The sequence below is a fragment of the Hyla sarda genome, chromosome 9 (assembly GCF_029499605.1).
Source record: "Hyla sarda isolate aHylSar1 chromosome 9, aHylSar1.hap1, whole genome shotgun sequence".
Lineage (NCBI taxonomy): Eukaryota > Metazoa > Chordata > Amphibia > Anura > Hylidae > Hyla > Hyla sarda.
The window spans coordinates 23054722-23126810 of record NC_079197.1 but is presented as its reverse complement, the minus strand read 5'-3'; the positions used below and the strand labels follow the sequence as shown (position 1 = coordinate 23126810).

General features: G+C 45.0%; 1 pseudogene; it reads left to right on the top strand.

The window, feature by feature from the left end:
- Nucleotides 1-48556: 48556 nt before the first annotated feature.
- Nucleotides 48557-48634, top strand: LOC130292140 (U2 spliceosomal RNA; annotated as a pseudogene).
- Nucleotides 48635-72089: the final 23455 nt, after the last annotated feature.

Genomic DNA, 72089 nt, shown 5'->3' with positions numbered 1-72089 from the left:
ATTAATGGCCCTTGCCACCCTGGTAATGCCAGACTGCTGCTTGGTTTTGTGGTGTCTGTCAGGTTAAAGTTGGTCATAAATGATCAATAGAGATAAATTATCAATGACATGGGAGAAGAACAATTGATCATCTGGGAATGTCCTAGGAGTATTTTGAGAACACTCTTTTCTGAAAGATTGCTTGTGGACGAAAGCTTTTTTTAGAAATGTTTTTTGTCTATCTACTCTTAGAAAATGTTAAAGTGGCCGTCTTTTTCTCCAGGTGATAGCAGTCCACTTAGTCGGCTAAAACCAGTTAATGTTATGAATGAAATTCTCTTTTTTCATAAAATTTAATTTAATGTGAATGAGTGCCTTAAAGGGGTACTCCGCCCCTAGACATCTTATCCCCTATCAAAAGGGGACCCCCGCGATCTCAGTAGACATCCGGTGCATAGAGCGAACTTTGCTCCGTGCCGGATGACTGGCGGTGCGGGGCAGAGGCTCGTGATGTCACGGTCACACTCCGCTCTTGACGTCACGGCCATGCCCCTCAATGCAAGTCTATGGGAGAGGGCATGACAGCTCCAGTGCTCCGGCGCTGCACCCTATGCTCTAAACGAATACCGGGTGCAGCAGGGAGATAGGATAGGGGATAAGATGTCCGGGCACGGAGTACCCCTTTAAAGTGTACCTGTCATTTCAAAAGTTTTTTTTTTTTTAAACCTCAAATTCTGCACCTTATTTTCAAGCAATACATTGATATAAACATCAGTCCATACCTTGCTGAGTTCAGGCCCCAGGTCAGCCATACAGAACATAAAATTGTCCCTGTATTATAGTTAACATGAGAATATAAGAAGACTGCTGTATATGCAGTTCCCTCTGATGGTAGATTAGTTCACCAACAGTGTGATAGGAAGGCTCCATTTTCTCCCCGAAATGATCGTACAAGTGTATTCCACCCTACAGATCATTACCGTATATGTTTAATCTAGTAGGCCTTAAGAGAGTCATACGACTAACCACCAATGTGTCTTTGTGTACGAATATGAGAATAAAGAAAATTGCCCAATTAACCACCGACTGCATAGTCACAAGCTCACACTGAGGACATGCCTGTGCACACTGTGCTGAAATGGGAGCAAATAATCATTCCAGGGAACAGTTTCCTTAAAGACTTCAATTTCTCAAAAAGTAATATAATTGTCCATATGAAAAGTGTCTACAAGGTTTGGACATAGTTATGAAGTTCTTTGTTGGTGACCCAGACATCCTGCTATGCATACTTTCCTGCATTTCCCCCATAATGCTACACTATGCAGATATTCCCCGTCAGTCTGACATTCCAAACTATATATGTTGGTCGTAGAGGCCTCATATCTGCAAGTTATCCTACCTCGTACTGGAAGGAGGATGATCACCTCATCTCTAGTCCAGTTCGGTTGTTGGCAGATAAAAGTAGGGGAGAAAGATAAGAGTAACCCTTTCTATTTGGGTCTATGAGCGTACTAGTTTCGCTGTTTCTGTAGTGTGCATGTGTGTGTGTTGAGCCAGAAGCAAAAACAATCTTTCATTCAGGAGCCCACAAATGGCACCCTCTTTGGGATTTGTGGTGTTCCATATAGGTTGTCACCTATTTATCCAATTCTGATTATTCCTACATTGCGGATCGTCTTAGGTACACATTGATAAATCTCCACTTTCTTTACTGCATTACTACTTAGATTTTCAATTTAGGGCTTTAGAAATGCAAAACCGTATCTTCGTCCCCACTGATTTTTCAGATTCTTCTGACAATCTATCTCATGTAGGGTAGAGCTCCCCCTCTGCCCACTGGAATCATCAGTCAAGGGAAACAGGAATCATATTGGGTACAGAGACAAAAAAAGACATGGTCGCATATCCACAACATGCACAAATGATCTAACGCTTCTCAGCAAAATTATTGAACAAACAGGTCGTTTGTGTACTTTATGATCATAAAGTGCATGAAGCCTGCCAGCCTCGTCACGGCCACCTGGATGTGGCGGGTCCCTAACGTCCCTAGCATAAAATGGTGCGGTGCCATGCGGCGACCACCACCGCCGCAACACCAGTGCCCACGGGAGGGGAACGACCCACTGGCCGAGCAGCCCCAAATGCCACTCGAACCAGCCCACGGGACGCCCCCCCCACGCAGACACGGCGCCACGGCAGAAGCAACCGCCACGCAGCACCACACCAGTGTGAACAGGATGTAAAAGTTCACCTACCATGAGCCTCCAGCCATGAGACTGGAAGCCTAGCCAGGAAGGGAGGGGCCCTAGAGCACTTCCTGCTCACTTATATGTGCAAGGGCTATGGGGGAGGGGTGAAGTGCAGACCAAGCAAACACAAAAAAACGGAAAGGAGAATACAAAAATGTGGATACAGAGACAAAAAAAGACATGGTCGCACATCCACAACATGCACAACGCTAGGAATCATATTGGGTTTTTACCGTTTCAATCTTGGGTTTTCCTAAAAATATGGACCATAAGGGTCGCCCAACTGGGACTTGTAATGAGCTTTATTGCTTAAAGGGGCTTTCAAGGATAAAAAAAAATAAATATATGGCTTTTTTTTTTCTTCAGAGCAATACCACACCTGTCCATAGGTTGTGTTGGGTATTGCGGTTTAGCTTTATTAGGCTAAGTTTACATGTGCGTCAAGCTCCATTCACTGACTCAGACTGAAACAGTGGGATATGAGCAGAGAATAAAAAATGTAAGATGTAATTCATAGATCCCATTAAAGTCAGTGGGATCCATTGGGACCCCTTGGTGTCCATTGCGCAATGGACGTTCAGCTCCATTTTTTCACTTTTGAATCGACGGACTCTAGATGTGAACAGGCCCTTAAAATAAATGGTCCTGATCTGCAATGCCACACACAACCTGTGGGCAGGTGCGGCAGTGTTTTTGGAAGAAATCACCTATGATTCTAATCCTGGACACCTTTTTTACTCTCATAGCTTTCTGCTTCCCAAAGAGTAGTCATGGAGGCCCCTCACACTGCCTTGTGCATTATTCTTTCTGTCTTTATTCATTGCGCTTGGAGCTATTTATTATAGTTTAAAGCTAAGTTTTTATTGCATTTTACAGGTCACAGGTCAAAGGAAAAAAAATGCACTGGAAAAACACACCAAAACAACACTTTTTATCCCCCCAAAAAAACTTATTTGTAAAAATGGCATAGTCAATAATCACAATGCAAAACCACAGTCATTTACGCTAAGAACACAAGCAATTTTGCTATGTGTTTTTTCACCGATTTTTTTAAAACGCAAAAAAAAAAAAAAACCGCACTGTGTGATCTAAGCCTGATGACTACTACTGATTCATTTTATGTAAATTCAAAGCTAAGAAATAAAATAGAAATTATTTTAACTATTGTGTGCTTTTTTTTTTTTTTAATCAGATAAGTCCTAAATCTGGACAAAAAAAATATTTTTTTTATATTTCTTCCTTATTAAAGGGGTACTCCACTTTTTTTTTTTAAATCAACTGGTGCCAGAAAGTTAAACAGAGTTGTAAATTGCTTCTATTAAAAAATCTTAATCCTTCCAGTACTTATCAGCTGCTGTTATAATCAACAGGAAGTTCTTTTCCTTTTTAATTTCCTTTCAGTCTGACCACAGTGCTCTCTGCTGACACCTCTGTCCATTTTAGGAGCTGTCCAGAGCAGGATAGGTTTTCTATGGGGATTTGCTCCTGCTCTGAACAGTTCCTATAATGGACAGAGGTGTCAGCAGAGAGTACTGTGGTCAGGCAGAAAGGAAATTCAAAAAGAAAAGAACTTCCTGTGGATCATACAGCAGCTGATAAGTACTGGAAGGATTAAGAATTTTTAATAGAAGTAATTTACAAATCTGTTTAACTTTCTGGCACCAGTTGATTAAAAAAAAAAGTTTTCCAGTGGAGTACCCCTTTAAAAGGAACTTAACTCAAAGTCACATATATTACATATATTACCTAGTACAACATGTGTGAGACTAGCAACTACCAGAAATAATACCTATAGTCTCGTAAAATAGTCTCTAAATCTCAGTACTTATTGATAGCTCTTAAAAAGTAAAAAACTGGAAAAAAAAACTGAATTAGTCATATCTGCTTGCAAATACATGTGTGTGTCCCCTGATGAACCCACTAAAGCGGGAAACACGTTGGGGGAAACGCATTGGCAGAAACACGTTGAGATAGGACTGAGAAGCCCACGGATATAAGGGTCACGGTTCAAGGAGCATATACTGTGACATTCAAGATGCATAAACGGGGGGGCATTTTTTCTTATGAAGTGCCCATTGGCAGGAATTTTACTGTGTCGTGGCATTTAGTACTGTTTGGATTTTTTTGTAGTTACGTATACAATGATAGTGTAAAGATCTGAAATGTTTTTGCCCTAGCGTGGTGTCTTTGTGTGACTATTTCAGTTTTTTCCTCACATTTTTTTCTGTTTTACCGCAGCATTTCCCATCCAGCGTGCCTCCAGCTGTTGCAAAACTACAACTCCCAGCATGCCCGGACAGCCGTTGGCTGTCCGGGCATGCTGGGAGTTGTAATTTTGCAACAGCTGCTGGCATACTCGTTGGGAAAAACTGTTTTAGCAACTAAACTTATTAAAGACAATTCTAGATTTTTTGTAAGTGTCCTTGTTTGTGTTGTGTATTGGACTGTGATACATTTATATGGTTGATGACTCTTTTCAGTTCCCCCCTCTGCTCGGCTGGGGGACCTGTACGCACCGAACACCTCCCCCTCAATAGATGGATATGGCAGTTTTACAATGAGCTCGAACCTTACCCTTGTTTCAACACGTTCTGCTATTTGACTAAGTGAGCCTGACCCTACCCCTGTTGTGTTGCGATGAATAGGGGCACCAGCTCAGGTTCCTACAGGCCTAAGCGACGTACAAAGGAAGCGAGAGAAAAGCTTTTAATATAATAAGACAAGAGTAAAGAGCATGCCCAAGTACGGGACTGACATGCTGCGACTCTGTGTCCCTCGATACAATAATCCTTAAAAAATATCGACTTAACTTTTACCCTAAAGTTCTTAAAAATATCAAAGTTAACGCGTCCCTGTAATTTCAATAGATTTGTAAAAACCTGCATTAGTGCTTTCCCTTATACGGTTAAGATCCCGTGAGCCCCCTCTCTATGGCGCACAGTTATTCTCATTCCCTCTTTTCTCTGGCCACTCACAACACATAACTTACTCCTCTCTGCTATGCCATGGCATCGTGCTGGTGAAGGTCCACTGTACTGAAGAGGGTGGCACGGTGCTAGCAGAGGATTCACGCAGGACAGTACTATATATGGCATGTAAAGAGAGAAGTGGTTACTGATGCACTGGTTTTGCTAGGTGCAAAGTGAGAAGAAAAGAAAAAGCAGCAGCGCAGCAAGGAATGGGTTACAATAAGCACTGAACTGCTGTCTGAAGAGAAGGAAGCCTAGATATACCTTTCATGGACAGTGCAGATATTCTTGAGGAGGGAGATAGTCTCAGCTTGCACCCACTTGGCCCAGGGGTGCCCTCTTTCTCTTTCTGCTGCATATAGTGGTAGCTTTAGAAGGTAAGCCCCACCCCCACTCACTCATTCTGACATCCACTGCTCAGGAAGAGGCATGTCTGAGACAAGCACTGAGCCCGCCCTGACTCACCATGCATTTATTTCCTCCCTGAGTCTGCTGTGCTGTACTTGGTCTATTCATCCTATCACTGCAGGCTGCTTTTTAACCCACTCCTTTCCGTTTTTATGCTGCAGTCTGATAGGAGAGGAGTGAGCACAGAGGAGTGCTAGTCCCACCTTTACTTTTTGGACTTTGTCCCAGCCTGTGCTTCAGCTGGCACAAAGCTGATTATGCCGCCGGACAGGATTATGTTCTGGATGATATGGGTGCACCTACTTTTTCCAGAAACAGCACCACTTACCTTATGTTGTATCCAGTATGACATTTTTACCTCGTTCACCTTTAAGGGGATGAATTGCAACACCACAAGCAGCCCATGACAAGGGTGAGACACTTTCTCTACTGTTCTTTACTCTCTGTTACTATAGAGTAAAGAACATTATACTATATACTGTATATATATATATATATATATATATATATATATATATATATAATTTTATTTATTTTTTAATTAGGAATATGAGTTCTGCATTATAAATGGGACACATTAGTTGCTTAAAGTTTCTGCTATTGGAATTAATTATATAGTCTTGCACATGGTAACATTACTTTTACATTTTACAACAATACCTTTTTTCCTTTTGTAGGTAGACCTATATATTATGCACCTCTAAGGACTATGCATATATTAGACTATATAAGACCATGCAGACTATACAGCTGTAATTGACTAATACATTTTGCTATGACTATAGCATATTTTATGAGTACTATCACATTTGACTATGACTGACATTTTACTGATTATCATACTTTTAATGACATTAGGAATATTAGACGGTTATATATGGTATGCATTGTGACTGAAATGCTTATACATACTTTTGACATTAGATCACTCTTGACATTAGATCACTGTTGACATTAGATCTTATATTATACCACTGGTTATTTCTGCTGTTTGCGGGTTGCGGAATGGGTTGCCTGAGGCTTTCTGCTCAATGCCTTGGCTGCGAGGGTCTATCGGTACTACACACTTACCCCTAGAACACTTTATTCTAGATAACATTTACACATTCTGTTACCTTACTTTATGCGTGCATTTGATTAGCTACAGGAATACCTTCTGGCCAGTAAAGTAGCCTGGACACGCAAAGACAAGAAGAAATACATTAGTTGCATGACATTTAGTGCATAACAGTGGTGTGGACTGGCATAAAACAGGTTACAGTCCCTGAAGTACATTTAATTAAATGTTAGTGTGACATGTACATGAATTTAATCTATGTGTACTGGATTTACGTAGGTACACTAATAAAGTTTTATGTGTACTGAATTTATATGTACACTAATGGAGTCAGTCTTGGTATCGGATTTGTTAGGCGTTAATGGAAAGGTAATTTTCTTGTTTCTCCCAGTGGAGCTGGGACAGCACCTAAGTAGAATCACTACAACACCTCTAAACAACTTTGTACTTGTGTACAGTAAACATAACTTTTATTGCGTGGAGACACAAGGGTTAAGCACCAGCAGCAAAATAACTGAGATGGTCAGGTTAGGTTCACCTGATATTCCTGAGTGCAGAATAGTGCACAAGATATATATCACTTTTATCACATATACAATAAAGTTCATGTAAGGCTCAGTAGTCCAACTGCATTATGGAGCCTCCTGTTAGAATCACGGCTGTAGCCGGGCACAAGACTTATTAGAATCTCCTAAGGCAAGGAGTCTCTCGGCCGAAGCCGGGCACAAACTTAAGGAAATGGTTACAACCGGTGGAACTTCCTGTCAAAGTCTCGTCAGGCACTTGACTTGAACCGTTGCTGATGACAATAACCTGAAACAATAAAGAAGGTACTTATGTACCACACAGTTAGTAGCATACAAAATTTCAGATGCTTGCTCTTCTTGCTTCCCAACCTCGCCTGCCGGTGTGCTTCCTGCTTTGAGACATATATCTAGGAGCACGACGGTGGGTTTCCCTCATGGGGTTGACATAGGTGTCCCAGGCTACATTGGTCAGCCAGGACTGTGCTATGGTCGGATTAACATTGATCATCACATTGACTTCAGCAGCTGATGCCACTGGTACAACTGTAGGTGCCGGCTGGTTCGGCCACACCTCCTTAGGCGGTGTAGGCCGCGGCACATCGGTCAGTGCTGATTAGGCCACACCTCCGGGACTGGAGTAGGCCTAAGCACATAAGTTGGTGCCAGGTGATTAGGCCTCACCTCCATTGGGGGAGTAGGCCTGGGCACATTTTCTGTAAGCGAAGATGCAGAGCTGGACCTCTTCATGAATTTAGGGGCCGTGATGGGCGCCTCGGACACGTACATTACTTCTTCCAAGGCAGTATCTGGAGACCTCGTCGGCCGAATTCCATGGGGATCTGCGTCCCAGTCGTCCGGCAGGAAATATGTGAAGGGCATTTGAGTGGGATTCTTGAGCCTGGTTATGGCTGCTGCCCATTCTCCCTGCAGACTTTTCACCGGGGTGTATTCCACTAGCTCCCCAGCTTCTAAGGAGTGGAGTGCTGGATGCAGGTAGTCCGCTGAACGGCTCTCCTGTTTACAAGTATGGTACCTCCATGTCTGCAGTCTTTGAGGGTGCCAAAGCCCCGTACTCTACCAAACTTTATAATGGTAGCGCGTCGGCGCTCCAAGGGTGGCTCACCATCTCATGGATAGTCCAGCTTACGTATATATATTGCTCCAGCTGTACTTCATAGGGCAACTGCTTAGGCCCATACCTTTCCCTGTGCTGGGCTTTACATTTTTCTATGATGCCGGCTATTTGGGCCTCTCTGAGGGCTCTCTCAGCCTGTGCTTTGGGGACCAGTAGATGGGACTTCCCTGGTAGGGGAAGGACATGATCCCACATATATTGGATGATCGCTGACTCATCGCCGAACACACATTGAGGAAGAGGGGTGACTGCGGGCGTGCGCTAACTGGAATAGACTTTGGCAATTGGGACTCCCTATCTGGGCTGGAGGAGTAAGAAGGCGTAGAAAATGCGGCCTCGACGGGCATGCTTACATCCGACTCCTCAGTTGCGATCTCCGCCCAGGATCCCCAGAATCTGTGGTGAGGGGACAATCTCACTGGCGATGCTGCTGCTGAAGACTGTGGTGATTCCCCTTTGGGGTAGCTGGCCATTCATCTTCCTCTGGAAGCGGGGGCAGGTTGGACGCCTCAGCTAAATCGTGGAACAGCTGCGGCCGTGGCAACTTTCTGCTGCTCCAGCACCATCTTGCTGCTCTCTTCAAGTGCTCCGATGGGACATATCTGCACACCTCTCTGCCATTTCCGGACTGCTGGGGACTGGCCGCGTGGTCTCTTTTATAAGAGACTTCAACAAAATGGCGGCCGGCCAGAAGGACATCATCGGTGTAGCGATGACTTCCTTTCCCCCGGCAAACACAAGCAGATAACAACAGTTCCACTTTGGCATGGAGACGGCTACATGATGTCCACGCCCAGGGGCAGGACACAGACCAGCGCGGGACATTTTGGCACACTTCTCGGGTTCTTCCTTAACCCTTTCAGGTACTTTCTGTAATGAAGCACGTAGCATGGCTTTGCCCCGAATTTTACACATGGCCACAATACAGTATTCTTTACCTCCCCCCCTTACTTTTTCTTGCGCCCCCGCAAAGCACAATTTCACTGACCATGTCCTGTACACTTTTGAGCGCAATTTCGGTCGCAGCTTGAAACAATCCTGGACAGTTCTCTATACACATTCCTGCATAGAGGGAGGACTAGTGGCACATGCAATAATGGTATACATCCGTTTTTTGTTGTGGGTGGCCTGGATGGCTAAATTATTAAAGGCATACACCCGTATCCTGTTAGTGGGACGCCAAAAGAGATGTGTTCACCACAGGGTGTTGCAATGGATGTAACAGGGTCTGGTGGTATTAACCCCGGGGGCAAGATGTTGTTAACCCCTTAGTGTTCGTGACGCCAGGATGTGTTTTTTTCGGTATAAGGACCGCCGACAACAAGCCCAAAAACGGCATGCAATGAAGGAATGTCCACAGCAAGGATTTGAAGTAGCTGGAACTTTTACTTGCAATATGCAGGAAACAGTCTTTACAGTAATGCAGTTTCCTCAGAGGCAACCGGGACATAGGGAACCTCGCAGGCTTGCTTGGACTTGTAGTTATGGTGAAAATGCAGCAGGCCACTGTGCTACTAATATATATATATCTTTAGCTGAGTAGTAGTCACTTGATTTGCAGAGATATTTGTAACTCATGGTTTAGAAGTGGCTGCTGGACTTTAGGCTTTGGCCTAGATGAGATGAATTTGCAGTATACAGGACTTTGTGCTTTCTTTAGGTCCAGGTCTCAAGAAAATGAATTTGGATACTACAGACCCTTATACTAGGGGGCTGGACTAAAGCCCATTGGTAGCTGGTTGCCTGGGGTACCTGTGCCCTTGGAACTCTGGATATGTCATGTGACTGCAGGTCAACTTTGTTGTACAACTTTATACAAATGAACAATCACATTAAATGAACATAATAAATACACATGGCATTTATACAATACACGCAATATAACATAACCTGGGGGAAGCCCTGCAGGAGAGCCCTGTGGACCTAAGGGACTATTCCTGAGGGGACTTAAGGATGGTACAGAACTAGGTTCGGTACCGGGACACCACACATGCTTCTCATACTTACCACAGACTAGTGCCATACCCAAGACATTTTCCTGACAGCTTAGCCAGTGATAATTATACTGTATGTATCTGTATCAGAGATTTGATGTGAATTCTGACTCAATCTTTTACAAGGGGGAGATATAAGATACCATGAAAAAAATACAATCTTGCAATGTAAAATCTGTGCCTGGTAAAACTTTTTGACTTTTGAACATGTGGTGAGGGTGTGATGGAGGGCAGGTGTTATTTCCCTAGGGGCAGATGGCATTATCCCCTTGTGTTCGTGATGCCAGGGTGTGGTTTTACCTCTGCACCACCCAAAGGTATGGCTGCTGGATCCTGTGCTAGGCACGGGGCAAATAATGACTCCGACGCCAAGTTACGGAACAATGGCAACTTTACTGAGGTAGACAGATGTAATAGTCTTTACAGCTCAGTTAGGCCCAAGGAGGTAACCAGTGACTTTAGAGACTTGCGGGCTCGCTGGGACTTGTAGTGGACTTGGATTAATTGCTGCAGACCCACGCTGAATTTAGACAGACTGATCTTGACTGACTTGACTAGGACTGACTAGACTTCACCCCTTGTGTAGTTTACCAGGTTTTGACGTTCACCTATGGGGCACTTGGTTAGTGGAAGCGTGGTTGTGTGGTCGGCCTTGGGTCTCCTCAGGACACCAGACACTCTCAGGTCTTCACTGTTCCTCAGCTCTAAACTCTGACTAACTAGCTCCTCCCAGGGTTTATATGGGGGAGACTTTGGAGGGGTCCTATAGGTCACCCACAAGTCACCTGGTCACTGACACCTTCCCTGGTTACATGACTTAGCAACAGCATTTAAAGGTGCATAACATTATACATACATTACAATAGATAATACAAGGTACTTGTTAACCGTTTATACAACTCAGCTTAAGGGGGGACTCAGGGGGACACTGCAATAGAGTCTGCCAGACAGGACAGCAAGGGTACAGGGGTGCAACTCCGGTACTGGGCCACCACAAACAGAACACATCGAATTTCAGTTTTAATTTGCACTTTAAAAATCAAAGCAAGCATCTGATTGGTTGTCACCTGCAAGTTGATTCTGGCTTAGGGTTGCCACCTGGCCAGTATTTTACCTGCACGACCGGTATTTTGGCCACCTTGTCGGTATTTATCCAACCAATCCTTCAACTCCAGGAATGTTGCACCATATACTATACCAGTGTTTCCCGACGAGAGAGCCTCCAGCTGTTGCAAAACTTCAACTCCCAGCATACCCGGACAGCCAACGGCACCCCTGGTTGGGAAACACTGACCTATACTATATACTACTATATAATCCAACATGCTGGGAGTTGTAGTTTTAATTTGGGGCAGCTGCTGAGCCACAGGCTGTACCAGGGCATGCTGGGAGTTGTAGTTAGTAACTAACTGCAACTCCCGAATGTAATAAAAATAAAAAAAATAAAAAAAGTCGCATCAAAACAAAAGTGATACTGATAAAAAAAAAACTACAGATCGGGGCACAAAAAATGAGCCCTCATACAGGCCCGTATAAGGAGAAATAGTGGCAGTGCCTGGTATTACAACTTACTGCAACTCTAGTGAATAGGACTTAAAGGGGTACTCCCTTGGAATTTTTTTTTTTTTTTAAATCAACTGGTGCTAGAAAGTTCTTTTCTTCTTGAATTTCCATTTCTGTCTGACCACAGTGCTCTCTCCTGACACCTCTGTCCATTTTAGGAACTGTCCGGAGCAGGATAGGTTTGCTATGGGGATTTGCTCCTTCTATGGGCAGTTCTTAAAATGGACAGAGGTGTCGGCAGAGAGCACTGTGGTCAGACAGAAATGGAAATTCAAAAAGAAAAGAACTTCCTGTGGAGCATACAGCAGCTGATCAGTACTGGAAGGATTAGTATTTTTAAATAGAAGTAATTTACAAATCTGTTTAACTTTCTGGCACCAGTTAAAGGGGTATTCCAGGCCCAAAACTTTTTTTTTTTATATATCAACTGGCTCCGGAAAGTTAAACAGATTTGTAAATTAATTCTATTAAAAAAATCTTAATCCTTCCAATAGTTATTAGCTTCTGAAGTTGAGTTGTTGTTTTCTGTCTAACTGTTCTCTGATGACTCACGTCCCGGGAGCTGTGCAGCTCCTATGGGGATATTCTCCCATCATGCACAGCTCCCGGGACGTGACATCATCATTGAGCAGTTAGACAGAAAACTTCAGAAGCTAATAACTATTGGAAGGATTAAGATTTTTTAATAGAAATAATTTACAAATCTGCTTAACTTTCCGGAGCCAGTTGATATATATATATATATATATATATATATATATATATATATATATAAAAAGGTTTTGCCTGGAATACCCCTTTAATGTTTTCCAGTGGAGTACCCCTTTAAAGCAGTGGTCTCAAAGTGTGGCCCTCCAGATGTTGCAAAACTTCAACTCCCAGCATGCCCGGACAGCCAACGGCTGTCCGGGCATGCTGGGAGTTGAAGTTTTACAAATACCACCGAACACCATATACAGTAATACCAGCATACAGTGACCAAATACCTGCTCCATACATACCGTAATCTTGTAACACTATAACGTATAAATAATACTGCTGTAGAAATCTTATTATTTATTAATGGTGTCCGCCAGTCTCTCTATGGCGCCCTCTTCAGGCGCCATGGGTATGTTTTTATTTTTTGCACGTCTTTTTTCACGCTGATCTATAGACGTGTAATTTCTGCTAAGCGTTTTTACAAACATTTTAATGACGGACAGAGATGGATGGTGGCCCTAAATGGAAACGGACTCATAAAGAAGCAGTAAAGCCCTCTTCTGGCTGCACTATGCATCTTGCAGCATCTCACTCCCCGGTAGCTGAAGAAAATAAATGACTCTCTGATACATCTCGCATATATCTTCGGGCCGCTGCACCGCTGCTGTTTGGCTGGGAAGAGATCTGGAGCAACCAAAGAAGAACTTGCAATAGTTTAGGAACTGGACCCTTATAGCAGCTCAATAAGGATTATTGTCACTATATTCTCTATACCAGTGGTCTTCAAACTGTGGCCCTCCAGATGTTGCAAAACTACAACTCTCAGCATGCCTGGACAGCCAACGGCTGTCCGGGCATGCTGGGAGTTGTAGTTTTGCAACATCTGGAGGGCCACAGTTTGAAGACCGCTGCTCTATACACTTACACTCAGTAGGGCTGGAAAAGCCTTATCCCCCAATTGTTTAACCCTTCCATTGCAGTGGGGTTCTGACATTGCCGTGTTTACGTACAAAAATTTTACTCCCCTGGTAATGCTTAACATATATCTAGGGGGTATTCACAGCGTCTTCACCCTATGCCTTAAAGGGGTACTCCGGTGAAAACCTTTATTTATTTATTTCTTTTTTTTAAATCAACTGGTGCCAGAAAGTTAAACAGATTTGTAAATTACTTCTATTAAAAAAAATCTTAATCCTTCCAGTACTTATTAGGTGCTGAATACTACAGTGGAAATTCTTTTCCGTTTGAAACACAGAGCTGTCTGCTGACATCATGAGCACAGTGCTCTCTGCTGACATCTCTGTCCATTTTAGGAACTGTCCAGAACAGCATATGTTTGCTATGGGGATTTCCTTTTACTCTGGACAGTTCCTAAAATGGACAGAGATGTCAGCAGAGAGCACTGTGCTCATGATGTCAGCAGAGAGCTCTGTGTTTCAAACGGAAAAGAATTTCCTCTGTAGTATTCAGCAGCTAATAAGGACAGGAAGAATTAAGATTTTTTTAATAGAAGTAATTTACAAATCTGTTTTAACTTTCTAGCACCAGTTGATTTAAAAAAATAATAATTTTCACCGGAGTACCCCTTTAAAGGAAAACTGTCAGCTTTCTCCCCCCACACTAACCAATGGTACTGGCTGGTATTGCGGGGGACGCTGATCAGTTTCATGCTTAGCATGCCTGGATCCGCCGCTCCGTTCTGCCGTAATCTTCTATTTTCGGTATATGCTAATGAGTTGCTAACTGGCACCGGCCGGGCTAACTGGCACTCTGACGTCAGTGCCGCTGGCCGCAGCACCGCCCAGCTCATCAATATTCCTCCCCACTCTCTTCATTACAGAGTGGGGAGAAGAGGGAGAGGCGGAGGGAGGAGAGGAATATTGATGAGCTGGGCGGCGCTGCGGCAGGCGGCACTGACGTCAGAGTGCCAGTTAGCAACTCATTAGCATATACCAAAAATAGAAGATTACGGCAGACTGGCGCGGTGGATCTGGGCACGGTAAGCATGAAACTGATCAGCATCCCCCGCACTACCAGCCAGTACTGCTGGTTAGTGCGGAGGGAGAAAGTTGACAGTTTTCTTTTAAAGGGGTACTCCACTGGAAAACATTTTTTTTTTTTAAATCAACTGGTGCCAAAAAGTTAAACAGATATGTAAATTACTTCTATTTAAAAATCTTAACCCTTCCAGTACTTATCAGCTGTTGTATGCTCCAATGGAAGTTCTTTTCTTTTTGAATTTCCTTTCTTTCTGACCACAGTGCTCTCTGCTGACACCTCTGTCTATTTTAGGAACTGTCTAAAGTAGGAGCAAATCCCAATAGGAAAAACCTCTCCTGCTCTGGACTGTTCCTGACATGGACAGAGGTGTCAGTGGAGAGCACTGTGGTCAGACAGAAAGTGAATTCAAAAAGAAAAAAACTTCCTCTGGAATATACAGCAGCTGATAAGTATTGGAAGGATTAAGATTTTTAAATAGAAGTAACTTACAAATCTGTTTAACTTTCTGGCCTGGTTATACCCTGTACTGAACCTATGAAAAATAAATCCAGTGCAACATGTGATCACGACCTTGTGACATGAATTTAAGTAAGATCACCGGGACGGTACCCCGGCACTCTAAGGAAGGAGCGTGTATCATCTACCGGTAGAAAGCACGCGCTCCATTCATTTCTTTGGGAGCGCAAATGATGCCCGAGAGCTGTACTCTGGTCTTTTCAGCGCTCCCATACAAATGAATGGAGCATGTGCCGGCTGCAGCACGCACTCCTCACTTATCGTCGGACTCCTCGCGATCAGCTACTTATCACCTATCCTGTGGATAGGGGACAAGTTCATTTTCACCAGCGATCTACTTTAAGGCTTCCTCTCCCATCATGAGCTCAAGATTGGCTGCACCAATCTTGCCTCCTCCCCCACTCACCCCACCATTACAGTAAACCAACAGATTACCAGCAGATTACTGTGCCTTGCTTCTCAGAGACATAAATGTAAAGGTTGCCGAGATGGGGGGGGGGGGGGGGGGTCCCTGGTGTCTGAGGGGCCTAAGGGGGCAGATTAAGAAGTCACTAGGAGAATAAATAGAACGCACATGGTGGGTCAGGGGGCCTATTGCAGATTTCGCATTGGTGCCGAGAAGATTCAAGTAACACTTCTGCCCCTATTTCCAACACCCCAAAGTTAGCATTGGGGCTGTGATGAACTGTTCAACAGTGCTGTGGACCAGAGGACCTGGGATAGAGGAACCGAGGGTGAAGGAAGACCCTGTACCCAACCACCAAACTTAGTATTGGGATAAGGGCACTTGGAGTAGGCATGGCTTAGTATTACAGTCCCATAGCAATATTGTACTGTAGCTTACCACAATGGCAGGTATACTGGTATTTGCCCGCTATAAGGAATTGCTCTATTACAGTCAGTCAGCACTCAAATATTTGTAGCCCTCATTGCTTGTATTAGTTGTAGTATGCAGCTGGGTTAGCAGTTTCTTCTAAGGCCCTATGTGGTCTAGATTTTCCTTTAGATTGCAGTTTCCACTATTTTGATCATTTTCCCTGCAAAGCTGAGTCATTTTCCATATGACACATTCCTCCTGGAGTATAAAGTCTGCCATTCACCGAGTAATGCATAAGATCAGACATACACTGACATCTTATTTTCATTTAAAGAAATCTGGACTTGTAGTATCACAACCAACTTGGTGATCCCGTCCCCTCAATGGAATGTTAAACCTTTTAGCCACAAACAGAAATCTCCTTAGTAAATATCTTTAAAGGGGTGCTCCACTGCCCCAGCGTCCGCAACATTTTGTTCTGAACACTGGGTGTGGGCTGCGGGGGTCGTGATGTCATGGCCATGCCCCCTCAATTTAAGTCTATGGGAGGGGGCATGGCGGCTGCCATGCCCCCTCCCATAGACTTGCAATGAGAAGGCGTGGCCATGACATCATGACCCCCGCAGCCCACACCCAGCGTTCGGAACAAAATGTGACATCAGCCCGCACCCAGCAATCGGAACAAAATGTTCTGGATGCTGGGGCAGTGGAGCACCCCTTTAACCTCTCTTTTTTATTGTGTATTTAACTTGGTTGTCAAGTGAAAAGGAGTCCAACCTACCGAGACATCATACTTTACAAGATGGGGATACCTTTTGCAGGCTTCATAGTGCTCCCAGTGTTGGTGGAACCAAGCCCATATGTCAACCACTAGGTAACTGTTGGCTGACCCAACCCATATTGGTAGATCCAAAGCCAACTCTTTTTCTTAAAACCTACTGTATGTCTTGTATTTCTTGCCCTAAGACATTTTAAGGTTCAATACAGAAGGCCAGATCTTGCATACATGTTAAATATCCCATTTGGGCGTATGCCCTTACCTACTGTCGAATCTCATCATGGTATGTTTCTAATGGTATATTCCATGCCAAGTTGTTTCCCAGCCTCATCTCCATCCCACCTAGACAACATGGCGCCACGATATTGAGTACATTCCCAGAACCCAATGAAATACTAACATGATAGCCAAGTTTCGAAGGCCTTTGTTTGCCATGTATATTATGTTGCTTTCTAGGTTATTCACATGAATTGGATTGAGCGTTGATGTTGAGCAAGACTTGATTTCAACATCCACTTCACTCCACTCTATTCACCCCTCCGGAAATGGAGAACTGAAGATGTGTATTCAGATAACACACCTGACTGTGCATAAACTAGTCAGCTATGAGTTGCTTGTGACTTTCCATCACTTAAAGGAGTACTCCGACCCTAGACATCTTATCCCCTATCCAAAAAATGGATAGGGGATAAGATGTCTGATCGTGGGGGTCCCGCTGCTGGAGACCCCTGAGATCTCCCTGCTGCACCTGGCGTTAGTTTAGAGCTTTGGGTGCAGCGCCTGAGGCTCGTGACATCCCCACCACGCCCCCTCAATGCAAGTCTATGGGAGGGGGCATGACGGCAGTCACGCCCCCTCCCATAGACTTGCATTGAGGGGGTGTGGTCGTGACATCACGAGCGGGGCACAGTGTTACGTCACGAGCCTCCACCCCTCATCGCCAGTCATCAAGCACGGAGCAAAGTTCACTATAAGCCAAATACTATAGAGGGGGCAAAGAATGAGCCTTATCCTATATGAGGGCACAAAGAAGACCTAATACTATACAGTGGGACAGAGAGGCCTAATAATACAGAGGGGGCCTAATACTGTAGAGGGACCACAGGGGGCCTAATAATATGGAGGTGAAGCCATGGCTGAAGGTACTAATCATGGTGGTCTTTTTAAAAATGATTCACAGGGGATGTTTTCTCTGATAAATCTCCCCCATAATTAAATAACGAAAATTCGAATGATGCAAAAGACTAAAATGACGAAAGCAAAAACCATCTAACAACTAATACATTCAAGTATTTTCATTACATTTCTGTCGAGAATCATGAAAATGTTTTCAGATTAGTTTTCCGGATGGGCAGTGTTATTGTCATGTGACTTTCTCTGGCCAATCAGCTTACCCCTTTTGTGTTTCTGTCGACCATGCTACAGGGAGGAGGGGTGTTAATATTTTAGGAGGAGGTGGCGGAGCAGATCATGTGACAGAGAGAGAAGTTGGGGCAGATTTATCAAAACTTGTTCAGAGGAAAATTTGACCGGTTGTCCATACCAACCAATTAGATCGCTTCTTTCATTTTTCAGAGGCCATTTTTTTTTTATTTTTTATGAAAGAAGCGATCTGATTCGTTGCTATGGGCAACTACACGGGTTTTGATAAATCTCCCACATAGTCCACAGCAATGCAACAATCCGTATGTATGGAAGAACAATGTATTTGCGCTCAGGCAAGATGGCTGCCCTCAAAAATAATGCACAAAAAAAGAAAAGAAATTACAATTAGAAAATAGAAACAGATTAAAAAAGAACATTTCAGTATCTTTATAAACTTGGTGATACATTCACAAAAAAAAAAAAAATACATTACTGATCTGTTTAATCAGCGCCATTCTGGCATCCATGTGACCCACAACAGGTGTTTTGAGGCCGATCCTTGTGCAGTGTTTTTAAAAGAGTGTGTCTCCAGATGTTGCAAAACTACTACTCCCAGCTTGCCCGAACAGCCGATGGCTGTCCGGGCATACTGGGAGCTGTAGTTTTGCAACAGCTGGAGTCACACTTATTAAAAAATACTGTCCTAGTGTGTATGGCAAGTCATCGCTACCAAAAAATAAGACCAGCAGGGACCACCAGAGAGCCGTTCCGGAGACTGCGGGCGCTAGGCACGCACAGGAATGCGCCATCTCATAGACAGCTATGCAATCCAAGCAGAGTCCGCAAAAAGAATGAACAGGTTCATTCTTTCTGCGGACAAGGAAAACAGAATTTCTGTTCTGGAAACATCTGGCACGGAAATTCCGCCATGTGCATAGCGCAGCAGAATCCCATTGAATTCAACGGAACTCTGCTGCAGCGGAATTTCCAAGCAGAATTCCAAGGGGAGGTGTGAACATGGCCTAAGGGTACGTTCACACGTGCATATGTTCTGCTGCAGATTTGGTGCAGCAGATTTTGCTAGCCATTGAAATCAATGGGCAGCAAAATCTGTAGTGGAAAATCTGCCAAATCTGTAGTGGAAAATACACACGTGTGAACATACCCTTAGTTTGGATTTTCTAACATTTATTTCCTTTTTTATTCTTTTTTTCAATATCTTAAAGGGGTTATCCAACATAAGGTGATTTTAGTACGTACCTGGCAGACAGTAATGGACATGCTTAGGAAGGACCTGCGCTTGTTTTGGGGCTAAATGGCTGTGTCATGACATTACCATAATACTGTGGCTAGCTTTTTATGAACTTGTATTTCCTGTTTGACTGTTCTTATTTTGACTACAAATCCCACAATTCCATTTTCCTCCCTCCCACACATCAGCCACCCCACCCATTGAAACAAAAGACCTGTGGTTTTCAATCAGGGTGCCTACAGCTGTTACATTAGTTTAAGATTGATCTCTCTCCCCCCAAGCGATCGCTCCACCCATTGAAGCAGACAGGCTCCCTGTCATCAGCTGACTAGTGAGTCAGGTCTCGGCCACATTGCAAGCTGGGAAAAATCCGAGACAACAGTCATTTTGTATGCTGTTAAAAATAAATAGTGGGGTGAAAATCACAGAAGAATTGTGAGAAAACCGTCACACACAGGTACAGACTCTATGTTAAGAACTACATTAACTTTACAGCCCCTGTAGCATAGTCAAATAAAAAAAAATCCTGGAATACCCCTTTAATTAGAAAAAAAGAAGACAATATCAGTAATACTTGTGATCAAAGTTCTATACCAACAATACATAAGAATGGCTCAGCGGCCCCAATGTCCACATGACAAATGGTTTTTATGGCAGTTTCTAATTGGTCATATCAAGGAAGGAACTAAAAGCTGTCAGCCTAATGGCCGGATGCTGGAAAGCGAAGGGAGACACATATGAAAACTGGTGAACGAGAAAACAATGATTCTGTCGATGGTAATGAAAAGCTTTCAGTATCATAATTACATTGGGAAAAATGACAGCTAGAATGGGATTGGTATTTATGGTCAAAGCTGTTATGTAATACACATCAATGGAGAAACTTCATTGTCATATATATAATATATAACCGTGTCCTGATGTGGTGATCAACATAGGTGCCAGTTCAAACCCCAACCACAAGGGGCAGTTATTGTTTGCTTACCCACTTCTTATGTCTTCTAGGAGGTAAGAGTAGCATGACCATCTGAGCAGTTGCACCCTATTGTTTACTAGTACCTCAGTGGAGCCTACTGTAGTGTAGGATTACCTCATTCAGAATAAGCATATATATATATATATATATATATATATGGCATATCTATAGACCCTTATATCAGCTGGATTTGGTATATACACTCTGGTCTGATATCATCACACAAGAACATATAGAACTGGTTTCGTGTCAGAACACTCTTTGGGACCAGTAGGATAGATCAATACATTTTCTTGCTTATGCTGCTTCCTCATGGGAGGGTCTTAAAGGGGTTATCCAACATAAGGTGACTTTAGTAATTAAAAGGTGTACTCTGTTTGGAAAAAAAATCAAATCAACTAGTGCCAGAAAGTTACAGAGATTTGTAAATAGATTGGAAAGAACTACACAACTTCCTCTGGAGCATACAGCAGCTGATAAATACTGGATGGATGTATAACTTTCTGGCACTGGTTGATTTGAAAAAAAAAAGATTTTTTTGACCGGAGTACCCCTTTAAGTGTTATACAGTAATGGACATGCTTACCAAGGATCTGTACTTGTGTTGGTGGTAAATGGCCGTGTCCTGTGTCCCTTATCACGAGGCTGGCTTGTTAATGGGGACTGGCTACTTCCTGTTTCCCTGGCCACCCTCAGAATACCAGGATCCTTAGTTTCAAAGTGGGAGGTGGCTTATTTCCCTCCCACACATCGGTCGTCACACCCATTGCAGCACAGCCATGCTCCCTTTGATCACATGACTTGCCCGACTTCATCTGACACACACGCTGCGGATCAGTTTGATGATAAATGCACGCACATGTGCGCACATGGTAACATCATCAGGGGACTGGCTTCACACACAACATATGAAGCAGCCAATCCCCCTTTCAGCACCTGACTAGTGATATATTGTCCCGGGCCGCACAGCTAGGTGGGAAAGGTCAGAGACAACACTCATTTTGTGGGCTGCAAAAAATGAACTTAGAGGGGAAAAAAGACTAAGAAATGTAATACCAGCCACCAAAAACAGTTAAGTATAGTATTTAAGTACCTATACTAACTGTGCTGCCCCTATCTCACATTCAAAGAACCAAAAATCCTAGAATCCCCTTTTAAATTTAGTTATTGAAGAGTTTCTGAAAGCTCCGCCTTCTATTTTAAGAGACAGAGTACACCACCACTTTACCCCACTCAACCCACCTATTCTTTCTCTATCTTCTTCTCTAAATTAAACAAACCAATAAGTCCAGTCATATAAAATTTTGTCTGAACCCTCTTCTAGTCCCACAAAGCAGACATAGTTAATTTTGTGACTTTTAAGGGGTACTCCACCTCTAGACATCTTATCCCCTATCCAAAGGATAGGGAATAAGATGTCTGATCATGGGGGTACCGTCACCGGGGACCCCCTCGATCTCTGGAATTCGCTAAGAGTGTCGGGTGCAGCACCAGAGGTTCGTGACGTCACGGTCACACCTCGCTCATGAGGTCATGACCCTCACAATGCAAGTCTATGGGAGGGGGCGTGGCGGCCATGACTGCCATCACGCCCCCTTCTATAGTCTTGCATTGAGGGGGCGTGGCCGTGACATCACGAGGGGGCATGACCGTGACGTCACGAGCCTCCATCGTGCAGCGGATGTCTGTGGTGCCGCAGCTGAGATCGCGGGAGTCCCCAGCGGCGTGACCCACGCGATCAGACAACTTATCACCTATCCTTTGGATAGGGTATAAGATGTCTAGGGTTGGAGTACCTCTTTAAATATTCATGATGGGATAAATAGCCATGAAGGGCACTTGAGGAGACAAATGGTACACACCAAGCAGGCCGCCATTTTTATTTTCCTATCTCCTTGTCGCATGAAAATAATTGTCTTTAAAAAAAAGCTTACATGTGTTAAATCTTCCCGCTAACTCTAGGCAGGACTCAATATTAGGAATGGGAATATTCCACCTCTTATGTCTTCTATACCACTATCTGCTTTTTTATCCCACATAAATACAAATAGCAGGAATAATCCAATAGAAAGGAAAAAATCATCCATCTAGGGTTCACATTTACATATCTGCTGGAGACCCTTCCCAAACAACATCTAATACCAGAAAATAAATGCCCTGCATCGTGTGACATTTACATTTTTAGAGTGGAATATTACTTGTGCCTTCTTATATCTGGAGTAGAAGATATACATTATTGTGTTTCCTTTTTTATATGTTGGTTGGTGAGATTCTTCTTTGGAATCTCATATTTCGAGCCCAGCTCTCCATGCGCCTATGTAGAACATTAGATTAATATTAAATTAAATATTCAAGGATTTCCATACAGAAATAAACCAGAAACGTATTCTTGCAACTTCAGGATATTATCATTGGTAATAATGTATGGTACGTGTTGGAGCCGGTTGTATCAACTCCAAGAGTCGTCGTAAGCTAAGGACCATCAACTAACATGGAAATATTGTTACTGCCTCATAAATGTGTAATGACATAGGGATGAGATCAGGTTAATGTATGGAACACTTCTTTTCGTTATATTTTTTGCTTACTGGTGAGTGGAAAGTTGTCTTATGTGTTTTGTGACTTCAGATATGCTTCTTGTGCCGAGGGATATGTTCACAATATGACTCAATAACCATTTACTGGCTGTCAAATCCCAAACAAACTATTCCCATATTTTATACATACATCGAGGGCTATATTTTAGATCAGTGTGTGTAAATCGGAAGAAAACCACCGCAAGTAAATGGAGAACATACAAATTCCATTTGGATGTTGTACCGGGTCAGATTCAGACTCAGGAACCCAGCTCTGCAAGGCAATTTTGCCTAATCCTGAGCCACCTACCTGTAAAAAAAAACCATATCTACCTGCTGTACACGACAGCACTTACTCGTTCTGCATCACTGACTAACAGGAAGTCCCATATGGACATCATTTTCTCTTCCCATGCTCTATGGGGATCGGCTGGAACAAGGAGAGGGTGTTATGGATATAGATATAAAATAACAATTCTTCTTCTAAAATGGAGGTTACATCCTGTACCACGCCCTGTGTGACCATCCCCTTTTGGCACAGAGATAATATGACGCAATGCTTACGTAAAGTAGTCTGCTGACCAATTAGAATGCTTATACAATGTGCTACGCCCTAATGAAGGATATATCTTGTGTGTGCGCTATACAATAAACCAGAGAACTGCTTTGACCCAATGAGAGGGTCAGCGTGTGTTTTCTCCGTGCACGTATTTATCTAATTTGGCTCAGGACATCAATCTAGAGCAGTCACTTGGAACGCATCCAAAACAAGGGGGATGTAGGTACAGTAAGGGCTTATTCCCACATACTACGGAATCTCCACCCAGAGATATTTTGGGTGGAGATTGCATTTGTAGCTGGCGCTGGCACTGAAACCGCTCAGAAATTTGTCCTCTCAATAGAGGGCAATGCATTTTGGAGCAGATTCCACCGAAAGAACAAACATGTCGGGGTCTGGGGTCCAAAATTTTCATGGCGGAAAATCTGCTGTGGTACATCAGAATGACATTGAGAACAATGGAAGGCCAATTTCCCAAGCGAAATGCCACTCCATAGTGTGAATGAGCCCTAAGGGTTAATGGTTAAAGCTATAATTATTCCAGAATCTATATAGTAATCTGATATAGTAAAACAAACTGTTCTCCTTAGCTAAATTGTTAAGGGCATGTCTGACTACAAGATTGTTGACTGTTTTCATGCATGACCAGAAGAACTGTGAATGCAGCTCTGGAGTATACTTGATGCTGGGGACCCTCACAATCTAAGGCGAAGCACCTTAGTCATCCGTGCATGGAGCGAACTCCACTCCGTGCCGGATGACTGGTGACTACAGCCGCCATGCCCCCTCCATTCATGTCTATGGGAGGAAGCTACGTAGTAGCCGTCACGCCTCCTCCCATAGACATGAATGGAAGGGGCGTGGCATGACGTCATGAACACGGAAGCTCCAAGCTTCTGTGTCCTGGACGCTGTTGCTGCCGGCACGGAGATTGCAGGGGTCTCCTGCGGTGGGACCCCCGCAATCAGACATCTTATCCCCTATCCATTGGATAGGGGATAAGATGGTTTTCAGCAGAGTACCCCTTTAATGTGTTGGAAGCAGAAAAAATATGCAAGAAAAAGTAACTATGAGTAATTATGACAAGGACCAGATAATGATGGCTACGAGTCATGGCTTCTGTCCAATTTGGAAGAGGCTACATATGGAGTAATGGCAAATCCATGAATGGCAAACTGATGTCTTGTGATGAGTCGTCAATGGGCCAAGATGTTGCAAGGCCCATTTCCTCCTCTGCCCCTATCATGCTTAGGTTCAAATGCATTTTTGAAGTGTCTTGGACCCAGTACACATTGTGTAATTGGGAGACTCCTAACCAACCATGTGATAATACTAGCGTCTTCTTATTTGGAAGAGGAGCCATTTGGGCCCTTCAGACATCAGGTCCAAAGTGAAGCTGCTACCTCTGTACCCAGAATAGCTACACTCTACTTATATTTATTGGCTTTTTCAGGAAATGTAGTGGGTGACATTGATGATAATGATATTTACCTATCCCCATTCTGTGGCTATCATCTTTTTCTTTGGACGGCAGGCTTGGTGCGCGGGTGGTGCTCCAGGAGCACGCTGACGTCACCACTGCTGCTTTCCCAAGCCGTGTGAGGAAGCAGCAATGATGCGATTAGCTAAACAATTTGCCAAATTTCTCCTTAAACGGGCTATTGGGACCACAGATCTTGGATAGGTAAGTATTGTTATGATCTGTGTCGCACTACATGCCTGATTCCCTTTATAGACATTGGCCCTTGGTATTTAATATTCATACTGAGCCAGTGTTATCAAAATCCAAAAAACATAACCATTTTTTTGGCAACAACTTTTTCTGAAACCTTGGTGTTTGTATTGGAGACAAATGAATCTATAGGTGTGGAAGGAAAACTGTGTAGATCAATTTGAACCATTGGCCTCAATATTACCAGGTTAAAGTTCTATTCACTAGACTGTTGGCCCACCTTGACCACCAGGGATCAGGTTCAAAACTTTTTTAAAGGGGTTTTCTGAGGTAATATGATTAATGGCTTATGATCAGGATAGGCCATACGTCGCTGATCGCATATAATTGGAAAAGCTTGAATGTTTTTACAATAAAACAAAGAAAACATAAGTTTACTCACTGGTTAAATACCCCGCCACTTCAGCACTAAAGCTTTGGTGGTCCCCAGCAGTGATGATGTGCTGTACATCTAGATGACCACTGCAGCCAATCCTTGTACAGCACGCAACTGTTGAGACCACTGATTGGCTGCAGTGGTCACACGGATGTAGACATGACATCATTGCCGCAAGAAGACTAAACAAAGACTAGTGGGAACCACAGTAACTTAAGTGATGGAGCAGTGGGGTATTAAATGGAAATAATATTTTTTTTTATTGTATTTTTTTATTTTATTTTATAACAATTACCTGCAATTGGTTTCATTTCTCCAACTTAGAGAACCCTTTAAGTTCCAACACTCAATGATACAACTGTTCAGCACATTATCTCAAAGCCAGTTATAACATCTCTATGACACTTTCAAGAATATGAACAAAAATTACAATAAAGATGAATTTAATAAGAAATGCACAAAAAGAAATAAAAATTTGCATAAACAATCATAGAAAATAGAGAACCGTCCACAAATGCCCTAAGATCGGGAGAGTAGAAGCCTAATACTGCCCATATACCTGAACTGTAAGAGACCATTAATATATTTAGCTTATAAAATGTAGACATATAGACAGATCTGGGTAAGAAAATGATTATAAAAGAGAAAAAAGGGCATGAACAAAATAAATAAAAAAAATAAAATATCAAAAAACACTTAGAAAATGTATGTATAATGGAACAAATAATATAGTATAGTATATATTGAAATATATATGGTAAGTCAATATTTAAAAAAGTTTAATATAATAAAACAATAATATATAATTAATGTTTAAAATTCTATATATATATTTTTTTTATTTTTTTTATTTAACATTTTAACATATATTTAAATCTATAATTTATAAATATATGATAAAAAATTTATATTAAAAATATTATATTTATAATTAAAGATATACATTTATATATATATATATATATATATAAAACATATACTGTATATAAAAGAAACACAAAAAATTAATTAAGAAAAACAAATCTCTAAAGATCAGATTGAGATTGACAGATTCAAACAATGAATAAAACAAAAAATAAACATATAAAATATATTGCAGGAAATAAAAAAAAACTAAATCAATATACACAAACCAATACATAATCATAGTGATGCATAATAAAATATAACAAACACAATAAAAAAAAATATATATTTTTTTCGAAATGAAATGATAATAAGACGCTATATTCAGTTATGATGAGACCTGTCCGGGTAAAGCAGGCAGCATGGGGCTTCATGGAGTCTTGCTTGAAAGTAAATACAAAGGCTGTAGCTCTCCAGCACTTGCTAATGGTCAACCTCTCTCTTCTCCTGAATGCATGCCTGTCCCAGTTACATGAGATGGTTGCTATAGCAACTGAGCTCTGACTAATCATTTGCGCAATGACCTTTTTTCCCCCCTGAGAGAGAACGGAGGGAGAAAGAGAGGAGAGTGAGATAGAGCAGGAAGGAAAGAGGGAGGCAGAGCTATGGAGGTTACAAATAACAGTTACACTATGACAGAAATATTTCCTGTGGGGAGGGGGAGGACGTGCTAAAAAAGAGGGGGAAAAAAAAAGTTCTCAAGGATGAGGCCTGTGATTTCCGCACGCCGTAGACTGCAAGGGCATTTGAAAAGCTGTGTTTACTCCATTGCACCACACAGATCTGAGTAGAGGATTATAACCGATTCTCTGTCTATTGTCTTTGTTTCTGGAAGCGCTACTTTAGTCATGGCATCATGACTAAGGGCACTACTGCCCGAAACGCCTACGCGTTTCGGGCAGTAGTGCCCTTAGTCATGATGCCATGATTAAGGGCACTACTGCCCGAAACATGTAGGCGACTACGCCCTCCCTTTTTTGTATGTATTTATTCCTCCAATAAATTAGAAGTTTTACCTGCTACCGTGGTGCCGGACATAACCCTGTTTTGCATCTGACTCTTTGGGGGGGAACGCTACTAGACAGTCCAGGCACAGGAGCGGAGGGAAGAATCGGAGCGATCCGCAAAGTATACATGTGAGTACATAAAAGTAATGTGGTGAAAGAAAACCAAAACACTTGAAGAAAAACTGCAATACCTACAATAGATATTTAAAGGGGTTCTCCACTGCCCTGCCTTCCGGAGCTCCACTCGCAGCGTCCGGAAGTTTATTACTCCGAACGCTGTGTGCGGGCTTCCGTGTTCGAGGCCGCCCCCTCGAATGTCACGCCCGCCCCCTCGTGTCGTCACGCTGTCACGCCCCCTTCCCATAGACTTTCGTTGAGGGGGCGGATGGGCGTGACATCACGAGGGGGTGGCCTCGAACACGGAAGCCCGCACACAGCGTTTGGAGTAATAAACTTCCGGACGCTGCGAGCGGCGCTCCGAAAGGCAGGGCAGTGGAGAACCCCTTTAATCTACAAGCTAGCAGCAATCGACTTCATTGGTCAAAGCCATGACTGAAACTCCACCCCTTAGACTCATTTACAGATGAACACACCCCTCAGACTTATTAAGAAATAGAAACACCCCTTAGTGTTTTATTTAGACATAGACATGCTCTTTTAAGGTGACCATACAGGTATTTGTTCAGCCAACAGCTGTCTCCCAATCCCTCTATACACTCAATGGTTAGGCCAAACCTAGTGTTCATGTGTTCTGAATAGGGAAAGGAGGGGTTTGTAGCTATAGAAAGCTCTGGTGGGGGCTTTTCTCTCTGAGAACAAAAGGATTGAGCAGTTGAAACCCAACATGTGCGATCCTTCTCTCTCCCCAGCGCCATCTGTCAGTAGACCCCCATATACATCGAACAGTCAGCTGGTCCTGTTGAAACCGGTGGGTTCAACTGACTTTTTTATGATACGTATGAGGCCTTTAGATTTGTTCATTCTACCCAAATTTTCCTAAAAAAAAAAAAAAACTCAACAGGGTTCCAAACAAATAAAAGGTGTCATTTACTTAAATATTCCTATTGAAATATATTTTGTGACATAACATTGGTCATAAATTAAGGCCCTCTTACTTGGGACGATTATTGGGAGAATGATTGTTTCTGATAATCGTGTAAATGTGCCGGCAATCAGCCAATGAACAAGCAAACGCTGGCTTTTGTGCGGCCAATAAAATCATTGTTATTGGCCGCACTTTACCCTGTTTGAACAGTGATCCAGTGGTCATTTCTGTGGCCCAGCGGTATGACTAGTCCAACCTCATGTAGGCCCTGTAAACAAGTGCCGATCACTGAGGTTGGTGCTTATTTACTGTGGTGAGTCGGATCATCTAAAAGAGTTAACAATTGCGTCAATTCTATTATTCTGCCCCATCCTAGGACTAAGAAAGGGAAAATGGCAGAGTTTCCAGATCCATCACATAACAGATACCAATGGCACCCAATGAAGCCTATTGTCTTATAATGGTGTCTGTTTGGTTCCATTGTGGTGTCTGTCTGAATGTTCCTCCAATCCAGATGTGAACAAAGTCATGACAGATGTAAATCTACATTAAAAGTTGAGTAACATTGTAAATAATTAGCTTCATTGCTGTACAGTAATTCCGTAGTTTACCCCGAAAATAAAACATTGCTTTTGCCCCCTGTTCAGCTGTCCTACAATACACTGCTTTCTGGTAACAAATAGCCCATTTTATACAAGGTAATTTGGTAATTTTTTTTTACTTTTTCATAGAGGGTTATTACTTATTACTATTACCAAGAATATCTTTATGGGGTCTGATTTTGAAGTTGTGGGTTCAATGAAGTTGTGGGTTCAATGGTTATGGAGATGGCATGCAGACACTCTTAAAGCAATGGCTGTGGGCAGCCTGAAGGAATTCTCTGCCAAAACCAATGTTTTTTTATGCATAGTACAGGGCCAGGAGGGGCAGAGAATGGTACAGGAATACAAAAAACACCAATTTATCTTTGTCATTCCTTTTTTTTACACTTTTGCAGGATGAATGCTAGAGAATAATCCAGTGCAGAGGTAGTATTGCTGCTATAAATATGTTTGAGTTAAAAATGTTTTAAAGGGGTATTCTGGCCATAGACATCTTATTCCCTATCCAAAGGATAGGGGATAAGATGTCTGATCGCCGGGGGCCCGCTGCTGGGACCCCCTGGTCTCCGTGCAGCACCCGCATTCCATGCCGGGCTGTTGCTCCAGTCTCGGAAACCTCTGTGTTTCCGGAACTGAAGACGTGACGTCACGCCACCTGCCCTCGTGACGCCACAACCCCTCCATTCATGTCTATGGGAGGCGGTTTCCGAGACTGGAGCAGCTGCTTGGCATCGAATGCAGGTGCTGCATGGAGATAGTGGGGGTCACAGTGGTGGGCCCCTTTTGATCAGACAACTTATCCCCTATCCTTTGGATGTCTATGGCTGGAATACCCCTTTAAAGGGGTACTTCGGCTCTTAGACATCTTATCCCCTATCCAAAGGATAGGGGATAAGATGCCGGATCACTGGGGTCTCGCCGCTGGGGACCCCCCTGATCTTGCACGCAGCACCCCAGTTAAAATCAGTCCCCAGGACCCCCGCGATCAGGCATCTTATCACCTATCCTTTGGATAGGGGATAAGATGACTAAGCGCCGAAGTACCCCTTTAAAATGTTACCTCTGGGGTAAAGCCATTAATTAAGACTTAGGACTTCAACTTACCCTAAAAAGCCAAAAACCCACAGCTCTGCTGTCAGCTTTAGATGAGGTTGTCTTTTGTTGAACTTAACAAAGACCTCCAAAAGACTCAGGATCAAGCAGGGCGCATGGAACTCAGGTAAAACAATTAGATTTATTACCCACAATGCAACGCGTTTTGCGGTAAACCGCTTCATCAGGCATCTGTTGCCTGATGAAGCGGTTTACCGCGAAACGCGTTGCATTGTGGGTAATAAACCTAATTGTTTTACCTGAGTTCCATGCGCCCTGCTTGATCCTGAGTCTTTTGGAGGTCTTCGTTGAGTTTGCTGATTAATCCCAATAGCGGCTGCTGGATCCTTGATCTACTGATCTTATACACGCTATTCCATTGTTGTACTTGGCTTTAGTACAACCACCAAGGGTGAGCACTTCTAATATCGTGTTTGCCTGCATCTGTTTATAACGTTATCACACTATGGAGCACTTTCCCTCATTTTAGTGATTTTTTGTTGAACTTGACCTTACAGGCCTAGATGTGGCTGGACTATCATTTCGGAGCATGGACCTACTGGAGGATCCTCTGGCGGTCCCGTGTGATAATCTACACAAAAAATGTCCTACTGTATTTTGTATACAGCTCCTATCCTTTGTGTCTCCATGGCTTCATGAATACTATATGTAATTCAATCCTTAGATATTCTCAGATCCAATGAGTAGCTCAAAGCTTGGATAGCCTTGCGGATGACACAATGGGGGCCATCCATAACTACCCCATAGTTTCCCCATAAAATCTATTCCAGACAGCGCAATAATGTGAAATACACACAAAAAAACTAAATATAATGTGATGAACAGATATGGAGTGAAATATACAACATCCTGGTGACCCCTGTATAAATGGTATCTAAGGGCAAAGGCCGGAGACAATAGAAGCAGCTGCCCTATTATTACAATATCGGCCCATGAATTAGGAGTGTCCTTATAAAGGTAACCTAGACCACAGCTTCTAGCATGTTCTCAAAATAGATTCTTAAGTCCAAGGTTGAGCTGGCACTATTATAGGTGTCAGAGGTGCCTCGGGACCTGAAAATTGGATATTAAGTAAGTAAAGTCTACCTATATCCTCATACTCAGGGCTCATGGGGCTGCTTCCCTCACAACATGTCTCTGGTAAATATACTGTAATAATAACCATATTAGTATCTTATTTGATTTTCATATATCCTCTATGATCCAATACATATATACATAATAAAGCTATAGATAGACAGATACACACGTGTTAGATAAATAGATTAAATAGTTTATATATAGTATTAATCTATATACAATAAAATCTTCCACAACTGTGCAAGCAAATTATATTACTTATCCTGATTTATATCCTGTATTATACGCCAGAGCCGCACTCACTATTCTGCTGGTGAGGTCACTGTGTATATACATTACATTACTTATCCTGTACTGATCCTGAGTTATATCCTGTATTATACTCCCAGAGCTGTACTCACTATTCTGCTGGTGAGGTCACTGTGTATATGCATTAGATTACTTATCCTGTACTGATCCGGAGTTATATCCTGTATTATACTCCAGGAGCTGTACTCACTATTCTGCTGGTGAGGTCACTGTGTACATACATTAGATTACTTATCCTGTACTGATCCTGAGTTATATCCTGTATTATACTCCTGAGCTGTACTCACTATTCTGCTGGTGAGGTCACTGTGTATATACATTACTTATCCTGTACTGATCCTGAGTTATATCCTGTAGTATACTCCCAGAGTTGCACTCGCTATTCTGCTGGTGGAGTCACTGTGTACATACATTGCATTACTTATCCTGTACTGATCCTGAGTTATATCCTGTATTATACTCCAGAGCTGTACTCACTATTCTGCTGGTGAGGTCACTGTGTACATACATTACATTACTTATCCTGTACTGATCCTGAGTTATATCCTGTATTATACTCCAGAGCTGTACTCACTATTCTGCTGGTGAGGTCACTGTGTACATACATTACATTACTTATCCTGTACTGATCCTGAGTTATATCCTGTATTATACTCCAGAGCTGTACTCACTATTCTGCTGGTGAGGTCACTGTGTACATACATTACATTACTTATCCTGTACTGATCCTGAGTTATATCCTGTATTATACTCCAGAGCTGTACGCACGGATGGAAGCATACACAGCGCACACAATCTTCCCTCCCCCTGCGGCGCCGGGGAGGGAAAGAAAAAATCTTTGGCAGTAAAATCCTGCGGCACCCCAGGCAGTGCCGAATGGCACCCCAGTGTGCCGCGGCACCCTGGTTGGGAATCACTGATATAGAGGGTAACATTTTGCTGCAGTGAGGAGCCTATAATGTTTGTCTGGCAGATTTGGTGTAGACAAGTTGCAATTGGACGAAGTCTTCATGATGGTCTGGACCAGATGGAGAAGAAAGAGAAAAGTGACTAATTCTGAACAGAGAAGGCGCCCCCTGTGGGATAGTTACTGTAATTACTTATACGGTCTGCAGAACCTGCTTACATCTGGTATCTATTTCTATATGGTCACTGTATGATTGGGGATTGAAACGCGTTGCAATGTCATAAAATATTATACGGGTAAATCGCCATCGATAAGGTTCTTTTTTGTTACGGGTCCTTGGAGACTCCCTTTTGCTTGCAGTATATGGTCATTGTATGAGGGGATATTGGTCTTTGTATAATGGTTTTTACTTAATAGTCAGTGGTGATGGTAAGGTGTGGCGGAATCATTTGTACCCAGTATAGTGGTGTTATTAGTGTTACTGGTCTGTATATAGTGGTGTTATTAGTGTCACTGGTCTGTGTATAGTGGTGTTATTAGTGTCACTGGTCTTTGTATAGTGGTGTTATTGGTGTTACTGGTCTGTATATAGTGGTGTTATTAGTGTCACTGGTCTGTGTATAGTGGTGTTATTGGTGTTACTCGACTGTATATAGTGGTGTTGTTAGTGTCACTGGTCTGTGTATAGTGGTGTTATTGGTGTTACTGGTCTGTATATAGTGGTGTTATTAGTGTCACTGGTCTGTGTATAGTGTTGTTATTAGTGTCACTGGTCTGTGTATAGTGGTGTTATTGGTGTCACTGGTCTGTATATAGTGGTGTTATTAGTGTCACTGGTCTGTATATAGTGGTGTTATTAGTGTCACTGGTCTGTATATAGTGGTGTTATTAGTGTCACTGGTCTGTGTATAGTGGTGTTATTAGTGTCACTGGTCTGTGTATAGTGGTGTTATTAGTGTCACTGGTCTGTATATAGTGGTGTTATTAGTGTCACTGGTCTGTGCATAGTGGTGTTATTAGTGTCACTGGTCTGTATATAGTGGTGTTATTGGTGTTACTGGTCTGTATATAGTGGTGTTATTAGTGTACTGGTCTGTGTATAGTGGTGTTATTGGTGTCACTGGTCTGTATATAGTGGTGTTATTAGTGTCACTGGTCTGTATATAGTGGTGTTATTGGTGATACTGGACTGTATATAGTGGTGTTATTAGTGCACTGGTCTGTGTATAGTGGTGTTATTAGTGTCACTGGTCTGTATATAGTGGTGTTATTAGTGCACTGGTCTGTATATAGTGGTGTTATTAGTGTCACTGGTCTGTATATAGTGGTGTTATTAGTGTTACTGGTCTGTGTATAGTGGTGTTATTGGTGTTACTGGTCTGTATATAGTGGTGTTATTAGTGTCACTGGTCTGTATATAGTGGTGTTATTAGTGTCACTGGTCTGTATATAGTGGTGTTATTAGTGTCACTGGTCTGTGTAGAGTGGTGTTACTGGACTGTATATAGTGGTGTTATTAGTGTCACTGGTCTGTATATAGTGGTGTTATTAGTGTCACTGGTCTGTATATAGTGGTGTTATTGGTGTTACTGGTCTGTATATAGTGGTGTTATTAGTGTACTGGTCTGTGTATAGTGGTGTTATTGGTGTCACTGGTCTGTATATAGTGGTGTTATTAGTGTCACTGGTCTGTATATAGTGGTGTTATTGGTGATACTGGACTGTATATAGTGGTGTTATTAGTGCACTGGTCTGTGTATAGTGGTGTTATTAGTGTCACTGGTCTGTATATAGTGGTGTTATTAGTGTCACTGGTCTGTATATAGTGGTGTTATTAGTGTCACTGGTCTGTATATAGTGGTGTTATTGGTGATACTGGACTGTATATAGTGGTGTTATTAGTGCACTGGTCTGTGTATAGTGGTGTTATTAGTGTCACTGGTCTGTATATAGTGGTGTTATTAGTGTCACTGGTCTGTATATAGTGGTGTTATTAGTGTTACTGGTCTGTGTATAGTGGTGTTATTGGTGTTACTGGTCTGTATATAGTGGTGTTATTAGTGTCACTGGTCTGTGTATAGTGGTGTTATTGGTGTCACTGGTCTGTATATAGTGGTGTTATTAGTGTCACTGGTCTGTGTAGAGTGGTGTTACTGGTCTGTATATAGTGGTGTTATTGGTGTCACTGGTCTGTATACAGTGGTGTTATTAGTGTCACTGGTCTGTATATAGTGGTGTTATTAGTGTCACTGGTCTGTATATAGTGGTGTTATTAGTGTCACTGGTCTGTGTATAGTGGTGTTATTAGTGTCACTGGTCTGTATATAGTGGTGTCACTGGTCTGCATATAGTGGTGTTATTGGTGTCACTGGACTGTATATAGTGGTGTTATTAGTGTCACTGGTCTGTGTAGAGTGGTGTTACTGGACTGTATATAGTGGTGTTATTAGTGTCACTGGTCTGTGTATAGTGGTGTTATTAGTGTCACTGGTCTGTATATAGTGGTGTCACTGGTCTGTGTATAGTGGTGTTATTAGTGTTACTGGACTGTATATAGTGGTGTTATTAGTGTCACTGGTCTGTGTATAGTGGTGTTATTAGTGTTACTGGACTGTATATAGTGGTATTATTAGTGTCACTGGTCTGTGTATAGTGGTGTTATTAGTGTTACTGGACTGTATATAGTGGTATTATTAGTGTCACTGGTCTGTGTATAGTGGTGTTATTAGTGTTACTGGACTGTATATAGTGGTATTATTAGTGTCACTGGTCTGTGTATAGTGGTGTTATTAGTGTCACTGGTCTGTGTATAGTGGTGTTATTGGTGTCACTGGTCTGTATATAGTGGTGTTATTAGTGTCACTGGTCTGTATATAGTGGTGTTATTAGTGTTACTGGACTGTATATAGTGGTGTTATTAGTGTCACTGGTCTGTATATAGTGGTGTTATTAGTGTCACTGGTCTGTATATAGTGGTGTTATTAGTGTCACTGGTCTGTATATAGTGGTGTTATTAGTGTCATTGGTCTGTGTATAGTGGTGTTATTGGTGTCACTGGTCTGTGTATAGTGGTGTTATTGGTGTCACTGGTCTGTGTATAGTGGTGTTATTAGTGTCACTGGTCTGTGTATAGTGGTGTTATTGGTGTCACTGGTCTGTGTATAGTGGTGTTATTGGTGTCACTGGACTGTGTATAGTGGTGTTATTAGTGTCACTGGTCTGTGTAGAGTGGTGTTATTAGTGTCACTGGTCTGTATATAGTGGTGTTATTAGTGTCACTGGTCTGTGTATAGTGGTGTTATTGGTGTCACTGGTCTGTGTATAGTGGTGTTATTGGTGTCACTGGACTGTGTATAGTGGTGTTATTAGTGTCACTGGTCTGTATATAGTGGTGTTATTAGTGTCACTGGACTGTATATAGTGGTGTTATTAGTGTCACTGGTCTGTATATAGTGGTGTTATTAGTGTCACTGGTCTGTGTATAGTGGTGTTATTGGTGTCACTGGACTGTATATAGTGGTGTTATTGGTGTCACTGGTCTGTGTATAGTGGTGTTATTAGTGTCACTGGTCTGTGTATAGTGGTGTTATTGGTGTCACTGGTCTGTGTATAGTGGTGTTATTGGTCTGTGTATAGTGGTGTTATTGGTGATACAGGCTTGTGTATAGTGTGTTTTATTTCCTTACAGTATGATGGTATGATATAGTCACTGTAGAAGTAATATGTTGTCCTGGAGTGGAGGTATTATTTTTTGTTTCTGAGCCTGATACTATGATACAATCCAGCGTGTGCCACGGGGAGGGGGCCCTGACCCTATTACATGGCTTTGTATGGCCCTTTGTTGCATTGAGCCATTGGCTGCATATCCCTTATAACAAATGTAGATATACGGACGATGAACGAGTATTTTTTCAAAGGTCAAAACGACCCAATCGAACGAGCGTTTTTTGTCGGCTGATCACTTCCCCTATTACACAGTGCGATATTGGCCTGTTATACACCAAATACACAAGAGGTGCTGGGAGATTTCTGCTCTAAAACCTCCCAACCAGTGTGCCTCCAGCTGTTGCAAAACTGTTTTGCAACAGCTGGAGGTCCACAGTCTTTAGACCGCAGTGATAAATGGATGGGCTGAGGTCGGAGCAAGACTACCACTTTAAAGGGGTACTCTGGTGGGAAAAAAAATTCTAATCAACTGGTGCCAGAAATTAAGCAGATTTGCAAATTACTTCTATTAAAAAAAAATCTTAATCCTTCCAGTATATCAGCTGCTGTATGCTCCACAGGAAGTTCTTTTCTTTTTGAATTTCATTCCACAGTGCTCTCTGCTGACACCTCTGTCAATTTTAGGAACTGTCCAGAGTACAAGCAAATCCCCATATCAAAGCTCTGCTGCTCTGGACAGTTCCTGACATGGACAGAGGTGTCAGCAGAGAGCACTGTGGTCAGACAGAAAGGAAATTCAAAAAGAATGAAATATACAGCAGCTGATAAATACTGGAAGGATTAAGATTTTGAAATAGAAGTAATTTACAAATCTGTTTAACTTTTTGGCCTCAGTTGATTTAAAAAAATTGAGTACCCCTTTAAGTCATATTCCTCAAACAACCCAAAACCCTTTCCAGAAATGTCTCTGATGTAAGTGCGTATATGTATATTTATCACACAGATATCTGCATGGGGCAGCCGCTCCTCGTGAGTGTGAACTCCTTCTTTCTTCCCATCTTTATTTCTCACACGTTGATATTACTTTACACATCTGAAAGCCCCAAAGGTCGTCAACTCCACAATCCGCCGCCAGCTTCTTGGCAAGTTATGTGTACCCCCCCCCCCCCCCCCACATGGACAACATGAAAGGACGGGAGTGAAGGCTATTTCTGCAGGACTCGGGACACAGCTGCCTCCCCCCATCTCAGGGCTAGTCCATCCACAGCCCCTGAGAACCGAGCCGAGGCTGGAAATGTAGAAACAGGATCTGCGGGGAGGATGATGAAGCAAGTGACATCCACATCAGCTCCTCTGTGCCCCTGGTGCCAGTGCTGGAACCTGAGAGACATGCCAGCTATTTCTACAGAGCTGACTGGGCTCACAGGATGGCACCTAATTATTTCAGTGTCAGATGGCGAATGCGGTTACATCACCTCTACCGATGGGGCAATGGACAACAATAGGCGTAAACAGAGACAATATGGGCAACTGAAGTCAGTGGAAGATGATGCTTAAAGGGCACCTCTCATCAAATAAACTTTTGATATATTTTAGATTAATGAATGTTGAATAACTTTCCAATAGCATGTTAATGAAAAATATGCTTCTTTCCATTGTATTTTTCCCGATCAGTCCTGTCAGCAAGCATTTCTGACTCATGCTGGAGTCCTAAACACTCAGAGCTGCCAGCCTGCTTTGTTCACAGCCAAACAGGCTGTGAACAAAGCAGGCTGGCAGCTCTGAGTGTTCTCCTTTGTGAACAAAGCAGACTGGCAGCTCGTAGTGTTTAGGACTCCAGCATGAGTCTGAAATGCTTGCTGCCAGGACTGGTAGGGAGACCCCTAGTGGTCATTTCTTCAAAGTGGAAAATTAAATAGAAAGAAGCATATTTTTTAATAACATGCAATTGTAAAGTTATTCTGCATACATTAATCTATAATATATCAAAAGTTTTTTTGATGAGAGGTACCCTTTAAATAGTGATTCCCAGTTGTAGTATCAGAATAAGGCCTCATGCATATGGCGGGGCTGGTACGGTGGCAGGAGGGTAAAGCAGCTTGCATTTAGTTTGCAGCCACATGAGACTCGTAACGCAGAAGTTCCACCTCTGTATGGCGCCATATAGTACCATTGTATAACATCATTTTTACATTGCAACTTAAAGAAGTAATTAGGTGGAAACATTTTTTTTCCAGATGAACTGGTACCAAAAAGTTAAACAGATTTGTAAATTACCCTTAAAGAGCTAGCAGATACCCTTAAAGGGGTACTCCAGTGAAAAACAATTTAAAAAAAAATCAATTGTTGCCAGAAAGTTAAACAGATTTGTAAATTACTTCTATTTAAAAAATCTTAATCCTTCCTGTACTTATCAGCTGCGGTATGCTCCACAGAAAGTTATTTTCTTTTTAGAATTTCTTTCCAGTCTGACCACAGTGCTCTCTGCTGACACCTCCGTGCATGTCAGTAACTTTCCAGAGCAGGAGAGGTTTGCTATGGGGATTTGCTTCTACTCTGGACAGTTTCTGACATGGACAGAGTTGTCAGTGGAGAGCACTGTGGTCAGACAGAAAGGAAACTCAAAAAGAAAAGAACTTCCTGTGGAGCATACAGCAGCTGATAAGTACTGGAAGGATTAAGATTTTTAAATAGAAGTAATTTACAAATCTGTTTAACTTTCTGGCAATAGTTGATTTAATTAAAAAAATTGTTTTTCACTGTTCGTGGATTCTCAGAAGGCGATGTTCCCCATCCTCCCCACCAGAATCACTAAGGGGCCTTCCAACCCAGTGGGTCCGGGCATCTGTCCATGTTTTCTTGGTTATTATCTTTGCTTGGTAACAACTTGTAGGCATCCAAAATCTTTTCCACCCAACGAGGACAACAAAAGGACAACATGGGAGACATGGGACTAAGAACAAACTAAAGTGACAGTCCTCTTTTTTTGATATGTTACTACACTTGGGAGATGATTTGCCACAATAGGCCCAGTCTGGGATATGTTTTACATATGATTATGGATAATAGAAGTAGAGATGAGCGAACTTACAGTAAATTCGATTCGTCACGAACTTCTCAGCTAGGCAGTTGATGGCTTATCCTGCGTAAATTAGTTCAGCCTTCAGGGGCTCCGGTGGGCTGGAAAAGGTGGATACAGTCCTAGGAAAGAGTCTCCTAGGAATGTATCCACCTTTTCCAGCCCACGGGAGCACCTGAAAGCTGAACTAATTTATGCAGGAAAAGTCATCAACTGCCGAGCCGAGAAGTTCGTGACGAATCGAATTTACTGTAAGTTCGCTCATCTCTAAATAGAAGCTTTATGGTCCTTTATGGTCTCCCCATGAGGCTAGAAGCAGTAGACGTGTTGGAACTGGGGTAAATGTAGATCAGGAGACAACGCAGTAAAAAACAATGAGTAGTGTGGGATTGAATGGTGGAGGCCATTGTCTTTTTTGCCCATGTTATGATTCAGCCCAATAATTAAAGGAGTTATCCAACATAAGGAGACTTTAGTACTTTACTGCCAGACCGTAATGGACATGCTTAGCAAGGATATGTGCTTATTTTGGGGTTAAATGGCTATGTTGTGAGTCTAGCATAACGCTGCTGCTTTCTTTTGGTGAAATGACTTGTTCCTGTTGAAGATCCCTCCCTTCAACTACAAGTCCCAGGATACCTTGTTTGTAAGTGTGAGGTCACTTTTCTCCTCCCCACACATCAGTCATCCCACCCATTGCAGCACACCTGAGCTTCCTTACATGCAAGTTGTGCTTGAAACTACAATTCCCTTCAAGCCTGTAGAGTAGTGGTCTCCAACCTGCGGACCTCCAGATGTTGCAAAACTACAACTCCCAGCATGCCCGGACAGCCAACGGCTGTCCGGGCATGCTGGGAGTTGTAGTTTTGCAACATCCAGAGGTCCACAGGTTGAAGACCACTGCTGTAGAGAATGATCTCACTCCCACCCAGCTGTTGCTCCACCCATTGAAGCACAGACATGCTTCCTTTTAACACCTGACTAGTGATGCTATGTCTTTTATGGCCGCACTGCAACCTGGGAAAAGCCTGCGACAACACTCATTTTGTATGCTGCTAAAAATGAACATTGGGGCAAAGATCAAATAAGAAATGCGAGACCAACATCAAACACAGGTACAGACATTATATCTAGAGATGAGCGAACTTACTGTAAATTTGATTCGTCACGAACTTCTCGGCTCGGCAGTTGATGACTTTTCCTGCATAAATTAGTTCAGCTTTCCGGTGCTCCCGTGGGCTGGAAGAGGTGGATCCAGTCCTAGGAGACTCTTTCCTAGGAATGTATCCACCTTTTCCAGCCCACCGGAGCACCTGAAAGCTGAACTAATTTATGCAGGAAAAGTCATCAACTGCCGAGCCGAGAAGTTCGTGACGAATCGAATTTACTGTAAGTTCGCTCATCTCTAATTATATCATAAAGTACACTAACTTTACAGCCCTTGTAGCACAGTCAAATAAAAATACCCCCAGAATACCCCTTTATGAGGCTATGTTGCCAAGGGCTGGACACCGCTGAGTTAACATCTAGAAGTCCATAAACGTCTATAAGGAGCAGGATCTGATGTGCATTAGAGACCAGATAGGTCAATGGCAACTGCTTCACCCCCATTGGATGTCCAGCCAAACATCTCCTCTCCAATGTAGCCAATGATCTGCTTCCCAATGGTTGTACAATTTACAATGCTGGTGTGTTTAAGTCCACCTACCTGGGTACCCCCTATAGCTATGCTTCTGCTCGGACCCCGGAATAATACTGACTTAGAGACCACTATCCAAGAGATGACAGGGTTGAATGAAGAGTAGAGTCATCTCAGAGGTTTTGATTAGAGATGAGCGAACTTACAGTAAATTTGATTCGTCACGAACTTCTCGGCTCGGCAGTTGCTGACTTTATCCTGCATAAATTAGTTCAGCTTTCCGGTGCTCCCGTGGGCTGGAAAGGGTGGATACAGTCCTAGGAGACTCTTTCCTAGGTCTGTATCCACCTTTTCCAGCCCACCAGAGCACCGGAAAGCTGAACTCATTTATGCAGGAAAAGTCATCAACTGTCAAGCCGAGAAGTTCGTGACGAATCGAATTTACTGTAAGTTCGCTCATCTCTAGTTTTGATCTTTGGGGTTGGCTTTTACTTTAAGACGTTGGGTCATAAACATTTTTTGCAGGGCTGAGGGCACTATTCAAGACCCTACAGACAACGCAGGGTTCAAGGAGACCCCTCCATTTCTGATAACTACGGCATTGATGGCGATGGGAATGTGAGGATGCAGAGTTAGTAGAACATCACATCGTGTTCCTGGCTTCCCGTAACGTTCAGCTTGATCCTTGTGACAACTGCTCCCGTCCTTTCTGCTCACAGTAACACGACAGTTGTAGTGACTATAGTGAGCGCAGCTGTTGTCATCGCTGGGATCACAGGGAACAGATTACAGTGGAGTCACCAGATCAAAGAATTTCCCAGGTACTTTATAATACATTTATCTGTTCCTATAAACTTTGCTATAACAAACTGATATTTGGTTATAAAAGTCCATGATAATGTAATGTAACACTTTCCTCTTCTATTATTTCCCTCATGGTAAGTTGCAGTATTACAGTTGGTTTCTTGTCTACCTCACCTCTGATTTGACAAGTATAGATCACTAGAAGCCTTAAAGGGGTACTCCGCCCCTAGACATCTTATCCCCTAGCCAAAGGATAGGGGATAAGATGTCAGATCGCCGGGGTCCCGCTGCTGGGGACCCCGGGGATCGCTGCTGCAGCACCCCGCTATCATTACTGCGCAGAGCGTGATCGCTCTGTACGTAATGATGGGCAATATAGGGGCCGGAGCATCGTTACGTCACGGCTCCGCCCCTCGTGATGTCACGACCCGCCCCCGTCAATACAAGTCTATGGGAAGGGGGCGTGGCGGTCGTCACACCCCCTGCGATAGACTTGCATTAAGGGGACGGGCCGTGATGTCATGAGGGGCGGAGCCATGATGTCACGCTGCTCCGGCCCCTGTATCGCCCGTCATTACGCACAGAGCGAACTCGCTCTGTGCAGTAATGATAGCGGGGTGCCGCAGAGGATATCACGGGGGTCCCCAGCAGCGGGACCGCAGCGATCTGACATCTTATCCCCTATCCTTTGGATAGGGGATAAGATGCCAGGGGCGGAGTACCCCTTTAAAGGGGTACTCCACCCCTAGATATCTTATTCCTAGGGCTGGACAGTATACCGGTTCATACCGAATACCAAAATTTTTGTGCTGCACGATATGAATTTTTCCCATACCGCAATACCATTTTGGCCCCTCCCCCTTGGGAATGTATGAATTATCAGCCCAGTGCTGCTGCGCTGTCCCCACATCGGGGAACTAAACATATGTGATCCGCCAGCGCTGTTCCGCTCCCCCCCCCCAAATCCTGTTACCCGCCAGCGCTGTTCTGCTCCCCCCCAATGATCAGCCCAGCGGGGTACTACTAAATATATTACCCACAAGCACTGCCCTCCTCCTCTTTGTTGCGGGCCGCCGACACTGGAACTCTATACTTTACGCCAGTGGTCTCCAACCTGCGGACCTCCAGACGTTGCAAAACTACAACTCCCAGCATGCCCGGACAGCCGTTGGCTGTCCGGGCATGCTGGGAGTTGTAGTTTTGCAACAGCTGGAGGTCCGCAGGTTGGAGACCACTGCTGTACACTGTAACCCTATGCCCGGGCTGCAAAAGGTAAACAAAATAAACTTTAACTTACCTACGTCGGCCTCACGCTGGGGACGGGAACGTCGGACAGCCGTCAGTCTATCACCAGTTGCAGCGATGTCCCGCCCCGACCAGTGATAGGCTGAGCCCACTGTCATGTAAGAAGCCGGCTTCTTACATGACAGTGGGCTCAGCCTATCACTGGCCGTGGCGGGACATTGCTGCGGCCGGTGATAGGCTGACGGCTGTCCGACGTTCCCGTCCCCAGCGTGAGGCCGACGTAGGTAAGTTAAAGTTTATTTTGTTTATCTTTTGCAGCCCGGGCATAGGGTTACAGCGTACAGCAGTGGTCTCAAACAGGGTGCAACAGGGAGATCACGAGGGTCTCCAGTGGCGGGACCCCTGTAATCAGACATCTTATCCCCTATTCTTTAGATAGGGGATGATATCTAGGGGCGGATGAAATGTCTAAGGCCCCTGGCATCTGCCCAGCTTTGCCTGGTGCTGACTCTAGTCTAGGTAACAGGGCCAGCACTACCTATAGGCAACATAGGCTGCTGCCTAGAGCGTTCCCTTGATGATTGGGCCGCCTGTGAAGCTGTATGTACAGCACTCCTCTATCTGGCTGCCTCAGGGCACAGCACTGTCACATCACATACACAGTCATTATTACCGGCCTACTAGATAGTGAAGATGAAGGACCTTTGATGTCACCATTCACATGTTGGGGGCGGAGCTCAGCCATGCAGGATAGGAGAGATGGTGGCTAAAGGACCTTTGGTGATGTTGTAAAGGAGGCGGGGCTAAGCTGAAATAAAGGTCACATGTTTCCTGCAGATTCACTTCAGTTATGTTGTGTGTGAAGAAATCTGCACTTCAGTGTCACCCCAGTAGTAAGGAGATTACATGAGGAGGAGGTTTGTTACAGTGTGTCACCCCAGTAGTAAGACGATAACATGAAGAAAAGGTTTGTTACAGTGTGTCACCCCAGTAGTAAGGAGATTACATGAGGAGGAGGTTTGTTACAGTGTGTAACCCCAGTAGTAAGATTACATGAGGAGGGGGTTTGTTACAGTGTGTCACCCCAGTAGTAAGGAGATTAAATGAGGAGGGGGTTTGTTACCCCAGTAGTAAGAGGATTAGATGAGGAGGAGGTTTGTTACAGTGTGTCACCCCAGTAGTAAGGAGATTACATGAGAAGGAGGTTGTTACAATGTGTCACCCCAGTAGTAAGGAGATTACATGAGGAGGAGGTTCGTTACAGTGTGTCACCCCAGTAGTAAGGAGATTACATGAGGAGGAGGTTTGTAACAGTGTATCACCCCAGTAGTAAGGAGATTACATGAGGAGGAGGTTTGTTACAGTGTGTCACCCCAGTAGTAAGGAGATTACATGAGATGGAGGTTGTTACAGTGTGTCACCCCAGTAGTAAGGAGATTACATGAAGAGGAGGTTTGTTACAGTGTGTCACCCCAGTAGTAAGACGATAACATGAAGAGGAGGTTTGTTACAGTGTGTCACCCCAGTAGTAAGATTACATGAGGATGGGGTTTGTTACAGTGTGTCACCCCAGTAGTAAGGAGATTAAATGAGGAGGGGGTTTGTTACCCCAGTAGTAAGAGGATTAGATGAGGAGGAGGTTTGTTACAGTGTGTCACCCCAGTAGTAAGGAGATTACATGTGGAGGAGGTTCGTTACAGTGTGTCACCCCAGTAGTAAGGAGATTACATGAGGAGGAGGTTCGTTACAGTGTGTCACCCCAGTAGTAAGGAGATTACACGAGGAGGAGGTTTGTAACAGTGTATCACCCCAGTAGTAAGGAGATTACATGAGGAGGAGGTTTGTAACAGTGTATCACCCCAGTAGTAAGGAGATTACATGAGGAGGAGGTTTGTTACAGTGTGTCACCCCAGTAGTAAGGAGATTACATGTGGAGGAGGTTCGTTACAGTGTGTCACCCCAGTAGTAAGGAGATTACATGAGGAGGAGGTTTGTAACAGTGTGTCACCCCAGTAGTAAGGAGATTACATGAGGAGGGGGTTTGTTACAGTGTGTCACCCCAGTAGTAAGGAGATTGCATGAGAAGGAGGTTTGTTACAGTGTGTCACCCAAGTAGTAAGGAGATTACATGGGGAGGAGGTTTGTTACAGTGTGTCACCCCAGTAGTAAGGAGATTACATGAGGAGGAGGTTTGTCACAGTGTGTCACCCCAGTAGTAAGGAGATTACATGAGGAGGAGGTTTGTCACAGTGTGTCACCCCAGTAGTAAGGAGATTACATGAGGAGGAGGGTTGTTAGTGTGTCACCCCAGTAGTAAGGAGATTACATGAGGAGGAGGTTTGTTACAGTGTGTCACCCCAGTAGTAAGGAGATTACATGAGGAGGAGGGTTGTTACAGTGTGTCACCCCAGTAGTAAGGAGATTACATGTGGAGGAGGTTTGTCACAGTGTGTCACCCCAGTAGTAAGGAGATTACATGAGGAGGAGGGTTGTTACAGTGTGTCACCCCAGTAGTAAGGAGATTACATGAGGAGGAGGTTTGTTACAGTGTGTCACCCCAGTAGTAAGGAGATTACATGAGGAGGAGGGTTGTTACAGTGTGTCACCCCAGTAGTAAGGAGATTACATGTGGAGGAGGTTTGTCACAGTGTGTCACCCCAGTAGTAAGGAGATTACATGAGGAGGAGGGTTGTTACAGTGTGTCACCCCAGTAGTAAGGTGATTACATAAGGAGGAGTGCCACAAGGCATGATACAATTGTCGCCCTGTGAACACAGCCTGAACTAAGGTTCGTCAAAGTGAAATGCACCAAATTTTTCAAGAGGAGTATGCCTATAAATTGGTTAACGCGCCAAAAACGTCCTTTGCCAATAGAAGATCAGTCACATGGTGAAGGGTCACTATAGACCATAATATTGAGCGGTCCTGAGTGGTCCAAATGTCGGCATTGGAGAAGTTTCAACTACAACCATGAAACCTCCTGAAAGGACCACAAGGTCTCTCGCCCCATAAAGAGATCAGCAGCATAAACTACACTGATAGATGGAGAGGCTCATACGGCTTATACATTGGGAGCAAGGAGTTTCCCGTTACTGCTCCGGTTGCCTTATTCATTCCTTATATATGAATTAAAGATCTTGAGATTCTGAGTGTGAACGGGAAGAATCCTCCCACCTTCTGTTTTTCTTGTAAAATTGTTATTTTTTTGTATTTGTTATGGGTGTTTGTTGTGCACCTGGTTGTACAGCACTGCAGCATATGTCAGCAATATGCAAATAAAGAGTAAAAATAACCAACCTATATTTTATCTTCCGTTGTATGACTATTGTGTTGGTGAGTGTACTGTACATGATATACTGTATGGATGGATAGATAGATATGAGATAGATAGATAGATGGATAGATATGAGATAGATAGATAGATAGATATGAGATAGATAGATAGATAGATAGATAGATAGATAGATATGAGATGGATAGATATGAGATAGATAGATAGATAGATACAATGCAAATAAAAACGGCACTACCAATGTCCAGAAGAAAAGTGAGATTAGGGGTGCCCGCATAGCTGGAACCTGGGTCCGTTGGTTCCTCAATCCAAACCATAGTAAATATGATGCAGCACTCCACAAGTTGCAAAGAAGGGTGGTTTTATTCCATCATGTGCATAGACAACGTTTCACCAGCCTCGCGCTGGCTTTTTCAAGTGAATCATAGTGATACTGGTGGGTATTTATAGACCGCCCACCAGGTCATGTGACATAGGTAATACATGATTGACATATGTAAACAAAGAGGTCATCAGAGAACATTGTGCAATCAATAATGTAAACAATCATATATACAGTGTTACATTCATATATAAACATCCGATCATCATCTGGTATAGAAATACCGGTATTAAGCATAGTAAATCAAAAGTGCACTAGTAGTGATCAATAATTACGTGCCAAGACGTGAATGCCTTCCGGGGTCCTGCCGCGATGTATCCCGATCACAGGCGCCAAAGCGCCGGAAGCAGTGTGGGCATCGCTGTAGAGTAGAAGCATTTCCGGGTCCGGATGGGACGTAACACCAGGATTTACTATGCTTAATACCGGTATTTCTATACCAGATGATGATCGGATGTTTATATATGAATGTAACACTGTATATATGATTGTTTACATTATTGATTGCACAATGTTCTCTGATGACCTCTTTGTTTACATATGTCAATCATGTATTACCTATGTCACATGACCTGGTGGGCGGTCTATAAATACCCACCAGTATCACTATGATTCACTTGAAAAAGCCAGCGTGAGGCTGGTGAAACGTTGTCTATGCACATGATGGAATAAAACCACCCTTCTTTGCAACTTGTGGAGTGCTGCATCATATTTACTATTGTTTAGATAGATAGATAGATAGATAGATATGAGATAGATAGATAGCTATAGTTGTATAAGAACATTGCATACATTGTAATTCCTTATTGCACTTAAAGGGGTATTCCAGGATTTTATTTTTATTTTACTATGCTACAGGGGCTGTAAAGTTAGTGTAGTTCATAATATAGTGTCTGTACCTGTGTGTGACGGTTTTCCCACAATTCTTCTGTGATTTTCACCCCAATATTTATTTTTAACAGCATACAAAATGACTGTTGTCTCAGATTTTTCCCAGATTGCAATGCGGCCGAGACGTGACTCACTAGTCAGCTGATGACAGGGAGCCTGTCTGCTTCAATGGGTGGAGGGATCAATCTGCCACTAATGCAACAGCTGTAGGCACCCTGATTGAAAACCACAGGTCTTTTGAATGGATGCAGCTCATTTATGTTTCAATGGGTGGGTTGGCTGATGTGTGGGAGGGAGGAAAATGGAATTATGGGATTTTTAGGCAAAAAAGGAAACTCAAACAGGAAATACCAGTTCACAAAAAGCTAGGCACAGTATTATGGTAATCTCACAACATAGCCATTTAGCCCCAAGACAAGTGCAGATCCTTCCTAAGTATGTCCATTACTGTCTGCCAGGAACGTACTAAAATCACCTTATGGTGGAGAACCCCTTTAACGTAAAATTATACTTTGAATTGTATTATTGAATTATTACGCAAGCAATTTCCTTAGGGCCCCATTATAAGGGGTGATTATCGGCTGAACAGCTGATATTGCCCTGTGTAATAGGGCCAGTGAACAGACATTTGTCGGCTGATCACTTGTTGGCTATATGTCTCACCATGTAATAGGGAATGTGCTGCTAATGAATGATGGCAGCAGAGGGATTTAATGTATGTCTATGAGCCGACCTGAGTGAACCGCATCCTCCGGTCGGCTTCGTTTTCGGCCCTATGCGGTTTCCCGACCGTAGGCAAAAACGTGGTCGACGAAGCGCCTAGGGACGAAGCGCCTAGGGACAAAGCGCCTAGGGGCGTGGAACGGTCCATGGCCCGACGCCTGAGCTCCCCCGGTTACCAGCTGCCGCCTCCCTGGGATCACCCCATGGAAGTGATCCGTCTGCCCTGGAACGGTGAGCGCTCTGCTTTCTTTCTTTTTCTTTGTGGAGTTACTAACTATTTCTAAGCCTATTGCACACAATTTTTAAACAATCGGATTAAACCTTTAGTACAGGCTTGTGTCGATTCTCGACCTTTTGGCTAAGATCAAGTGTAGTATCTGTTCTTATCAGTTTCATACTGGTGGAGAAGTCCCACCGGTGTGGGGCTGGTGGGGCTGGTTGCTGCATGGAGGGGGCAGATGTATCGGGGCGTTCCGGGGCTGGTTCTGAGGAATCAGCTTGACGGCTGCCCTGATGTGACCTGTTTCCTCCGGGTCTCGCCATGCGGTAGAGGGGTGTAGAGCCGAGGTACTTCTGTGCCTCGGGGAGTGGTGACCCTGAGGTGCCGAAACTCACTGGGTGTTATAACTCACTGAGTGAACGCACTGCACCATTACTCCTCACCTTTGGCACTCACCCTTGGTATCCCGGCCTTCTGGCTGGGATCCGGGAAATTTTTATAGATCCGGCTGGATGACCGGGCAGTATATCTGCACTTATCCACTTATTTATTTTTTGTTTTGTCACTGTGCCACCTTTACGTGTTGTTTTGTACACAGGATTGTCAGGATGCGGTAGCCCTTCTGGGTGTCCCTCCTGGCGGTCTAGGGGAGGTGTGTGTGGCCATTCGGTTCCTCACCTCCCTGCAACCCCTGGGCATCTTGGTTTCGGTTAAGATGCCATCAGTATACGGCTCCTCGGCTGATACCTTGGTTAACGCCTTGGTTGAAGCCAGGAGCATTTTCGGCCCCTTAGTAGCTTCGGCGAAAAGGGGCATCGAACCTGGATCCTTGCAGGTGCCTTTTGGCCCGGAGGTGAAGGGTAGGTTTGTTTGGGGCCTCTCTCCTGTTGGAGAAGGGCTTAGCGATAGACCGCATCCTTTGTGCACGTTTTTTTTAGTGTGACACGTTTGCACTTTTTCTTGCACTTCGGGTGATAGAGAGCACTTGCCTCGGCTCTTAAAAAAAAACAAAAAAAACATATGTTTATTTGGCATCTTTCCCTGCCTCTTAATATCAGACTTTACTTCTGCCTTTTTCTTGTCTCACACACAAGCCCACATAAGCATGGCGCGTGACGTCAACCCAAAGCCTTAAAATAAACCCTGTTTGTGTTTAGGGAAAATCCTGGTTCAGATAATTTGTGGAAATAGCAAAACGTCTCAATGGAATTTAATGACTGCAGATGACGCCGGCCACAGACCAGTCATTAGAATAATTGCCTCCTCGTATGCTCGCTGTGTTTCCGTAGAACGTGCCCAGCACACGCTCGCTGCCGCTTCCACTGTTCGCAGGTTTCAGCCGACCGTAGACCCGGTTCTGTTGATTAGTTAATTTAATCAGATCCTATGGAGCGAACGATAGCGGTCTGGTAGATGACACATCGCGTCCTTGCGCGATGGGTGTTTTATGGCTTTGTCCTTGCGGTTGGGATAAAATCCCATTTTCTAGGTTAAATATGGCTGCAGGCTTACTCTACCCAAGGAGGATTAGACATTTGTTCCATTTTTTTTTTTTTCTACGTTAAGCATTGTCATATTGGAAAGTAGTGTTTGTCAATGGAAGGAACAACTGTTCTCGTCCCGGCTTCCAGCGTGCACTGCTGCAGTCCTTGCGAATTAATGGCAGCTCGGTTTTGTCTAAAAATATCCCTGCGTTTATCAGCTGAAAATACGGGAAGCGAACAGCGTGATCTAGAGAGACACTCTGTACTGGATTGCACAGCCAAGCTTCATTTATCTGGGATGTTCTATGTCTTAGTTCACACACTGCACACCCCTGCAGCTCCATTGGGGAGGGGGGCTCAGATTGGCGTAACCTTAACCTTAAGAGCGTTGAGGTCAGTATCCCACCAGGACTCATTAGCAGTAATTTGGTAAGATCCAGTGCCCCTTCCACTACAGTACAAGCTCACAGAGTCTTAGACAGACTTCTTTACCAAGGCAGAGATTCAGTTTGCTGCCGAAGTCTTAATACTACGAGGGGTATTTATCAAAGGATTTATGTGTTTTTTTTAACATAACTTTGGTGCAATGCTTTGGCGCAGTGTCTTTTTGCGCCAAAGTTTGGCACATTTTCTCCACTGTCATTTTTACAACTTTATCAAAATCACACGGTCCTGTGTGGGATTTTAACTTTAGTCAGTAATTCATCATTTGCGCCAATCGATCTTTGCTATGTAAACGAAAAAAATGAAACAAGAGGTGCGCCCCTAGTGAGGACCGTTTATCACGAGTGAAGAGATGAGACAAAGATGGGTTCTTACCCCTAGGTGTTGCGCTCAGAGCACAACACCTACAGTAGCGTCTGGATGTAGATAGTCAGATGGAACCGTGGCCACGAGGAACTTCCCGGTGTGACGTCAGTCGGACCGGTGGAATGGGATAGCAAGAGATGTGTAAATAAGTTCCTCTAAAGAAGGCGCTGGTAACCAAAAGTGGAGATTAACTTCTTTATTTGCTACGCGTTTCGATCCCGAACTGGGATCTTCATCAGGCATACAATTCCATACAATACAGTTACATTTATAGTCTAAGAAGATTGATGACCACTTCTGGAAGACCGGAACAAGAGGTGTCTTCCGTTTTAGTGACGCGTCTTTTTCCGGTCTTCCGGAAGTGTTCATCAATCTTCTTTAGACTATAAATGTAACTGTATTGTATGGAATTGTATGCCTGATGAAGATCCCAGTTCGAGATCGAAACGCGTAGCAAATAAAGAAGTTAATCTCCACTTTTGGTTATCAGCGCCTTCTTTAGAGGAACTTATTCACACATCTCTTGCTATCCAATACTATCCTGCGACATAGTTGTCTCTGAGGGACCTTCACCTTCCGTTGAGCCAGCATTGGACATGGCCGCACAGGTTCAGGAAAGGTAAGCACTAAAGCAGTGGTCTCCAACCTGCGGACCTCCAGATGTTGCAAAACTACAACTCCCAGCATGCCCGGACAGCCAACGGCTGTCCGGGCATGCTGAGAATTGTAGTTTTGAAACATCTGGAGGTCCGCAGGTTGAAGACCACTGCACTAAAGTAACCAAAAAAAAAAAACTACAGTGGTCCATCAACATACGATGGTAATTCGTTCCAAACGAGCCATCGTTTGTCGAATCCATCGTATGTTGAGGGATTCGTGCAATGTAAAGTATAGGAAGCTGTACTCACCTGTCCCGGCCGCTCGAGATGGTGTCCCTGGGCCTCCGCTGGGCTCTCCGCTGTCTTCTCCGGTCCTCCGCTGTCTTCTCCGGTCCTCCGCTGTCTTCTCCGGTCCTCCGCTGTCTTCTCCGGTCCTCTGCTGTCTTCTCTGGTCCTCTGCTTTCTTCCGCAAGGCCTTACTGGGCCTGCGTAGCGATCTCATTACGCCGCTGAGTACGCCATTTCTATTGGATGACGTGCGCAGCAGCGTATTGACGTCATCGGAGAGGGCCGAGAAGACACCGGAAGACCAGCGCTGGACCCGGAGGGCACCCCAGAGCATCGTGGAGGGGTAAGTAATACTTACCACACCACACGGGGAACATTAAGCTGCTATCCGGCAGCAGCTTAAGCATTTGGCGCTGCCGGATAGCACTTAATGCGATGGCCCAGACATAAAAAAAAGTATCGTATGTCGATTTCATCATATGTCGGGGCCATCGTAGGTCGGGGGGTCACTGTACTCAAGTTGAAAATAAAATCCATTTCACATGGTGACTATGAACCCCACAAAAGAAAATAACTCATGTCGCTTGCTGATATACTGCAGGAGGGACTCCGAAATGGCTGCTCTACAGGGTAAAATACGCGTCCTCTGCGGCGGTAAGTTCCGTGTAAAAGGCGCTGTGAACAGCTGATTTCAACATTTGAGACAAAATTACTAACAACTTGCACCAAATGATAAATTTGGTGCATGTCCACGAAAACCAAAGTGAAATAAAAGGGTAAAAAGAAACTGTCAACAGGAAAAATTGTCCATAGAAGGATGGCTTGTTCTAATAGATTAGTTATAAAAGATGAGTTATAATACCAAATTGTCATTCTGGAGAAAGCAAGGGATGATGGGAGCAAAGGTTTTGCAACAGTTGAGCAACCACTGGTTGGAGAACATCATTCTAAGGGTAGGCTCACACTACGGAATTTCTGTGCGCGAAATTGTGCTGCATTAACCTAATGGATCTTCCGCTGGCCCATTTACACGGCTTAAAGTAAATCTGTCATCAGTATCACCTGCACTTACCTGACAGGCTTGTAGTGCGGTGGTACTGATCAAAATAATACTTACTGTGTCCCGAACCATCTAGACATTCCGCCGTTATTTTGCTTTTTCTTCATATGTAAATGAGGTCCTTGGGGTATGGGCGGAGCTACGGGCACTGGGCGGGCGCTCTGTTTGGCTCATCCATATGCATAATCCCCCTCCCTCCTTGTGCTGCTGGTTTACTCTACGGTGCATGTAAATGTTTTCCAGTGGAGTACCCCTTTAACCCCTTCAGGACAGAGCCCATTTTGGCCTTAAGGACCGGAGCGTTTTTTGCACATCTGACCACTGTCACTTTAAACATTAATAACTCTGGAATGCTTTTAGTTATCATTCTGATTCCGAGATTGTTTTTTCGTGACATATTCTACTTTAACATAGTGGTAAATTTTTGTCGATACTTGCATCCTTTTTTGGTGAAAAATCCGTAAATTTGATGAAAAATTTGAAAATTTAGCATTTTTCTAACTTTGAAGCTTTCTGCTTGTAAGGAAAATGGATATTACGAATACATTTTTTTTTGGTTCACATATACAATATGTCTACTTTATATTTGCATCATAAAATTGATGAGTTTTTACTTTTGGAAGACACCAGAGGGCTTCAACGGTCAGCAGCAATTTTCCGATTTTTCACAAAATTTTCAAACTCAGTATTTTTCAGGGACCAGTTCAGGTTTGAAGTGGATTTGAAGGGTCTTCATATTAGAAATACCCCATAAATGACCCCATTATAAAAACTACACCCCCCAAAGTATTCAAAATGACATTCAGTCAGCGTTTTAACCCTTTAGGTGTTTCACACGAATAGCAGCAAAGTGAAGGAGAAAATTCACAATCTTCATTTTTTACACTCACATGTTCTTGTAGACCCAATTTTTGAATTTTTACAAGGGGTAAAAGGACAAAATTTTTACTTGTATTTGTAGCCCAATTTCTCTCGAGTAAGCACATACCTCATATGTCTATGTAAAGTGTTCGGCGGGCGCAGTAGAGGGCTCAGAAGGGAAGGAGCGACAAGGGGATTTTGGAGAGTACGTTTTTCTGAAATGGTTTTTGGGGGGCATGTTACCTTTAGGAAGCCCTTATGGTGCCAGAACAGCAAAAAAAAACCACATGGCATACCATTTTGGAAACTAGACCCCTCGGGGAATGTAACATGGGATAAAGTGAACCTTAATACCCCACAGGTGTTTCACGACTTTTGCAAATGTAAAAAATAAATAAAAAATTTTACCTAAAATGCTTGTTTTCCCCCAAAAATTTTATTTTTAAAAAGGGTAATAGCAGAAAATACCCCTAAAAATTTGAAGCCCAATTTCTCCCGATTCAGAAAACACCCCATATGGGGGTGAAAAGTGCTCTGCTGGCGCACTACAGGTCTCAGAAGAGAAGGAGTCACATTTGGCTTTTTGAACGCAAATTTTGCTCTGGGGGCATGCCGCATTTAGGAAGCCCCTATGGTGCCAGGATAGCAAAAAAAAAACACATGGCATACCATTTTGGAAACTAGACCCCTCGGGGAACGTAACAAGGGGTTAAGTGAACCTTTATACCCCACAGGTGTTTCACGACTTTTGCATGTGTAAAAAAATATTTTTTTTTTTACCTAAAATGCTTGTTTTCCCAGAAATTTTACATTTTTAAAAAGGGTAAAAGCAGAAAATACCCCCCAAAATTTGTAACACAATTTCTCCCGAGTACGGCGATACCCCATATGTGACCCTAAACTGTTGCCTTGAAATACGACAGGGCTCCAAAGTGAGAGCGCCATGCGCATTTGAGGCCTAAATTAGGGATTGCATAGGGGTGGACATAGGGGTATTCTACGCCAGTGATTCCCAAACAGGGTGCCTCCAGCTGTTGCAAAACTCCCAGCATGCCTGGACAGTCAACGGCTGTCCGACAATACTGGGAGTTGTTTTGAAACAGCTGGAGGCTCCGTTCTGGAAACAGTGGTGTACCAGACGTTTTTCATTTTTATTGGGGAGGGGAGGGGGGCTGTGTAGGGGTATGTGTATATGTAGTGTTTTTTACTTTTTATTTTATTTTTTGTGGTAGTGTAGTGTTTTTAGGGTACAGTCGCACGGGTGGGGGTTCACAGTAGTTTCTCGCTGGCAATTTGAGCTGCAGCAGAAAGTTTGCGGCAGCTCAAATTTGCAGCCCGATACTTACTGTAATCCTCCGCCCATGTGAGTGTACCCTGTACGTTCACATTGGGGGGGGGGGGACATCCAGCTGTTGCATAACTACAACTCCCAGCATGCCCGTTGGCTGTCGGTGACTGCTGAGAGTTGCAGTTTTGCAACAACTGTAGGCACACTGGTTATGTATCACTGAGTTTGTGACCTAACTCAGTGTTTCACAACCAGTGTGCCTCCAGCTGTTGCAAAACTACAACTCCCAGCATGTACGGTGCATGTAGTTTGCAACAGCTGGAGGCACACCGGTCGTGAAACACTGAGTTAGGTAAAAAAAAACTCTGAGTTTCACAACCAGTGTGCCTTCAGCTGTTGCAAAACTACAACTCTCAGCAGTCACCGACAGCCAACGGGCATGCTGGGAGTTGTAGTTATGCAACCAGCAGATGCACCACTACAACTCCCAGCATGCACTTTAGCTGTTTGTGCAAGCTGGGAGTTGTAGTTATACAACAGCTGAAGGTACACTTTTCCATAGAAAGAATGTGCCTCCAGCTGTTGCAAAACCATAAGTCCCAGCATGCCCATAAAGGAATGCTGGGAGTTGTGGTGGTCTGCCTCCTGCTGTTGCATAACTACAGCTCCCAGCATGCCCTTTTTGCATGCTGGGAGCTGTTGCTAAGCAACAGCAGGAGGCTGTCACTCACCTCCAACGATCCAGACGCTGCAGGTCAGTCCCGCCGCCGCAGCTGCTCCTGGGGCCCCGATCCCAACAGGGGCGCCGGGGATCGGGGTCCCCAGCACCGGGGGTCGTCTTCCCGCACCCGCTCACGTCCTCCGGAAGAGGGGCGGAGCGGGTGCGGGAGTGACACCCGCAGCAGGCGCCCTGATTGGTCGGCCGGTAATCCGGCCGACGAATCAGGGCGATCGTGAGGTGGCACCAGTGCCACCTCACCCCTGCAGGCTCTGGCTATTCGGGGCCGTCAGAGACGGCCCCGATCAGCCAGTAATTCCGGGTCACCGGGTCACTGGAGACCCGATTGACCCGGAATCGCCGCAGATCGCTGGACTGAATTGTCCAGCGATCTGCGGCGATCGCCGACATGGGGGGGGCATAATGACCCCCCTGGGCGATATGCCGGGATGCCTGCTGAACGATTTCAGCAGGCATCCGGCTCCGGTCCCCAACCGGCTAGCGGTGGGGGCCGGAATTCCCACGGGCGTATGGATACGCCCTCGGTCCTTAAGGACTCGGGATTCAGGGCGTATCCATACGCCCTATGTCCTGAAGAGGTTAAGTAATTCTGGGAGCTGTATATTTCAATGATGAAAACTTCTTTAACACTTTCCTATTCTGTGGCAACTGGTATATCTGATTATTATACTGGAATTTCTCACAATGCGCTACAACAGTGGTGTCTGTCACAACAGGCTAAAAACTTACTGGGGGGAGGGGGTAGGTATGGGGGTGACACCATTTTCTACCGCACCGGGTGACACCAACCCTAGCAACGCCACTGCATGCGCCGCTTCCAGAAAGTTAAACAGATTTGTAAATTACTTCTGTTTAAAAATCTTAATCCTTCCTGTACTCAGCTGCTGTATGCTTCAGAGGAAGTTTTTTTCTTTTTGAATTTCCTTTCTGTCTGACCACAGTGCTCTCTGCTGACACCTCTGTCCATTTTAGGAACTGTCCAGAGTAGGAGCAAATCCCCATAGAAAACCTCTCCGTCTCTGGACAGTTCCTGACATGGACAGAGGTGTCAATAAAGCACATAAAGAAACGGTCGACTTCTGTGCTTGTTGCTCTGTTCTGTGCTGCCCACACTTGTATTTTACCCTCAGTCCCTATAAGGTCAAGACTACATGTAAAAAAATAACAAACAATTGGGCACATAGGCGAGGGAGGGGAGATAGCAATAGGTATCAGTTACACAAGTTAGGCTAGGTTCACACTGCCATTGTGCTTCCTTCATCCAAATGGACCAAGAACGGCTCGGAGAACAACTGACAGAACTGGGTTCTGACAGATGCCATTGATTTGAATAAGATCAGTCACTATTTTTTTCTCCGCTCAATTCCGATTGTTCCAACGCACTGGCTGACGGAGCTTCATGTACCAGAGCACAACAGGGGTGTTTCTCTTTCTCTTAAAATGTCTGCAAAACCCCGCTATCTACACCTACTGTGGGGGGACCACGCTGCTTACACCTACTGTGGTGGGGACCCCACTGCCTACACCTACTGTGGGGGGACCTTGCTTCCTACACCTACTGTGGGGGGACCTTGCGGCCTACACCTACTATGGGGGGACCCCGCTGCCTACACCTACTGTGGGGGGGACCCCGCTGCCTACACCTACTGTGGGGGGGACCCCGCTGCCTACACCTACTGTGGGGGGACCACGCTGCTTACACCTACTGTGGTGGGGACCCCACTGCCTACACCTAGTGTGGGGGGACCTTGCTTCCTACACCTACTGTGGGGGGACCTTGCGGCCTACACCTACTATGGGGGGACCCCGCTGCCTACACCTACTGTGGGGGGGACCCCGCTGCCTACACCTACTGTGGGGGGGACCCCGCTGCCTACACCTACTGCGGGTGGGGACCCCGCTGCCTACACCTACTTTGGGGAGACCCGCTGCCTGCACCTACTGTGAGGGAACTCTGTGGTCTACACCTACTGTGGGGGAAATCTGCTGCCTACACCTAATGTGGGGGAACTCTGCTGCCTACACCTACTGTGGGTGACCTCTGCTGCCTGCATCTTTTGTAGGGGAACTCTGCTGCCTACACCCACTGTGGGGGAACTCTGCTGCCAACACCTACTGTGGGGGAACTCTGCTGCCTACACCTAATGTGAGGGAACTCTGCTGCCTAATAGTGATGAGCGGCAGGGGCCATATTCAAATTCGCAATACTTTGCGAATATATGGATGAATATTTGTCCATGTTCGCTATGTTCATTCACTTTTTTCCGATGTGAAAATTTGTAATGAAATTTGCATAGTGCGCATGCGCGATGATATCTTTCACCTAAAAGAAGGTAGGGATCAGTGTCCTCTGGAAGTGCCGGTATTCGTGAATATTTGCATATTCACATATACGAAATGTTCGCGCTCCACACTGACTCACACAGTAAATAATATTGGAGCCTTCTTTGGTCCACAAGCTGGAAGCAGGGAGGGATGATCACCTTTTTTTTTTTTTTACACGGTATACATCATTGTTGTGATGTGTACTGTGAAGAAAAGAAAAAAAAAAGAATATTCGTTATTATGAATGTATAGCGCTATATTCAAATTATTCGCAAAATTGCGAAGTGCGGATATTCGCGGTAAAAATGTGCATTTCGAATATTCACGCTCAACACTACTGCTTACACCTAATGTGATATGGGGACAAACTACCAGACTAATATGAGGGCTACCTACTACCTGCATAGGGGATTTCCATACAGGGGCAGCTATCTGAGGGATTGGGGCATAACTACCTACCTGGGGGACATTAAAGGAGATGTCCGGCGCAGACTTTTTCTATTCCGTCCTGCCCGGGCTGCAAAAAAAGACAAAACAAACTTTCACTTACCTAGATATGTTGCCCCGGAGGTCCGCAACAGCTGATGGTTCGGCCGGGCTGTTTACTTCCTACTTCCTTTAGCCCGGTACGTCACACGGCGCTTCAGCCTATCACCGGCCGAGGCGGGACATCGCTGCGGCCAGTGATAGGCTGAAGCGCCGTGTCACGTACCGGGCTAAAGGAAGTAAAAAGCAGACAGCCCGGCCGAAAGATCAGCTGTCGCGGAGCTCCAGGACAACATATGAAGGTAAGTGAAAGTTTGTTTTGTCTTTTTTTGCAGCCCGGGCAGGACGGAATAGAAAAAGTCTGCGCCGGGCATCTCCTTTAACTACCTGGGGGCATGATCTACTAGGGGCCACTACCTCCTGGGGACATTATCTACCTGTAACTTCCGTAACCAACACTTTATTTTATGTCCGCTAACACAAAATACTCTAAATACTCTGATAGTGCCCCTCCCGAGACTAGACTCTGGATCTGCCACTGGGTGGAGGCTACATACTTCACTACCTGGCATACTTAACTTTATACCTGGATGCCTAACTACTTACCTACATACCTGGCTATCTAACTACCTACATACCTGGCTGCCTAACTACCTACCTACATATCTTGCTACCTACCTACATACCTTGCTACCTAACTATGTACATACCTGGCTGCCTAAGTTCCTAGCTAGTCACCTACCTACATATCTGGCTTTTTGATCTACCTACCTAGTTACCTGTTTACCTGGCTACCTACCTACCTGCCCTTTTACTGTGCAGTACACCAAAGAGGGCATTATTACAGTTTGTGGGCCTATAGATGGGAAAATTGTGTAGAGGAGGAGAGGGCACTGGAAAAATGCAGAGTCTAACATGTTTGTCCTTCAGATGAGATCGACATGGCGTCTGATCCAGACAGAGAAGAAAAGGAAAGAGGACGTGCTGATCAGAAAATACATAATTGTGAGTCACTTTATGTAACTGTAATCACTTCTATGGTGTACAGATCCTATGTACAGCTGATATCTAGTGCCATATGGTCCTGTATATAATCACTTATATTGTATACAGATCCTTTGTATTATACTGGTCTGTGTATAGTGGTCTTATTCAGTACAGTATGGCGGTATTATCCAGTTATTGTGCGGTGGTATACATTTACTCATTGTATACCGGTATTATTGGTCATGGTAAATTATTTTACCTACGTTAAAGTGTTTCTTATATATAAAATGTAGTTTATTTTGAGTGTAGGGGTGGTGGATGGATTTGGGTTGAATAGGGGCAGAAGTGTGACCAGCGGCGGAGTATCGCAGGGGGCCCTTGCTTTTTTTGGTCCGGGGCCCTGAGTGTTGTCAGTCCGCCCCTGACAATGTGATTGTCACGATCCCGGCTGGTAGGAGGTGGATCCTCTGTGCCAGAGAGGGATTGGCGAGGACCGTGCTAGTGGACCGGTTCTAAGTCACTACAGGTTTTCACCAGAGCCCGCCGCAAAGCGGGATGGTCTTGCTGCGGCGGTAGTGACCAGGTCGTATCCACTAGCAACGGCTCAACCTCTCTGACTGCTGAAGATAGGCGCGGTACAAGGGAGTAGACAAAGGCAAGGTCGGACGTAGCAGAAGGTCGGGGCAGGCAGCAAGGATCGTAGTCAGGGGCAACGGCAGGAGGTCTGGAACACGGGCTAGGAACAAACAAGGGAACGCTTTCACTAGGCACAAGGGCAACAAGATCCGGCAAGGGAGTGCAGGGGAAGTGAGGTATAAGTAGGGAGTGCACAGGTGGAAACTAATCAAGGTAATTGGGAAGATTGGACCAGGCACCATCATTGGTGCACTGGCCCTTTAAATCGCAGAGACCCGGCGCGCGCGCGCCCTAGGGAGCGGGGCCGCGCGCGCCGGGACAGGACCGACGGAGAGCGAGTCAGGTACGGGAGCCGGGGTGCGCATCGCGAGCGGGCGCCACCCGCATCGCGAATCGCATCCCGGCTGGAGGCGGTACCGCAGCGCACCCGGTCAGGAGATCTGACCGGGGCGCTGCAGCAACGAGGATGAGGCGAGCGCTCCGGGGAGGAACGGGGACCCGGAGCGCTCGGCGTAACAGTACCCCCCCCTTGGGTCTCCCCCTCTTCTTGGGTCCAAAGAACCTGAGGAACAAAAACTCAATTCTTTCGTGATGAGGTCCGATGCACATTAGGAGGGGTTCCGTGCGGTAACGCACGGCACAGTCCAAACTTTCATTGTTAACACAATTGATGTAGAGGGGTCTGGCGAGACTGGTCACAGGGATGTTGAACCTGTTGATAAGAGAGGCCAAAAAAAAATTTCCTGCAGATCCGGAATCCAAGAAGGCCATAGTAGAGAAGGAGAAGGTAGAGGCAGATATCCGCACAGGCACAGTAAGGCGTGGAGAAGCAGAGTTGACATCAAGAACTGTGTCACCTTTGTGCGGAGTCAGCGTACGTCTTTCCAGGCGGGGAGGACGGATAGGACAATCCTTCAGGAAGTGTTCGGTACCGGCATAGTACAGGCAAAGATTCTCCATGCGGCGTCGTGTCCTCTCTTGAGGTGTCAAGCGAGACCGGTCAACTTGCATAGCCTCCACGGCGGGAGGCACAGGAACGGTTTGCAGAGGACCAGAGGAGAGAGGAGCCGGGGAGAAAAAACGCCTCGTGCGAACAAAGTCCATATCCAGGCGGAGCTCCAGACGCCATCCGGAAAAACGCATGTCAATGCGAGTGGCAAGATGAATGAGTTCATGTAGGTTAGCAGGAGTTTCTCGTGCGGCCAGAACATCTTTAATGTTGCTGGATAGGCCTTTTTTAAAGGTCGCGCAGAGAGCCTCACTATTCCAGGACAATTCGGAAGCAAGAGCACGGAACTGAATGGCGTACTCGCCAACGGAAGAAACACCCTGGGCCAGGTTCAGCAGGGCAGTCTCGGCAGAAGAAGCTCGGGCAGGCTCCTCGAAGACACCACGGACCTCAGCGAAGAAGGACTGGACTCTGGCTGTGGCAGGATCATTGCGGTCCCAGAGTGGTGTGGCCCCAGACAAGGCCTTTCCAGAAAGGAGACCACGGCAGAGTCTAGAGTCCTCATCAAATTTGTCCGGCAGGGACAAGCAGGGGTTAGGAGCGGCCGGTTGCTGCGGAGGAGTTGCAGGAGCCGGCGGAGGAGATGGTTGTTGCAGCTGCTGTGTCTGTGACTGAAGTTGCTGTATCTGCGGCAGCAGCTGCTGTATCTGTGACTGAAGTTGCAGTGTCACGGTGGTCAAGTATGCCAGCTGGTGATTTCGTTGGACAATCTGTTGGACTAGCTGGGTGATCTGTCGGGCTTGCTGGGCGACCACGGTGGTGAGGTCGGCGACAACTGGCAGAGGAACTTCAGCGGAATCCATGGCCGGATCTACTGTCACGATCCCGGCTGGTAGGAGGTGGATCCTCTGTGCCAGAGAGGGATTGGCGAGGACCGTGCTAGTGGACCGGTTCTAAGTCACTACAGGTTTTCACCAGAGCCCGCCGCAAAGCGGGATGGTCTTGCTGCGGCGGTAGTGACCAGGTCGTATCCACTAGCAACGGCTCAACCTCTCTGACTGCTGAAGATAGGCGCGGTACAAGGGAGTAGACAAAGGCAAGGTCGGACGTAGCAGAAGGTCGGGGCAGGCAGCAAGGATCGTAGTCAGGGGCAACGGCAGGAGGTCTGGAACACGGGCTAGGAACAAACAAGGGAACGCTTTCACTAGGCACAAGGGCAACAAGATCCGGCAAGGGAGTGCAGGGGAAGTGAGGTATAAGTAGGGAGTGCACAGGTGGAAACTAATCAAGGTAATTGGGAAGATTGGACCAGGCACCATCATTGGTGCACTGGCCCTTTAAATCGCAGAGACCCGGCGCGCGCGCGCCCTAGGGAGCGGGGCCGCGCGCGCCGGGACAGGACCGACGGAGAGCGAGTCAGGTACGGGAGCCGGGGTGCGCATCGCGAGCGGGCGCCACCCGCATCGCGAATCGCATCCCGGCTGGAGGCGGTACCGCAGCGCACCCGGTCAGGAGATCTGACCGGGGCGCTGCAGCAACGAGGATGAGGCGAGCGCTCCGGGGAGGAACGGGGACCCGGAGCGCTCGGCGTAACAGTGATACCTGCAATTGGTGGTATAGTGAGCAGTGTGTCACCAAACTATGCACATCTATAAAGGGTGTCACCAACATGAAAAGTTTGGAAAAGCTCTGGTTTAGTGACCCAGCCACAGCCCTGACTTAAAGGGGTATTCCAGGCCAAAACTTTTTTTTATATATCAACTGGCTCCGGAAAGTTAAACAGATTTGTAAATTACTTCTATTAAAACATCTTAATCCTTCCAACAGTTATTAGCTTCTGAATTTGAGTTGTTGTTTTCTGTCTAACTGCTCTCTGATGACTCACGTCCCGGGAGCTGTGCAGTTCCTATGGGGATATTCTCCCATCATGCACAGCTCCCGGGACGTGACATCATCATTGAGCAGTTAGACAGAAAACTTCAGAAGCTAATAACTATTGGAAGGATTAAGATTTTTTAATAGAAGTCATTTACAAATCTGTTTAACTTTCCGGAGCCAGTTGATATATATAAACAAAGGTTTTGCCTGGAATACCCCTTTAAACCCAATGGAACATCTCTGGAGATACCTAAAAATGGCTTTCACCGACTGTCCCCATCCAACTTGAAGAAAATCCCCAAATCTAGGTGTACAAACCTTGTGGCCTCATCACCAAGAAGACTGGAGGCTGGAATCACCGCCAAAAAGTCTACAACTAAGTTCTGAGTAAAGGGTATGAATACTTATGTCAATATCATTTTTACATTTTTCCTTGTTGCCCAGTTGCCCATAGCAACCAATCAGATCGCTTCTTTCACTTTGCAGAGGCCTTGTTAAAAATGAAAGAAGCGATCTGATTGGTTGCTATGGGCAACTGAGCAACTTTTCCTCTGCACAGGTTTTGATAAATCTCCCCCTGTGTTACTACTTTGTTATTATGGGGTATTAAAGGGGTATTCCAGGCAAAACCTTTTTTTATATATATATCAACTGGCTCCGGAAAGTTAAACAGATTTGTAAATCACTTCTATTAAAAAAATCTTAATCCTTCCAATAGTTATGAGCTTCTGAAGTTTTTTGTCTAACTGCTCAATGATGATGTCACGTCCCGGGAGCTGTGCATGATGGGAGAATATCCCCATAGGAACTGCACAGCTCCCGGGACGTGAGTCATCAGAGAGCAGTTAGACAGAACAACAACAACTCAACTTCAGAAGCTAATAACTATTGGAAGGATTAAGATTTTTTAATAGAAGTCATTTACAAATCTGTTTAACTTTCCGGAGCCAATTGATATATAAAAAAAAGTTTTGGCCTGGAATACCCCTTTTAAGTGCAAAATAATGGAGAAAAACTTGAATTTATTTAGTTATTTAAGCACAAGGAGCAAAATATCAAAATGTGGAAAAAATAAAAAGGTCCTTCCGAATGTTTTATATATCGCCCGCGATTGATTATAACAGTACCCTGTGTGACCCTATCTCTGCCAGGCTGTATTTGCAGGATAAGGAGTGAAATGTGCTGTTTCGCCTTCCATGGGAAGCGTCGGTGGGTGGAACATCATTGCTGAGACGGGAGCTGAGCTATTGATGGACGGATCCTGAGTGAGTCAGACTTCTATAGAAATAGATTTAGCTACTGTTGCCACACAGTGGAAATTTGATGTCCTACCTGAATGCAGAAGTCAGAGGAAAAATAAAGCAAGCGCAACTTACGCCGCTGCTCGCTTGCTTCCTCTCCCGGCTCCCGTTGTGTGAAGCTACATATGGCATCAAATATACAGCAAATAATTTGCAAAAAAGAAACATATTGTATTATTTCTATGCATCTTATTATGAGAAACAAAATGTTGCGATAAAGAAGACGCTCCGGCATATAAGACGCTCCGGCATATAAGACGCACCTAATTTTATAGGAGAAAAATCTAGAAAATAAAGATTCTGAACCAAATACAATGTAAAGTATAGGACAGTGATCTTCAACCTGCGGACCTTGAGATGTTGCAAAACTACAACTCCCAGCATGCCCGGACAGCCGTTGGCTGTCCGGGCATGCTGGGAGTTGTAGTTTTGCAACATCTGGAGGTCCGCAGGTTGAAGACCACTGGTATAGGAGGTAGTACTCACCTGTCCGCGCCGCTCCAGACTCATTACCGTTGCCCTGGATGTCGCCCTCCATCGCTGTTGCCGTGTCCCCGTCGCTCTGGAACGTCTCTGCTGCCGGGTATCCTCGCTCTCCGTCGCCGCCATCACGTTGCTACGCACGCCGACGCACGTGCGCGACGACGTGATGACGACGAAGGAGAGCGCCGGCCATGCAGGGGATCCCGGCACGGAGCAGATACCGAGGAGGCAGGTAAGGTCCCTCCCAGTGTCATGTAAGCTGTTCGGGATGCCGCGATTTCACCGTGGCGGTCCCGAACAGCCCAACTGAACAGCCGGGTTAGTGTTATTTTAGCTTCAGAAGCGGCGGCTTTGATCGCCGCGTCTGAAGGGTTAATACAGGGAATCACTGCGATCGGTGATGTCCTGTATTATCCGCGGGTCCCGGACGTTGATGGCCTCAGGGACCGCCGCGATAGGACAGGTATTCGCCGTATAAGACGCACCAACTTTTCCCACCCAGTTTTGGGGAAGAATACGGTTCATAACTCACTGTTTTCCAACCAGGGTGCCTCCAGCTGTTGCAAAACTAAAACCCCCAGCAGATGGTGGTTGCAGAGACCCCAGGAGGTGAGAAGCTGAGCAGAGACGGTGCAAGGATTTTTGTCTACACAGATGAAGGTTTATTTTGGCCCTTTCCCCCAATTTGGTGGATGACCCCAGTAAGTAGGTAGGGAATACTTCAGGTGGATAAGTAGGGAATCCCCCAGGTAGATAGGTAGAAAAATTCTCTATCCTCTTCCGCACCCCAATTGGTAGATGTCCCTACTACATAGGTAGAAGAGTGTGCAGTACTTAGATAGGTAGGACAGCCCCTAGTAGTTAGTTATTGCAGCCCCCCAGTAGTTAGATAGGTATCGCTCCCCAAAAAATAATAAAAATGTAACTCCCCTTACCTCAGCTCCTGTGCTGCGTCGGCTCGCTCTGAAGTATAGTGTGATGTCCCAGTACAGGTACACGGTCCTGTACTACCTGTAGGCCCTGTCAAGTTGAGTCTCTCAGTGACCTGGGGGCTCCCCTGCAGGGTCTCCCCCTGTTGTCTCCCTGTTGGTTTTATAAAGGTGTGTGTACCACTTTAATGTATAGACAGGATCCCTATTTCTAGATAGTATAAAGGACCTGTGGGAGGTCTCAAGGACCTGTGCATAAGTTTGTTACATGTTATATTATGCAGTCACATGATCTGTTGTCACGTGTACTCCCAGAGAGCACCAGCTTAACCTATGACCCGCAGCTTGACCAATGGGCTTTAGTCCAGCCCCCCAGTATATAAAGGGGCGGTCATTACAATTCAGTCTCTTATGCTCTTAGCACTTACCACCAGCTACTTTACTGAGCTCAGCAACCAGAGAACTCTCAAGTCTGTCTGCTGTCACTGAAGCTAGTCAAGTCCTGCACATAGTCAAGTCTGATTTCAAGTCAAGTGTATTACAAGTATATTGGTCAGCAAACTGCGAGGTCCTCTGGGTCCTAGCCACCTCTCTGGGAAATCTGGCCTTAGCTGTGAAGATAATTCCATCTGTTCTATACTCAGTAAAGAGCCTTCATTTCAACATAACTGGTTGTGGACTCTTATTCACTTCTAGCAATTGGGATAGCGGAGAATCCGGGGGCGTGGTGTTCCGGAGCCCGAAAACCACACTGGCGTCACAAACACATAGGGGTTAATACCATCTGACCCCCGGGGTTAATAACATCAGATCCCACCACTCACACCTCCACACCAGTGGTCCCGCCGTTCACCTGGTGGTCACCACACTAATTTTGGCATCACAAACAGGATTTGTGTGTGCCTTAACTACTCAGTCACCCAGTCAAGTCAGGACACCCATCAAAAGTATGCGGGTGTGTGCCGAAGTCAAGTTTCCGCACGTCTTTCCCCCCCAAGTCTGAACTGTGTCTAACTGAAAGTTTCATGTCTTTGCAAAAAAAGTGTTCAAACTGTACGGGACTGTGTCATTGAAATAGGTTTATGTGCTGGCGCTGAAAAAGTAGTGGGGAGGTGAAAATGACAGTGTTGTCGGTGGTGAAGAAGTTTACAAAAGTTGGATTTACAATGTGCAAGATTAGAACGGAAGTAATGTTGCGTGCCAAAATGTCTGTTGTAGCAGAAGGGGTTAAAGATCTGCTGAAAAAGCATGCCAAGGGTTCCTACCAGAGCCCCCGGGTGTGGAAACAATGTCGTGGTGTCCAGTCCGAAGTGGAACTTGAAATGTCTGTCCATTGTTGCCACAGGGGCGGATTAAGCTAAATCAGGGGTCTTGTTACCCTCTTTTGTATGTTTTATATTGTAGGCACTATATTTGTTTTAATGAATATAACACCGAGGTGGGACAGCCAGATGTTAATGTCACTATTACAGTGGCTTTTACACACTTATATATGTGGCTATCAAATGGAGATCACTGTAAGGGTGGGTTCACACTACGTTTTCTCCCATACGGGAGCGCATACGGCAGGGGGGAGCTAAAACCTCGCGCTCCCGTATGCCTTCGTATGCACTCCCGTATGTCATTCATTTCAATGAGCCGACCGGAGTGAAACGTTCAGTCCGGTCGGCTCATTTTTGCGCCGTATGCGCTTTTACAACCGGACCTAAAACTGTGGTCAACCACTGTTTGAGGTCCGGTTGTAAAAGCGCATACGGCGCAAAAATGAGCCGACCGGACCGAACGTTTCACTCCGGCCGGCTCATTGAAATGAATGACATACGGGAGCGCATACGAAGGCATACGGGAGCGCGAGGTTTTAGCTCCCCCCTGCCGTATGTGCTCCCGTATGGGGAAAAACGTAGTGTGAACCCAGCCTAAGACTGCTCCTGGTGGCTATACGGCCCTTAATCACCGTGACCTGCTGTGCATCGCAGGTGCGGCTAGAAGGCTCACTGGCCTAATCTGACCCTACCTAATTTTATAAATCTTTATTTTAGAGGTATGAGACAAGAAAGAAAAAAAACGAAAGCAGCGCCTCGCGTGATACCCTTTAGATATAAGGAACTAAATATTGTGGGGGATACCCACAGGTCATATGGGTGGGTGCTCCCCAGATAGTATTAATATCAGCGCATATCACCCCGTACTGGGGTACTCACTATTTTAGAGGTACATTTATGACATAGTGGACTGAGTTAAAACCATATACTGTCACTGGGGGGGGGGTACCTGTGGCTGTACAGTTGTTGAAAAACTACCACTCCAATCAGGCAATTACAGCCACAGGCTTTAACGGCATGAGGAGAGTTGTTGTATTGCAGCAACTGGGATATATTAGGCAACAAATAGTCAGTTCATGATCCAAGGAAGAACTAGTGAACAGGCAACAGGGTCATGGGCACCCAAGTCTCACTGACACACATAGGGACTGAAGGCTGGTTCAATCCCACAGAAGAACTAATGTAGTCCAGATAGCTGTAAAATGTACTACTCCAAGCTGCAGTGTCTCGGTACCCATGTACAAGCTGCTGTAGTGCAGTACAGCTGTAGACTGTATCCTGTCAGTTGAATCCTATTTGGGTATCATGAGTTATATTTGTCTAAAAGCAAAATGACATTGCTTCACATGTGCAAACCCTGAGGTGCTAGGTCGTGCTCGGGTCAACTTTTTTTTTTTACTGCCACCACTGGTGGAAAATGCAAAAGTCTAGAATTGGGTCACATAATCTCTCTTCTCAGATAGTCTTCTGCCTAGATGCCTCTAGAATGTTCTGTGGGAGGAGTCCCCAAGTCCAAGCCTCTTTCCCCAGAGAAGGCGGGATAGGTCTAGTCTAGTGAATATCCCTGCAAGCAAACATGCTTTGCAGTATTTAGCTAGTCTTCGCACTGCCAGAATAATATAATCGTGTTTTAAGTTTCTTAAGTCACTAAGTCGAGCCAGTCCTGGGTCGGTCATGGTGAACCACAGCACAGTGTCACGTTTAGGAGGTGTACAACTCAAGAACTGTCTCCAGTCCATGCTAACCTGGTATTTGTTTTTTACATTTGTCTTCCTACTCTGAGAGGGAGAATAGTCTTAGGTCAGAAGAGATAGAAGCTGTACAAGGGCTCTTCTGCTATCTTGTAAAGGCTTTGTAGACTTTTGTCTGTTAATGGACAGTTAATATCTTAAAAGCAACACTAAAAGTGCTCTAAAAGTGTTATAGGAGACTTGCCTTATGTCTGCTACGTAAAATACTAAAGGGGGATTGTACCCACATCTGATGCACTGGAGCTTAACCCGTGTAAACCTATAACTACAATGTGCTGTATAAAATAATACCCCGGCCTACAAACATTGTTCAGGAATGAGGAACATGAGGTGGAGACTTACAGAACCTGCTGCTTATACAGGATCAGGATATTGGTGCAGATACCACAGGACAGGCTCATAGGTTTTGTTTAGTCCAGGCCACTATGGATCAGGAGAAAACCTACAAGACCTTAGGCAGGTTGTTTTAATGCTAAATGCACCATTTTGTATCCTACAGACAGTATATACTACCTCAGTGCCAGCAATATAGTATGGGAACTGTAAGAAAGTAAAAGGAATAGTGGTTGGGGATCACTATATATTTCCCCAAGGTACCTGTCATACTTAGCTACCAGGTTTCATGAAGCGCATAGCTCATCCAGTAAAAGGTGGGGGAGAAATGGGAAGTCCAGGATAGTGTGAAGTCCCTAGCAGACCAGAGCTACTAAGGAACTTTAGTAAAGTCAGATTTAAGGTCTGAAATTTTATAAAATTAAAGGCAGGGTAGTGGGGTCTTTCATTCATTAACTGGACCCTCCAGGATTTCAGGTCTAAAATCAGCACAGGTGCTTAAGACAGATGATTTCTGAAACCTGAACCTCTGATTGGAGCCCTAAGGACAGCAGCCTTAAAGGGGACATTTGACTTATGTGAGCACCACATTTTGATGACCATTTTGTTGGGTGGCTGGTAGTAAGCCATCTGTATAGATAGGGAATATTTATGTGCGCTAGTGATTGGACAAGAAGGATGTAATTAAAATGTTGTGTCTGAATGTAAAGTCTTTATTTTTTTTATGATGAAAAATGTAAACACGATAACCCCTATTTAAAGGTTACTGACTCTGACTGCTGTTTGCTGTTATTTGCCTGGTTCTATAGAGCTAATCTCCCACAGTACATATAGGACAGCCTTGTGAGCTGATATCATAGGAGGGACAATAAGGTCCCATCCCATGATCCCATCCATGAACAGACGGCTTGACACTGTGATAAGAGAACAAGACCTGGTTACATCATGGGCAAAAGGGGCAATAACATTGGGGCCTTCAAAATTAACGGACCATTACCTCATCCCCACAAAACATTTCTTACTATATACATTTAGAGACAGTCATGTGATTTTGGTTCTGTACAATGTTCTTAAATGGGAACTATATGGTTTTGTTAGTTAGAAGCCAATGATACAATTATATAACCTGTCACGATTCGGCTTCCAGGTAGTGGATCCTCTGTGTCAGCGAGGGATTGGCGTGGACCGTGCTAGTGGACCGGTTCTAAGAGGCTACTGGTGTTCACCAGAGCCCGCCGCAAAGCGGGATGGTCTTGCTGCGGCAGTAGCAACCAGGTCGTATCCACTAGCAACGGCTCTACCTCGCTGACTGCTGAGAAGGCGTGGGACAGAAGGACTAGGCAGAGGCAAGGTCAGACGTAGCAGAAGGTCGGGGGCAGGCGGCAAGGTTCGTAGTCAGGATGGATAGCAGAAGTTCAGGTACACAGGCTTTGGACACACTAAACGCTTTCACTGGCACAAGGCAACAAGATCCGGCAAGGGAGTGCAAGGGAGGAGATCAGATATAGCCAGGGAGCAGATGGAAGCCAATTAAGCTAATTGGGCCAGGCACCAATCATTGGTGCACTGGCCCTTTAAGTCTCAGAGAGCTGGCGCGCGCGCGCCCTAGAGAGCGGAGCCGCGCGCGCCAGCACAAGACAGCAGGGGACCGGGACGGGTAAGTGACCTGGGATGCGATTCGCGAGCGGGCGCGTCCCGCTGTGCGAATCGCATCCCCGACGGCCATGACAGTGCAGCGCTCCCGGTCAGCGGGACTGACCGGGGCGCTGCAGGGAGAAAGACGCCGTGAGCGCTCCGGGGAGGAGCGGGGACCCGGAGCGCTAGGCGTAACAGTACCCCCCCCCCTTAGGTCTCCCCTTTTTCTTGTCCGGTAACTGCCTCCCCTGGGATGAGGACACCGGGAAAGAATGGAGGGTTTCCTCAACGGCAGGCAGTGCAGCAGGAGTTGGAATGGGGAGGGAGGGCAGAGGGTGAAGCTTGGCACGGGGCAGGGTGACACAAGGACGGGAGCCATGAGGAGGCACAGAGGCTTGCCTGACGGGACTGGGAGGGGGGGAGAGGCACTTCCTAAGGCAGGCAGAGTCCCAGTTCTTGATCTCCCCGGTGGTCCAATCAAGGGTGGGAGAATGAAGCCGGAGCCACGGCAGACCGAGGAGGACCTCAGAGGTACAGTTGGGGAGAACGAAGAGCTCAATCCTTTCGTGGTGGGGTCCAATACACATCAGGAGGGGTTCTGTGCGGTAACGCACGGTGCAATCCAGTCTGACTCCATTGACCGCGGAAATGTAGAGCGGCTTGACGAGACGGGTCACCGGGATGCGGAATTTATTAACAAACGACTCCAAAATAAAATTTCCAGAGGCACCGGAGTCCAAGCAGGCCACGGCTGAGAGGGAGGAGTTGGCTGAAGGAGAAATCCGCACGGGCACCGTGAGACGTGGAGAAGCAGACTTGGAACCAAGAGACGCCACACCCATGTGAGCTGGGTGCGTGCGTGCGTTTCCCAGACGTGGAGGACGGATAGGGCAATCCACCAAGAAATGCTCGGTACTGGCACAGTAAAGACAGAGATTTTCTTCCCTACGGCGATTCCTCTCTTCCTGGGTCAGGCGAGACCGATCCACTTGCATGGCCTCCTCGGCGGGAGGCCCAGGCGTAGACTGCAAAGGATGCTGTGGGAGAGGTGCCCAGAGATCTAAGTCTTTTTCCTGGCGGAGCTCTTGGTGTCGCTCAGAAAAACGCATGTCAATGCGGGTAGCCAAATGGATGAGTTCTTGGAGGTTGGCAGGAATCTCTCGTGCGGCCAGCACATCCTTGATGCGACTGGATAGGCCTTTTTTAAAGGTCGCGCAGAGAGCCTCGTTATTCCATGATAACTCGGAAGCAAGAGTACGAAATTGGATGGCGTACTCGCCCACTGAAGAATTACCCTGGACCAGGTTCAACAGGGCAGTCTCGGCAGAAGAAGCTCGGGCTGGCTCCTCGAAGACACTCCGGAGTTCAGCGAAGAAGGCCTGGACTGTGGCTGTGGCAGGATCATTGCGGTCCCAGAGCGGTGTGGCCCAAGACAAGGCCTTTCCTGAAAGAAGGCTTACTACGAACGCCACCTTAGACCGTTCTGAAGGAAACAAGTCCGACAACA